At 39.9% G+C, this 53,002-nt stretch overlaps 10 non-coding genes across 10 annotated transcripts; all 10 read left to right on the top strand.

Moving 5' to 3' along the window:
- Nucleotides 1–5,286: 5,286 nt before the first annotated feature.
- On the top strand, nt 5,287–5,359 carry TRNAV-AAC (transfer RNA valine (anticodon AAC)). Its single transcript has one exon. It is a non-coding gene; the product is annotated as a tRNA-Val (tRNA).
- Nucleotides 5,360–6,762: 1,403 nt separating this feature from the next.
- Nucleotides 6,763–6,835, top strand: TRNAV-AAC (transfer RNA valine (anticodon AAC)). Its single transcript has one exon. It is a non-coding gene; the product is annotated as a tRNA-Val (tRNA).
- A 1,403-nt stretch (nt 6,836–8,238) lies between these two features.
- Nucleotides 8,239–8,311, top strand: TRNAV-AAC (transfer RNA valine (anticodon AAC)). Its single transcript has one exon. It is a non-coding gene; the product is annotated as a tRNA-Val (tRNA).
- Nucleotides 8,312–9,713: 1,402 nt separating this feature from the next.
- On the top strand, nt 9,714–9,786 carry TRNAV-AAC (transfer RNA valine (anticodon AAC)). The gene has a single exon. It is a non-coding gene; the product is annotated as a tRNA-Val (tRNA).
- A 4,352-nt stretch (nt 9,787–14,138) lies between these two features.
- TRNAV-AAC (transfer RNA valine (anticodon AAC)) lies at nt 14,139–14,211 on the top strand. Its single transcript has one exon. It is a non-coding gene; the product is annotated as a tRNA-Val (tRNA).
- A 10,238-nt stretch (nt 14,212–24,449) lies between these two features.
- On the top strand, nt 24,450–24,522 carry TRNAV-AAC (transfer RNA valine (anticodon AAC)). The gene has a single exon. It is a non-coding gene; the product is annotated as a tRNA-Val (tRNA).
- Nucleotides 24,523–30,333: 5,811 nt separating this feature from the next.
- TRNAV-AAC (transfer RNA valine (anticodon AAC)) lies at nt 30,334–30,406 on the top strand. Its single transcript has one exon. It is a non-coding gene; the product is annotated as a tRNA-Val (tRNA).
- A 1,402-nt stretch (nt 30,407–31,808) lies between these two features.
- On the top strand, nt 31,809–31,881 carry TRNAV-AAC (transfer RNA valine (anticodon AAC)). Its single transcript has one exon. It is a non-coding gene; the product is annotated as a tRNA-Val (tRNA).
- Nucleotides 31,882–37,707: 5,826 nt separating this feature from the next.
- TRNAV-AAC (transfer RNA valine (anticodon AAC)) lies at nt 37,708–37,780 on the top strand. The gene has a single exon. It is a non-coding gene; the product is annotated as a tRNA-Val (tRNA).
- Nucleotides 37,781–52,425: 14,645 nt separating this feature from the next.
- Nucleotides 52,426–52,498, top strand: TRNAV-AAC (transfer RNA valine (anticodon AAC)). Its single transcript has one exon. It is a non-coding gene; the product is annotated as a tRNA-Val (tRNA).
- The last annotated feature ends 504 nt before the right edge of the window (nt 52,499–53,002 follow it).

Raw genomic sequence — 53,002 nt, 5'->3', positions numbered from 1 at the left:
CAAGGTGTCATCCATCTTGAATTGGCCTCAACCGCAGGGTCTTAAAAGTATCCAAAGATTCATTGGATTCGCCAATTATTATCGACAGTTCATCCAAGATTTCTCTTCCATTATTGCTCCAATTACAGCTTTAACTAGGAGATCTGCCAATCCAAAGATATGGTCTCCAGAAGCTGTTTCTGCCTTTACTACTCTGAAGAAAGCCTTTTCCTCGGCCTCTGTTCTCTCTCAGCCGGATCAACAGCGACCTTTCTTTGTGGAGGTAAATGCCTCTTCAATAGGCATTGGAGCCGTGTTATTCCAAAAGACACCTTCAGGTACCCATTCTCCATGCGGGTTCTTCTCCAGACGATTTCTTCCCAACGAGATTAATTATGGAATCGGAGACAAGGAGCTTCTCGCTATTAAAGCAGCTTTGGAGGAATGGCGACACTTATTAGAGGGAGCCCTATTTCCGGTTACCATCTTTACAGATCACCGAAATTTGATATTCATTCGGGAAGCTCGCTGTCTGAATCCTCGGCAGGCCCGCTGGGCATCATTCTTTGCTAGCTTCAACATGATTCTTACCTTCTGTCCAGGTGCTAAGAATGGGCGGGCAGACGCTCTATCTCGTTCTTTTGATGATACAGACCGCCTGAATCCATCGATTCCTCATTGCATTATTGACCCTTCGAACATCATTGCTATTACCAATACTGTGAAGGATGCTCCGCCCACAGGACGATCATTTGTGGAACCACAATTACGACTCAAGGTATTGCGTTGGGCCCATTCGTCCTGTATCGCGGGTCACGCTGGCATAAAGAAGACCACATTCCTTCTCTGTCGTCGTTTCTGGTGGCCTACCATACGTGCTGATATACGGGACTTTATTGCAGCATGTACCATTTGTGCCCAACACAAAACTTCCAGGAAGGTTCCTGCTGGGTTGCTCCAACCCCTGCCTACGCCTGATGCTCCCTGGGAGAGTATAGCCATGGATTTTATTACTGACCTTCCCTGCAGTTCTGGATTTAATACCATCCGGGTTGTCATTGACCAATTTTCTAAAATGGTGCATTTCATTCCTCTTTCAGATCTACCTTCGGCCAGTCACTTAGCCGACACATTTATCAAGGAGATTTTCAGACTTCATGGTTGCCCTAAGGAAATTATCTCTGGCTTTCTGTAAAAAACTGGGTACGGAGTTAAAATTCTCATCGGGATATCACCCCCAGACCAATGGTCAGACCGAGCGGATCAACCAGGATTTAGAGACTTTTCTCCATTGCTTTACCGCTGATAATCAAAGCAGATGGTCACAATTCCTTCCCTGGGCAGAATTCTCACACAATCACCATGTCCATGAATCTACCGGGTTTTCTCCATTCTTTATTGTGACCGGGATGCATCCTATTATCCCAGATCCATTTCCAAATTCTTCCTCCTCTATTCCAGCGGTGGAGTCACTCTATCGAGAATTCTCTCTCATTTGGGCCACAACCAAAGCAGCTCTGCAAAAAGCATCACAGCACCATAAGACCTTTGCAGATCGCCACCGAAGAGCTACTCCCCTATTGAAGGTAGGGGATCAAGTATGGCTTTCCACTAAAGATTTAAAACTCAAAGTACCATCTATGAAAATGGCTCCACATTTTATTGGTTCTTACATCATCTCACAAGTTATTAATCCTGTGTGTGTTAAACTAAAGCTACCGGCTTCTTTACGATGTCATAATACTTTTCATGTGTCCCTACTCCGGCCATTGGTGCTTAACAGGTTCTTTGTACCTCCATCTCGACCTCCTCCTGTTCAAACCTCCTCTGGAACAGAGTTTGAGATCAGCCGGATTTTGGATGTCCGCATTCGCTACGGGCAACAACAGTTCCTTGTGCACTGGAAGGGATTTGGTACGAAATAAAGATCTTGGGTGGATAAACCGGACCTTCACGCTCCTCAGTTACTCAAGAGATTCCTCCAAACAAGGGGAGAAGGAGGAGGGCATACTGTCAGGCACCGCTCGGCGGCCGCACGCCCGTCCGCACAGAGCGTCTGGTTGCCTAGCAACCAGACACGTCACTTCCCCTTCCGCCCGGCCGGCCAGCTACAGACCTGGAAGCGTTCCCGTTGCTAGGCAACGGGACGCTGCATGAAGATAGCGCTACGGCGCTAAAGGATGACTAGCGCTACGGCGCTGGAGCTATGACAGCACTACTAGTCCTGAGGGCATTGGCTAGCAGCACTATTTAAGTCCCTCTGACCCCACCTCCTGTGCCAGAGTTTCAGGTCCTTTCCTGTCCTCCAGCGTTCCAGGGTTCCTGTGATTATCTGTTTCCTGACCCTTGCCTTCCTCCAGTTTAATGCCGTTTGCCTGTGACCATTGTGACCCGGATTGCCTTGACTACCCCTTTTGGATCTCCCTTTTGTACCTCGCTGTCAGAACGTTAACGACCCGGCTTGATTCACTACCCGTTCGGATTCTCCTTGTGTACCTGCATTGCCCGCACCGTTGCCGAACCTGCCTGTCTGACATTCCTCTCGTGCTTCGCTATCTGACTCGTGGAAGGACCGCGACCTGCGTGTTTCCTGCAGCTAAGTCCATACCTCCTCGCGGGGGTCCCTGGTGAACACGTTAGACTCCGCACCTTCCTCCGAGTAGTGCCAACGATAGCAGGTACGCTATACTAGTCGTGACAACCTCTCTATGTCTTTCAGGAACAAGTCACAGGGATGATGTCAATGAGGTTTCAGGGAGACATAGAAAGGGGATGCGACCATTGCATCCCAGCTTTTTTATTGAATGGTGTGCGGAAGCCATTTATCTGCCAGGAACCACTCATCATTGTTCTTGGTCATGACACAGGGATCTGTGACTTGCCGTAACTCCCTGCCTAAAATTGAACAAGACATTACCGTTACATCCTGTAGCGGGAAGGGGTTAATTTTATTAGTTAACCATAGAGCAGCAGCAAAACATAACTATGAATAACAAAACATCTTCTTATAAATTAGTTAATAGTGAAGATAGAATTGAAGAACATTGTTCAACGTTTTGTGCATACAGTGAAGCGGCCTCGTTAGCACAGTAGGTAGCGCGTCAGTCTCATAAGCAACACTTCCTCACCACTGTCTTTCTATGTTGTCAATCCAGCCATATTGCTATGAGACGACTTAAAGGTTGCACTGACAGCCAAAGGCTCCAATGAGTGGGCAAGAACTGATTCATATGGCTATTTCCCTCCTAGTCACTCAATGGGAGTGCTGTGTTCAAAATGTGTAAGTGTCTGTGCACTTCCGCATATAGTGATGGGAGATAGCTAGTTGACTGTAGTGTCAACTATGGGTGTTCAGGTTGAGATCAGATCTTCCTTAACACCAATACATCAATAGTAAATTTGATCTTGTAACTATACTATGTCTACAACGGAATAATAAAAGAGTAAAACTTAAATGAAACAAAAAACAAATGAAAAGATGAAAAAATTATAAAAAAGAAATACGACACCCCATAATTTAGGAAATTATACCAGAATTCAATCATACTACACCTATGTGGTATAATGAGAGACAAGGTGGGAAAGGACTATCTCTGGATTCTGATTTTACTAAGTGACCAACCATCCAAGATGGACCCCTAATGAAGTACTAGGAAATGGGGACCCTGGATACCTCGATGTGTGTAGGATAACACCCTCAGACAGTCAGTGTAAACAATCAAATCCTTTTATCAATTTGAGTCCAGATACAGATCATTAAATGTCAGTAAGGATCCCTCTCTATTACAGTGGCAGAGGTCACCAAAGCTCACAGTTGGTGTTTCTGTAGTGTAGTGGTTATCACAATCGCCTAACATGCAAAAGGTCCCCGTTTCGAAATCGGGCATAAACAAGCGTTAGATCTCCTTTTATATAGGACATGTGAGATGTAAAATTGATATAACATCTTGTAAATAGCTGTATCAACAGGAACTTTTAATGTCATTACAACACCATCTACCTATCCACCTTCATATATGATTTAACAATCATTTCCATACGCCTCCTGTATATCTTAGCAATAGCTCCTGTCGGGCACCTAACCTCTCTATGTCTTTCAGGAACAAGTCACAGGGATGATGTCAATGAGGTTTCAGGGAGACATAGAAAGGGGATGCGACCATTGCATCCAAGCTTCCAAACTTCTTTATTGAATGGTGTGCGGAAGCCATTTTTTCTGCCAGGAACCACTCATCATTGTTCTTGGTCATGACACAGGGATCTGTGACTTGCCGTAACTCCCTGCCTAAAATTGAACAAGACATTACCGTTACATCCAGTAGTGGGAAGGGGTTAATTTTATTAGTTAACCATAGAGCAGCAGCAAAACATAACTATGAATTACAAAACATCTTCTTATAAATAAGTTAATAGTGAAGATAGAATTGAAGAACATTGTTCAACGGTATGTGCATACAGTGAAGCGGCCTCGTTAGCACAGTAGGTAGCGCGTCAGTCTCATAATCAACACTTCCTCACCACTGTCTTTCTATGTTGTCAAACCAGCCATATTGCTATGAGACGACTTAGAGGTTGCAGTGACAGCCAAAGGCTCCAATGAGTGGGCAAGAACTGATTCATATGGCTATTTCCCTCCTAGTCACTCAATGGGAGTGCTGTGTTCAAAATGTGTAAGTGTCTGTGCACTTCCGCATATAGTGATGGGAGATAACTAGTTGACTGTAGTGTCAACTATGGGTGTTCAGGTTGAGATCAGATCTTCCTTAACACCTATACATCAATAGTAAATTTGATCTTGTAACTATACTAGGTCTACAGCGGAATAATAAAAGAGTAAAACTTAAAGGAAACAAAAAACAAATGAAAAGATCAAAAAATTATGAAACTGAAATACGACAATATTCCCTGTCCTTCTCCCCAGCGTGAGGAAACCACTTTAATCACTGTGAGACACATACAAAAATGTCTGAATGTCACACAGAATGAACGGCACCCCATAATTTAGGAAATTATACCAGAATTCAATCATACTACACCTATGTGGTATAATGAGACACAAGGTGGGAAAGGACTATCTCTGGATTCTGATTTTACTAAGTGACCAACCATCCAAGATGGACCCCTAATGAAGTACTAGGAAATGGGGACCCTGGATACCTCGATGTGTGTAGGATAACACCCTCAGACAGTCAGTCAGTGTAAATAATCAAATCCTTTTATCAATTTGAGTCCAGATACAGATCATTAAATGTCAGTAAGGATCCCTCTCTATTACAGTGGCAGAGGTCAACAAAGCGCACAGCTGTTGTTTCTGTAGTGTAGTGGTTATCACATTCGCCTAACACGCGAAAGGTCCCTGGTTCAAAACCGGGCAGAAACAAGCATTAGATTTCATTTTATATAGGACATGTGAGATATAAAATTGATATAACATCTTGTAAATAGTTGTATCAATGGGAACTTTTAATGTCATTGCAACACCATCTACCTATCCACCTTCATATATGATTTAACAATCATTTCCATACGCCTCCTGTATATCTTAGCAATAGCTCCTGTCGGGTCCTAACCTCTCTATGTCTTTCAGGAACAAGTCACAGGGATGATGTCAATGAGGTTTCAGGGAGACATAGAAAGGGGATGCGACCATTGCATCCCAGCTTCTTTATTGAATGGTGTGCGGAAGCCATTTTTCTGCCAGGAACCATTCATCATTGTTCTTGGTCATGACACAGGCATCTGTGACTTGCCGTAACTCCCTGCCTAAAATTGAACAAGACATTACCGTTACATCCTGTAGCGGGAAGGGGTTAATTTTATTAGTTAACCATAGAGCAGCAGCAAAACATAACTATGAATTACAAAACATCTTCTTATAAATTAGTTAATAGTAAAGATAGAATTGAAGAACATTGTTCAACGTTATGTGCATACAGTGAAGCGGCCTCGTTAGCACAGTAGGTAGCGCGTCAGTCTCATAATCAACACTTCCTCACCACTCTCTTTCTATGTTGTCAAACTAGCCATATTGCTATGAGACGACGTAGAGGTTGCACTGACAGCCAAAGGCTCCTTATGAGTGGGCAAGAACTGATTCATATGGCTATTTCCCTCCTAGTCACTCAATGGGAGTGCTGTGTTCAAAATGTGTAAGTGTCTGTGCACTTCCGCATATAGTGATGGGAGAAAGCTAGTTGACTGTAGTGTCAACTATGGGTGTTCAGGTTGAGATCAGATCTTCCTTAACACCAATACATCAATAGTAAATTTGATCTTGTAACTATACTAGGTCTACAACGGAATAATAAAAGAGTAAAACTTAAATGAAACAAAAAACAAATGAAAAGATCAAAAAATTATGAAAACGAAATACGACAATATTCCCTGTCCTTCTCCCCAGCGTGAGGAAACCACTTTAATCACTGTGAGACACATACAAAAATGTCTGAATGTCACACAGAATGAACGGCACACCATAATTTAGGAAATTATACCAGAATTCAATCATACTACACCTATGTGGTATAATGAGACACAAGGTGGGAAAGGACTATCTCTGGATTCTGATTTTACTAAGTGACCAACCATCCAAGATGGACCCCTAATGAAGTACCAGGAAATGGGGACCCTGGATACCTCGATGTGTGTAGGATAACACCCTCAGACAGTCAGTGTAAATAATCAAATCCTTTTATCAATTTGAGTCCAGATACAGATCATTAAATGTCAGTAAGGATCCCTCTCTATTACAGTGGCAAAGGTCACCAAAAGCTCACAGCTGGTGTTTCTGTAGTGTAGTGGTTATCACATTCGCGTAACACGCGAAAGGTCCCTGGTTCAAAACCAGGCAGAAACAAGTGTTAGATCTCCTTTTATATAGGACATGTGAGATGTAAAATTGATATAACATCTTGTAAATAGTTGTATCAACAGGAACTTTTAATGTCATTACAACACCATCTACCTATCCACCTTCATATATGATTTAACAATCATTTCCATACGCCTCCTGTATATCTTAGCAATAGCTCCTGTCGGGCACCTAACCTCTCTATGTCTTTCAGGAACAAGTCACAGGGATGATGTCAATGAGGTTTCAGGGAGACATAGAAAGGGGATGCGACCATTGCATCCCAGCTTCTTTATTGAATGGTGTGCGGAAGCCATTTATCTGCCAGGAACCACTTATCATTGTTCTTGGACATGACACAGGGATCTGTGACTTGCCGTAACTCCCTGCCTAAAATTGAACAAGACATTACCGTTACATCCTGTAGCGGGAAGGGGTTAATTTTATTAGTTAACTATAGAGCAGCAGCAAAACATAAATATGAATTAGAAAACATCTTCTTAAAAATTAGTTAATTGTGAAGATAGAATTGAAGAACATTGTTCAACGTTATGTGCATACAGTGAAGCGGCCTCGTTAGCACAGTAGGTAGCGCGTCAGTCTCATAATAAACACTTCCTCACCACTGTCTTTCTATGTTGTCAAACCAGCCATATTGCTATGAGACGACTTAGAGGTTGCACTGACAGCCAAAGGCTCCAATGAGTGGGCAATAACTGATTCATATGGCTATTTCCCTCCTAGTCACTCAATGGGAGTGCTGTGTTCAAAATGTGTAAGTGTCTGTGCACTTCCGCATATAGTGATGGGAGATAGCTAGTTGACTGTAGTGTCAACTATGGGTGTTCAGGTTGAGATCAGATCTTCCTTAACACCAATACATCAATAGTAAATTTGATCTTGTAACTATACTAGGTCTACAACGGAATAATAAAAGAGTAAAACTTAAATGAAACAAAAAACAAATGAAAAGATCAAAAAATTATGAAAACGAAATACGACAATATTCCCTGTCCTTCTCCCCAGCGTGAGGAAACCACTTTAATCACTGTGAGACACATAGAAAAATGTCTGAATGTCACACAGAATGAACGGCACCCCATAATTTAGGAAATTATACCAGAATTCAATCATACTACACCTATGTGGTATAATGAGACACAAGGTGGGAAAGGACTATCTCTGGATTCTGATTTTACTAAGTGACCAACCATCCAAGATGGACCCCTAATGAAGTACCAGGAAATGGGGACCCTGGATACCTCGATGTGTGTAGGATAACACCCTCAGACAGTCAGTGTAAATAATCAAATCCTTTTATCAATTTGAGTCCAGATACAGATCATTAAATGTCAGTAAGGATCCCTCTCTATTACAGTGGCAAAGGTCACCAAAAGCTCACAGCTGGTGTTTCTGTAGTGTAGTGGTTATCACATTCGCGTAACACGCGAAAGGTCCCTGGTTCAAAACCAGGCAGAAACAAGTGTTAGATCTCCTTTTATATAGGACATGTGAGATGTAAAATTGATATAACATCTTGTAAATAGTTGTATCAACAGGAACTTTTAATGTCATTACAACACCATCTACCTATCCACCTTCATATATGATTTAACAATCATTTCCATACGCCTCCTGTATATCTTAGCAATAGCTCCTGTCGGGCACCTAACCTCTCTATGTCTTTCAGGAACAAGTCACAGGGATGATGTCAATGAGGTTTCAGGGAGACATAGAAAGGGGATGCGACCATTGCATCCCAGCTTCTTTATTGAATGGTGTGCGGAAGCCATTTATCTGCCAGGAACCACTTATCATTGTTCTTGGACATGACACAGGGATCTGTGACTTGCCGTAACTCCCTGCCTAAAATTGAACAAGACATTACCGTTACATCCTGTAGCGGGAAGGGGTTAATTTTATTAGTTAACTATAGAGCAGCAGCAAAACATAAATATGAATTAGAAAACATCTTCTTAAAAATTAGTTAATAGTGAAGATAGAATTGAAGAACATTGTTCAACGTTATGTGCATACAGTGAAGCGGCCTCGTTAGCACAGTAGGTAGCGCGTCAGTCTCATAATAAACACTTCCTCACCACTGTCTTTCTATGTTGTCAAACCAGCCATATTGCTATGAGACGACTTAGAGGTTGCACTGACAGCCAAAGGCTCCAATGAGTGGGCAATAACTGATTCATATGGCTATTTCCCTCCTAGTCACTCAATGGGAGTGCTGTGTTCAAAATGTGTAAGTGTCTGTGCACTTCCGCATATAGTGATGGGAGATAGCTAGTTGACTGTAGTGTCAACTATGGGTGTTCAGGTTGAGATCAGATCTTCCTTAACACCAATACATCAATAGTAAATTTGATCTTGTAACTATACTAGGTCTACAACGGAATAATAAAAGAGTAAAACTTAAATGAAACAAAAAACAAATGAAAAGATCAAAAAATTATGAAAACGAAATACGACAATATTCCCTGTCCTTCTCCCCAGCGTGAGGAAACCACTTTAATCACTGTGAGACACATAGAAAAATGTCTGAATGTCACACAGAATGAACGGCACCCCATAATTTAGGAAATTATACCAGAATTCAATCATACTACACCTATGTGGTATAATGAGACACAAGTTGGGAAAGGACTATCTCTGGATTCTGATTTTACTAAGTGACCAACCATCCAAGATGGACCCCTAATGAAGTACTAGGAAATGGGGACCCTGGATACTTCGATGTGTGTAGGATAACACCCTCAGACAGTCAGTGTAAATAATCAAATCCTTTTATCAATTTGAGTCCAGATACAGATAATTAAATGTCAGTAAGGATCCCTCTCTATTACAGTGGCAGAGGTCAACAAAGCTCACAGCTGTTGTTTCTGTAGTGTAGTGGTTATCACATTCGCCTAACACGCGAAAGGTCCCTGGTTCAAAACCGGGCAGAAACAAGCATTAGATTTCATTTTATATAGGACATGTGAGATATAAAATTGATATAACATCTTGTAAATAGTTGTATCAATGGGAACTTTTAATGTCATTGCAACACCATCTACCTATCCACCTTCATATATGATTTAACAATCATTTCCATACGCCTCCTGTATATCTTAGCAATAGCTCCTGTCGGGCACCTAACCTCTCTATGTCTTTCAGGAACAAGTCACAGGGATGATGTCAATGAGGTTTCAGGGAGACATAGAAAGGGGATGCGACCATTGCATCCCAGCTTCTTTATTGAATGGTGTGCGGAAGCCATTTTTCTGCCAGGAACCATTCATCATTGTTCTTGGTCATGACACAGGCATCTGTGACTTGCCGTAACTCCCTGCCTAAAATTGAACAAGACATTACCGTTACATCCTGTAGCGGGAAGGGGTTAATTTTATTAGTTAACCATAGAGCAGCAGCAAAACATAACTATGAATTACAAAACATCTTCTTATAAATTAGTTAATAGTGAAGATAGAATTGAAGAACATTGTTCAATATTATGTGCATACAGTGAAGCGGCCTCGTTAGCACAGTAGGTAGCGCGTCAGTCTCATAATCAACACTTCCTCAACACTGTCTTTCTATGTTGTCAAACCAGCCATATTGCTATGAGACGACTTAGAGGTTGCACTGAAAGCCAAAGGCTCCAATGAGTGGGCAAGAACTGATTCATATGGCTATTTCCCTCCTAGTCACTCAATGGGAGTGCTGTGTTCAAAATGTGTAAGTGTCTGTGCACTTCCGCATATAGTGATGGGAGATAGCTAGTTGACTGTAGTGTCAACTATGGGTGTTCAGGTTGAGATCAGATCTTCCTTAACACCAATACATCAATAATAAATTTGATCTTGTAACTATACTAGGTCTACAACGGAATAATAAAAGAGTAAAACTTAAATGAAACAAAAAACAAATGAAAAGATCAAAAAATTATGAAAACGAAATACGACAATATTCCCTGTCCTTCTCCCCAGCGTGAGGAAACCACTTTAATCACTGTGAGACACATACAAAAATGTCTGAATGTCACACAGAATGAACGGCACCCCATAATTTAGGAAATTATACCAGAATTCAATTGTACTACACCTATGTGGTATAATGAGACACAAGGTGGGAAAGGACTATCTCTGGATTCTGATTTTACTAAGTGACCAACCATCCAAGATGGACCCCTAATGAAGTACTAGGAAATGGGGACCCTGGATACCTCGATGTGTGTAGGATAACACCCTCAGACATTCAGTGTAAATAATCAAATCCTTTTATCAATTTGAGTCCAGATACAGATCATTAAATGTCAGTAAGGATCCCTCTCTATTACAGTGGCAGAGGTCAACAAAGCTCACAGCTGGTGTTTCTGTAATGTAGTGGTTATCACATTCGCCTAACACGCGAAAGGTGCCCGGTTCAAAACCGGGCAGAAACAAGCATTAGATCTCCTTTTATATAGGACATGTGAGATGTAAAATTGATATAACATCTTGTAAATAGTTGTATTAACAGGAACTTTTAATGTCATTACAACACCATCTACCTATCCACCTTCATATATGATTTAACAATTATTTCCATACGCCTCCTGTATATCTTAGCAATAGCTCCTGTCGGGCACCTAACCTCTCTATGTTTTTCAGGAACAAGTCACAGGGATGATGTCAATGAGGTTTCAGGGAGACATAGAAAGGGGATGCGACCATTGCATCCCAGCTTCTTTATTGAATGGTGTGCGGAAGCCATTTATCTGCCAGGAACCACTCATCATTGTTCTTGGTCATGACACAGGGATCTGTGACTTGCCGTAACTCCCTGCCTAAAATTGAACAAGACATTACCGTTACATCCTGTAGCGGGAAGGGGTTAATTTTATTAGTTAACCATAGAGCAGCAGCAAAACATAACTATGAATTACAAAACATCTTCTTATAAATTAGTTAATAGTGAAGATAGAATTGAAGAACATTGTTCAACGTTATGTGCATACAGTGAAGCGGCCTCGTTAGCACAGTAGGTAGCGCGTCAGTCTCATAATCAACACTTCCTCACCACTGTCTTTCTATGTTGTCAAACCAGCAATATTGCTATGAGATGACTTAGAGGTTGCACTGACAGCCAAAGGCTCCAATGAGTGGGCAAGAACTGATTCATATGGCTATTTCCATCCTAGTCACTCAATGGGAGTGCTGTGTTCAAAATGTGTAAGTGTCTGTGCACTTCCGCATATAGTGATGGGAGATAGCTAGTTGACTGTAGTGTCAACTATGGGTGTTCAGGTTGAGATCAGATCTTCCTTAACACCAATACATCAATAGTAAATTTGATCTTGTAACTATACTAGGTCTACAACGGAATAATAAAAGAGTAAAACTTAAATGAAACAAAAAACAAATGAAAAGATCAAAAAATTATGAAAACGAAATACGACAATATTCCCTGTCCTTCTCCCCAGCGTGAGGAAACCACTTTAATCACTGTGAGACACATACAAAAATTTCTGAATGCCACACAGAATGAACGGCACCCCATAATTTAGGAAATTATACCAGAATTCAATCATACTACACCTATGTAGTATAATGAGACACAAGGTGGGAAAGGACTATCTCTGGATTCTGATTTTACTAAGTGACCAACCATCCAAGATGGACCCCTAATGAAGTACTAGGAAATGGGGACCCTGGATACCTCGATGTGTGTAGGATAACACCCTCAGACAGTCAGTGTAAATAATCAAATCCTTTTATCAATTTGAGTCCAGATACAGATCATTAAATGTCAGTAAGGATCCTTCTCTATTACAGTTGCAAAGGTCACCAAAGCTCACAGCTGGTGTTTCTGTAGTTTAGTGGTTATCACATTCGCCTAACACGCAAAAGGTCCCTGGTTCAAAACCAGGCAGAAACAACCGTTAGATCTCCTTTTATATAGGACATGTGAGATGTAAAATTGATATAACATCTTGTAAATAGTTGTATCAACAGGAACTTTTAATGTCATTACAACACCATCTACCTATCCACCTTCATATATGATTTAACAATTATTTCCATACGCCTCCTGTATATCTTAGCAATAGCTCCTGTCGGGCACCTAACCTCTCTATGTTTTTCAGGAACAAGTCACAGGGATGATGTCAATGAGGTTTCAGGGAGACATAGAAAGGGGATGCGACCATTGCATCCCAGCTTCTTTATTGAATGGTGTGCGGAAGCCATTTATCTGCCAGGAACCACTCATCATTGTTCTTGGTCATGACACAGGGATCTGTGACTTGCCGTAACTCCCTGCCTAAAATTGAACAAGACATTACCGTTACATCCTGTAGCGGGAAGGGGTTAATTTTATTAGTTAACCATAGAGCAGCAGCAAAACATAACTATGAATTACAAAACATCTTCTTATAAATTAGTTAATAGTGAAGATAGAATTGAAGAACATTGTTCAACGTTATGTGCATACAGTGAAGCGGCCTCGTTAGCACAGTAGGTAGCGCGTCAGTCTCATAATCAACACTTCCTCACCACTGTCTTTCTATGTTGTCAAACCAGCAATATTGCTATGAGACGACTTAGAGGTTGCACTGACAGCCAAAGGCTCCAATGAGTGGGCAAGAACTGATTCATATGGCTATTTCCCTCCTAGTCACTCAATGGGAGTGCTGTGTTCAAAATGTGTAAGTGTCTGTGCACTTCCGCATATAGTGATGGGAGATAGCTAGTTGACTGTAGTGTCAACTATGGGTGTTCAGGTTGAGATCAGATCTTCCTTAACACCAATACACCAATAGTAAATTTGATCTTGTAACTATACTAGGTCTACAACGGAATAATAAAAGAGTAAAACTTAAATGAAACAAAAAACAAATGAAAAGATCAAAAAATTATGAAAACGAAATACGACAATATTCCCTGTCCTTCTCCCCAGCGTGAGGAAACCACTTTAATCACTGTGAGACACATACAAAAATTTCTGAATGACACACAGAATGAACGGCACCCCATAATTTAGGAAATTATACCAGAATTCAATCATACTACACCTATGTGGTATAATGAGACACAAGGTGGGAAAGGACTATCTCTGGATTCTGATTTTACTAAGTGACCAACCATCCAAGATGGACCCCTAATGAAGTACTAGGAAATGGGGACCCTGGATACTTCGATGTGTGTAGGATAACACCCTCAGACAGTCAGTGTAAATAATCAAATCCTTTTATCAATTTGAGTCCAGATACAGATCATTAAATGTCAGTAAGGATCCCTCTCTATTACAGTGGCAGAGGTCACCAAAACTCACAGCTGGTGTTTCTGTAGTGTAGTGGTTATCACATTTGCCTAACACGCGAAAGGTCCCTGGTTCAAAACCAGGCAGAAACAAGCATTAGATCTCCTTTTATATAGGACATGTGAGATGTAAAATTGATATAACATCTTGTAAATAGTTGTATCAACAGGAACTTTTAATGTCATTACAACACCATCTACCTATCCACCTTCATATATGATTTAACAATCATTTCCATACGCCTCCTGTATATCTTAGCAATAGCTCCTGTCGGGCACCTAACCTCTCTATGTCTTTCAGGAACAAGTCACAGGGATGATGTCAATGAGGATTCAGGGAGACATAAAAAGGGGATGCGACCATTGCATCCCAGCTTCTTTATTGAATGGTGCGCAGAAGCCACTTATCTGCCAGGAACCACTCATCATTGTTCTTGATCATGACACAGGGATCTGTGACTTGCCGTAACTCCCTGCCTAAAATTGAACAAGACATTACCGTTACATCCTGTAGCGGGAAGGGGTTAATTTTATTAGTTAACCATAGAGCAGCAGCAAAACATAACTATAAATTATAAAACATCTTCTTATAAATTAGTTAATAGTGAAGATAGAATTGAAAAACATTGTTCAACGTTATGTGCATACAGTGAAGCGGCCTCGTTAGCACAGTAGGTAGCGCGTCAGTCTCATAATCAACACTTCCTCACCACTGTCTTTCTATGTTGTCAAACCAGCCATATTGCTATGAGACGACGTAGAGGTTGCACTGACAACCAAAGGCTCCAATGAGTGGGCAAGAACTGATTCATATGGCTATTTCCCTCCTAGTCACTCAATGGGAGTGCTGTGTTCAAAATGTGTAAGTGTCTGTGCACTTCCGCATATAGTGATGGGAGATAGCTAGTTGACTGTAGTGTCAACTATGGGTGTTCAGGTTGAGATCAGATCTTCCTTAACACCAATACATCAATAGTAAATTTGATCTTGTAACTATACTAGGTCTACAACGGAATAATAAAAGAGTAAAACTTAAATGAAACAAAAAACAAATGAAAAGATCAAAAAATTATGAAAACGAAATACAACAATATTCCCTGTCCTTCTCCCCAGCGTGAGGAAACCACTTTAATCACTGTGAGACACATACAAAAATGTCTGAATGTCACACAGAATGAACGGCACCCCATAATTTAGGAAATTTTACCAGAATTCAATCATACTACACCTATGTGGTATAACGAGACACAAGGTGGGAAAGGACTATCTCTGGATTCTGATTTTACTAAGTGACCAACCTTCCAAGATGGATCCCTAATGAAGTACTAGGAAATGGGGACCCTGGATACCTCGATGTGTGTAGGATAACAAACTCAGACAGTCAGTGTAAATAATCAAATCCTTTTATCAATTTGAGTCCAGATTCAGATCATTAAATTTCAGTAAGGATCCCTCTTTATTACAGTGGCAGAGGTCAACAAAGCTCACAGCTGTTGTTTCTGTAGTATAGCGTTTATCACATTCGCCTAACATGCGAAAGGTCCCCAGTTCGAAACCAGGCAGAAGCAAGCGTTAGATCTCCTTTTATATAGGACATGTGAGATGTAAAATTGATATAACATCTTGTAAATAGTTGTATCAACAGGAACTTTTAATGTCATTGCAACACCATCTACCTTTCCACCTTCATATATGATTTAACAATCATTTCCATAGGCCTCCTGTATATCTTAGCAATAGTTCCTGTCAGGCACCTAACCTCTCTATGTCTTTCAGGAACAAGTCACAGGGATGATGTCAATGAGGATTCAGGGAGACATAGAAAGGGGATGCGACCATTGCATCCCAGCTTCTTTATTGAATGGTGTGCGGAAGCCATTTATCTGCCAGGAACCACTCATCATTGTTCTTGGTCATGACACAGGGATCTGTGACTTGCCGTAACTCCCTGCCTAAAATTGAACAAGACATTACCGTTACATCCTGTAGCGGGAAGGGGTTAATTTTATTAGTTAACCATAGAGCAGCAGCAAAACATAACTATGAATTACAAAACATCTTCTTATAAATTAGTTAATAGTGAAGATAGAATTGAAGAACATTGTTCAACGTTATGTGCATACAGTGAAGCGGCCTCGTTAGCACAGTAGGTAGCACATCAGTCTCATAATCAACACTTCCTCACCACTGTCTTTCTATGTTGTCAAACCAGCCATATTGCTATGAGACTACTTAGAGGTTGCACTGACAGCCAAAGGCTCCAATGAGTGGGCAAGAACTGATTCATATGGCTATTTCCCTCCTAGTCACTCAATGGGAGTGCTGTGTTCAAAATGTGTAAGTGTCTGTGCACTTCCGCGTATAGTGATGGGAGATAGCTAGTTGACTGTAGTTTCAACTATGGGTGATCAGGTTGAGATCAGATCTTCCTTAACACAAATACATCAATAGTAAATTTGATCTTGTATCTATACTAGGTCTACAACAGAATAATAAAAGAGTAAAACTTAAATGAAATAAAAAACAAATGAAAAGATCAAAAAATTATGAAAACGAAATACGACAATATTCCCTGTCCTTCTCCCCAGCGTGAGGAAACCACTTTAATCACTGTGAGACACATACAAAAATGTCTGAATGTCACACAGAATGAACGGCACCTCATAATTTAGGAAATTATACCAGAATTCAATCATACTACACCTATGTGGTATAATGAGACATAAGGTGGGAAAGGACTATCTCTGGATTCTGATTTTACTAAGTGACCAACCATCCAAGATGGACCCCTAATGAAGTACTAGGAAATGGGGACCCTGGATACCTCGATGTGTGTAGGATAACACCCTCAGACAGTCAGTGTAAATAATCAAATCCTTTTATCAATTTTAGTCCAGATACAGATCATTAAATGTCAGTAAGGATCCCTCTCTATTACAGTGGCAGAGGTCAACAAAGCTCACAGCTGGTGTTTCTGTAGTGTAGTGGTTATCACATTCGCCTAACATGCGAAAGATCCCCGGTTCAAAACCAGACAGAAACAAGAATTAGATCTCCTTTTATATAGGACATGTGAGATGTAGAATTGATATAACATCTTGTAAATAGTTGTATCAACGGGAACTTTTAATGTCATTGCAACACCATCTACCTATCCACCTTCATATATGATTTAACAATCATTTCCATACGCCTCCTGTATATCTTAGCAATAGCTCCTGTCGGGCACCTAACCTCTCTATGTCTTTCAGGAACAAGTCACAGGGATGATGTCAATGAGGTTTCAGGGAGACATAGAAAGGGGATGCGACCATTGCATCCCAGCTTCTTTATTGAATGGTGTGCGGAAGCCATTTATCTGCCAGGAACCACTCATCATTGTTCTTGGTCATGACACAGGGATCTGTGACTTGCCGTAACTCCCTGCCTAAAATTGAACAAGACATTACCGTTACATCCTGTAGCGGGAAGGGGTTAATTTTATTAGTTAACCATAGAGCAGCAGCAAAACATAACTATGAATAACAAAACATCTTCTTATAAATAAGTTAATAGTGAAGATAGAATTGAAAAACATTGTTCAACGTTATGTGCATACAGTGAAGCGGCCTCGTTAGCACAGTAGGTAGCGCGTCAGTCTCATAATCAACACTTCCTCACCACTGTCTTTCTATGTTGTCAAACCAGCCATATTGCTATGAGACGACTTAGAGGTTGCACTGACAGCCAAAGGCTCCAATGAGTGGGCAAGAACTGATTCATATGGCTATTTCCCTCCTAGTCACTCAATGGGAGTGCTGTGTTCTAAATGTGTAAGTGTCTGTGCACTTCCGCATATAGTGATGGGAGATAGCTAGTTGACTGTAGTGTCAACTATGGGTGTTCAGGTTGAGATCAGATCTTCCTTAACACCAATACATCAATAGTAAATTTGATCTTGTAACTATACTAGGTCTACAACAGAATAATAAAAGAGTAAAACTTAAATGAAACAAAAAACAAATGAAAAGATCAAAAAATTATGAAAACGAAATACGACAATATTTCCTGTCCTTCTCCCCAGCGTGAGGAAACCACTTTAATCACTGTGAGACACATACAAAAATGTCTAAATGTCCCATAGAATGAACGGCACCCCATAATTTAGAAATTTATACCAGAATTAAATCATACTACACCTATGTGGTATAATGAGACATAAGGTGGGAAAGGACTATCTCTGGATTCTGATTTTACTAAGTGACCAACCATCCAAGATGGACCCCTAATGAAGTACTAGGAAATGGGGACCCTGGATACCTCGATGTGTGTAGGATAACAGCCTCAGACAGTCAGTGTAAATAATCAAATCCTTTTATCAATTTGAGTCCAGATACAGATCATTAAATGTCAGTAAGGATCCCTCTCTATTACAGTGGCAAAGGTCAATAAAGCTCATAGCTGGTGTTTCTGTAGTGTAGTGGTTCTCACATTCACCTAACACATGAAAGGTCCCCAGTTCAAAACCAGGCAGAAACAAGCATTAGATCTCATTTTATATAGGACATGTGAGATGTAAAATTGATATAAAATCTTGTAAATAGTTGTATCAACAGGAACTTTTAATGTCATTGCAACACCATCTACCTATCCACCTTCATATATGATTTAACAATCATTTCCATACGCCTCCTGTATATCTTAGCAATAGCTCCTGTCGGGCACCTAACCTCTCTATGTCTTTCAGGAACAAGTCACAGGGATGATGTCAATGAGGATTCAGGGAGACATAAAAAGGGGATGCGACCATTGCATCCCAGCTTCTTTATTGAATGGTGCGCAGAAGCCACTTATCTGCCAGGAACCACTCATCATTGTTCTTGATCATGACACAGGGATCTGTGACTTGCCGTAACTCCCTGCCTAAAATTGAACAAGACATTACCGTTACATCCTGTAGCGGGAAGGGGTTAATTTTATTAGTTAACCATAGAGCAGCAGCAAAACATAACTATGAATTATAAAACATCTTCTTATAAATTAGTTAATAGTGAAGATAGAATTGAAAAACATTGTTCAACTTTATGTGCATACAGTGAAGCGGCCTCGTTAGCACAGTAGGTAGCACGTCAGTCTCATAATCAACACTTCCTCACCACTGTCTTTCTATGTTGTCAAACCAGCCATATTGCTATGAGACGACGTAGAGGTTGCACTGACAACCAAAGGCTCCAATGAGTGGGCAAGAACTGATTCATATGGCTATTTCCCTCCTAGTCACTCAATGGGAGTGCTGTGTTCAAAATGTGTAAGTGTCTGTGCACTTCCGCATATAGTGATGGGAGATAGCTAGTTGACTGTAGTGTCAACTATGGGTGTTCAGGTTGAGATCAGATCTTCCTTAACACCAATACATCAATAGTAAATTTGATCTTGTAACTATACTAGGTCTACAACGGAATAATAAAAGAGTAAAACTTAAATGAAACAAAAAACAAATGAAAAGATCAAAAAATTATGAAAACGAAATACGACAATATTCCCTGTCCTTCTCCCCAGCGTGAGGAAACCACTTTAATCACTGTGAGACACATACAAAAATGTCTGAATGTCACACAGAATGAACGGCACCCCATAATTTAGGAAATTTTACCAGAATTCAATCATACTACACCTATGTGGTATAACGAGACACAAGGTGGGAAAGGACTATCTCTGGATTCTGATTTTACTAAGTGACCAACCTTCCAAGATGGATCCCTAATGAAGTACTAGGAAATGGGGACCCTGGATACCTCGATGTGTGTAGGATAACAAACTCAGACAGTCAGTGTAAATAATCAAATCCTTTTATCAATTTGAGTCCAGATTCAGATCATTAAATGTCAGTAAGGATCCCTCTTTATTACAGTGGCAGAGGTCAACAAAGCTCACAGCTGTTGTTTCTGTAGTATAGCGGTTATCACATTCGCCTAACATGCGAAAGGTCCCCAGTTCGAAACCAGGCAGAAGCAAGCGTTAGATCTCCTTTTATATAGGACATGTGAGATGTAAAATTGATATAACATCTTGTAAATAGTTGTATCAACAGGAACTTTTAATGTCATTGCAACACCATCTACCTATACACCTTCATATATGATTTAACAATCATTTCCATACGCCTCCTGTATATCTTAGCAATAGCTCCTGTCGGGCACCTAACCTCTCTATGTCTTTCAGGAACAAGTCACAGGGATGATGTCAATGAGGTTTCAGGGAGACATAGAAAGGGGATGCGACCATTGCATCCCAGCTTCTTTATTGAATGGTGTGCGGAAGCCATTTATCTGCCAGGAACCACTGGTCATGACACAGGGATCTGTGACTTGCCGTTACTCCCTGCCTAAAATTGAACAAGACATTACCGTTACATCCTGTAGCGGGAAGGGGTTAATTTTATTAGTTAACCATAGAGCAGCAGCAAAACATAACTATGAATTACAAAACAACTTCTTATAAATTAGTTAATAGTGAAGATAGAATTGAAAAACATTGTTCAACATTATGTGCACACAGTGAAGCGGCCTCGTTAGCACAGTAGGTAGCGCGTCAGTCTCATAATCAACACTTCCTCACCACTGTCTTTCTATGTTGTCAAACCAGCCATATTGCTATGAGACGACTTAGAGGTTGCACTGACAGCCAAAGGCTCCAATGAGTGGGCAAGAACTCATTCATATGGCTATTTCCCTCCTAGTCACTCAATGGGAGTGCTGTGTTCAAAATGTGTAAGTGTCTGTGCACTTCCGCATATAGTGATGGGAAATAGCTAGTTGACTGTAGTGTCAACTATGGGTGTTCAGGTTGAGATCAGATCTTCCTTAACACCAATACATCAATAGTAAATTTGATCTTGTAACTATACTAGGTCTACAACGTAATAATAAAAGAGTAAAACTTAAATGAAACAAAAAACAAATGAAAAGATCAAAAAATTATGAAAACGAAATACAACAATATTCCCTGTCCTTCTCCTAAGCGTGAGGAAACCACTTTAATCACTGTGAGACACATACAAAAATGGCTGAATGTCACACAGAATGAACAGCACCCCATAATTTAGGAAATTATACCAGAATTCAATCATACTACACCTATGTGGTATAATGAGACACAAGGTGGGAAAGGACTATCTCTGGATTCTGATTTTACTAAGTGACCAACCATCCAAGATGGACCCCTAATGAAGTACTAGGAAATGGGGACCCTGGATACCTCGATGTGTGTAGGATAACAGCCTCAGACAGTCAGTGTAAATAATCAAATCCTTTTATCAATTTGAGTCCAGATACAGATCATTAAATGTCAGTAAGGATCCCTCTCTATTACAGTGGCAGAGGTCAACAAAGCTCACAGCTGGTGTTTCTGTAGTGTAGTGGTTATCACATTCACCTAACACGCAAAAGGTCCCCAGTTCGAAACCAGGCAGTAACAAGCGTTAGATCTCATTTTATATAGGACATGTGAGATGTAAAATTGATATAACATCTTGTATATAGTTGTATCAACAGGAACTTTTAATGTCATTGCAACACCATCTACCTATCCACCTTCATATATGATTTAACAATCATTTCCATACGCCTCCTGTATATCTTAGCAATAGCTCCTGTCGGGCACCTAACCTCTCTATGTCTTTCAGGAACAAGTCAAAGGGATGATGTCAATGAGGTTTCAGGGAGACATAGAAAGGGGATGCGACCATTGCATCCCAGCTTCTTTATTGAATGGTGTGCGGAAGCCATTTATCTGCCAGGAACCACTCATCATTGTTCTTGGTCATGACACAGGGATCTGTGACTTGCCGTAACTCCCTGCCTAAAATTCAACAAGACATTACCGTTACATCCTGTAGTGGGAAGGGGTTAAATTTATTAGTTAACCATAGAGCAGCAGCAAAACATAACCATGAATTAGAAAACATCTTCTTATAAATTAGTTAATAGTGAAGATAGAATTGAAGAACATTGTTCAACGTTATGTGCATACAGTGAAGCGGCCTCGTTAGCACAGTAGGTAGCACGTCAGTCTCATAATCAACACTTCCTCACCACTGTCTTTCTATGTTGTCAAGCCAGCCATATTGCTATGAGACCACTTAGAGGTTGCACTGACAGCCAAAGGCTCCAATGAGTGGGCAAGAACTGATTCATATGGCTATTTCCCTCCTAGTCACTCAATGGGAGTGCTATGTTAAAAATGTGTAAGTGTCTGTGCACTTCCACATATAGTGATGGGAGATAGCTAGTTGACTGTAGTGTCAACTATGGGTGTTCAGGTTGAGATCAGATCTTCCTTAACACCAATACATCAATAGTAAATTTGATCTTGTAACTATACTAGGTCTACAACAGAATAATAAAAGAGTAAAACTTAAATGAAACAAAAAACAAATGAAAAGATCAAAAAATTATGAAAAAGAAATACGACAATATTCCCTGTCCTTCTTCCCAGCGTGAGGAAACCACTTTAATCACTGTGAGACACATACAAAAATGTCTGAATGTCACACAGAATGAACGGCACCCCATAATTTAGGAAATTTTACCAGAATTCAATCATACTACACCTATGTGGTATAATGAGACACAAGGTGGGAAAGGACTATCTCTGGATTCTGATTTTACTAAGTGACCAACCATCCAAGATGGACCCCTAATGAAGTACTAGGAAATGGGGACCCTGGATACCTCGATGTGTGTAGGATAACACCCTCAGACAGTCAGTGTAAATAATCAAATCCTTTTATCAATTTGAGTCCAGACACAGATCATTAAATGTCAGAAAGGATTCCTCTCTATTACAGTGGCAGAGGTCAACATAGCTCACAGCTGGTGTTTCTGTAGTGTAGTGGTTATCACATTCCCCTAACACACGAAAGGTCCCCAGTACGAAACCGGGCAGAAACAAGCATTAGATCTCCGTTTATATAGGACATGTGAGATGTAAAATTGATATAACATCTTGTAAATAGTTGTATCAACAGGAACTTTTAATGTCATTGCAACACCATCTACCTATCCACCTTCATATATGATTTAACAATCATTTTCATACGCCTCCTGTATATCTTAGCAATAGCTCCTGTCGGGCACCTAACCTCTCTATGTCTTTCAGGAACAAGTCAAAGGGATGATGTCAATGAGGTTTCAGGGAGACATAGAAAGGGGATGCGACCATTGCATCCCAGCTTCTTTATTGAATGGTGTGCGGAAGCCATTTATCTGCTAGGAACCACTCATCATTGTTCTTGGTCATGACACAGGGATCTGTGACTTGCCGTAACTCCCTGCCTAAAATTGAACAAGATATTACCGTTACATCCTGTAGCGGGAAGGGGTTAATTTTATTAGTTAACCATAGAGCAGCAGCAAAACATAACTATGAATAACAAAACATCTTCTTATAAATTAGTTAATAGTGAAGATAGAATTGAAGAACATTGTTCAACGTTATGTGCATACAGTGAAGCGGCCTCGTTAGCACAGTAGGTAGCACGTCAGTCTCATAATCAACACTTCCTCACCACTGTCTTTCTATGTTGTCTAACCAGCCATATTGCTATGAGACCACTTAGAGGTTGCACTGACAGCCAAAGGCTCCAATGAGTGGGCAAGAACTGATTCATATGGCTATTTCCCTCCTAGTCACTCAATGGGAGTGCTGTGTTCAAAATGTGTAAGTGTCTGTGCACTTCCGCATATAGTGATGGGAGATAGCTAGTTGACTGTAGTGTCAACTATGGGTGTTCAATTGAGATCAGATCTTCCTTAACACCAATACATCAACAGTAAATTTGATCTTGTAACTATACTAGGTCTACAATGGAATAATAAAAGAGTAAAACTTAAATGAAACAAAAAACAAATGAAAAGATCAAAAAATTATGAAAACGAAATACGACAATATTCCCTGTCCTTCTCCCCAGCGTGAGGAAACCACTTTAATCACTGTGAGACACATACAAAAATGTCTGAATGTCACACAGAATGAACAGCACCCCATAATTTAGGAAATTATACCAGAATTCAATCATACTACACCTATGTGGTATAATGAGACACAAGGTGGGAATGGACCATCTCTGGATTCTGATTTTACTAAGTGACCAACCATCCAAGATGGACCCCTAATGAAGTACTAAGAAATAGGGACCCTGGATACCTCGATGTGTGTAGGATAACACCCTCAGACAGTCAGTGTAAATAATCAAATCCTTTTATCAATTTGAGTCCAGATACAGATCATTAAATGTCAGTAAGGATCCCTCTCTATTACAGTGGCAGAGATCAACAAAGCTCACAGCTGGTGTTTCTGTAGTGTAGTGGTTATCACATTCGCCTAACACGCGAAAGGTCCCCGGTTCGAAACCGGGCAGAAACAAGCGTTTGATCTCCTTTTATATAGGACATGTGAGATGTAAAATTGATATAACATCTTGTAAATAGTTGTATCAACAGGAACTTTTAAAGTCATTGCTACACCATCGACCTATCCACCTTCATATATGATTTAACAATCATTTCCATACGCCTCCTGTATATCTTAGCAATAGCTCCTGTCGGGCACCTAACCTCTCTATGTATTTCAGGAACAAGTCACAGGGATGATGTCAATGAGGTTTCAGGGAGACATAGAAAGGGGATGCGACCATTGCATCCCAGCTTCTTTATTGAATGGTGTGCGGAAGCCATTTATCTGCCAGGAACCACTCATCATTGTTCTTGGTCATGACACAGGGATCTGTGACTTGCTGTAACTCCCTGCCTAAAATTGAACAAGACATTACCGTTACATCCTGTAGCGGGAAGGGGTTAATTTTATTAGTTAACCATAGAGCAGCAGCAAAACATAACTATGAATTATAAAACATCTTCTTATAAATTAGTTAATAGTGAAGATAGAATTGAAGAACATTGTTCAACGTTATGTGCATACAGTGAAGCGGCCTCGTTAGCACAGTAGGTAGCGCGTCAGTCTCATAATCAACACTTCCTCACCACTGTCTTTCTATGTTGTCAAACCAGCCATATTGCTATGAGACGACTTAGAGGTTGCACTGACAGCCAAAGGCTCCAATGAGTGGGTAAGAACTGATTCATATGGCTATTTCCCTCCTAGTCACTCAATGGGAGTGCTGTGTTCAAAATGTGTAAGTGTCTGTGCACTTCCGCATATAGTGATGGGAGATAGCTAGTTGACTGTAGTGTCAACTATGGGTGTTCAGGTTGAGATCAGATCTTCCTTAACACCAATACATCAATAGTAAATTTGATCTTGTAACTATACTAGGTCTACAACAGAATAATAAAAGAGTAAAACTTAAATGAAACAAAAAACAAATGAAAAGATCAAAAAATTATGAAAACGAAATACGACAATATTCCCTGTCCTTCTTCCCAGCGTGAGGAAACCACTTTAATCACTGTGAGACACATAGAAAAATGTCTGAATGTCACACAGAATGAACGGCACCCCATAATTTAGGAAATTTTACCAGAATTCAATCATACTACACCTATGTGGTATAATGAGCCACAAGGTGGGAAAGGACTATCTCTGGATTCTGATTTTACTAAGTGACCAACCATCCAAGATGGACCCCTAATGAAGTACTAGGAAATGGGGACCCTGGATACCTCGATGTGTGTAGGATAACACCCTCAGACAGTCAGTGTAAATAATCAAATCCTTTTATCAATTTGAGTTCCAGATACAGATCATTAAATGTCAGTAAGGATTCCTCTCTATTACAGTGGCAGAGGTCAACAAAGCTCACAGCTGGTGTTTCTGTAGTGTAGTGGTTATCACATTCGCCTAACACACGAAAGGTCCCCAGTACGAAACCGGGCAGAAACAAGCATTAGATCTAATTTTATATAGGACATGTGAGATGTAAAATTGATATAACATCTTGTAAATAGTTGTATCAACAGGAACTTTTAATGTCATTGCAACACCATCTACCTATCCACCTTCATATATGATTTAACAATCATTTCCATACGCCTCCTGTATATCTTAGCAATAGCTCCTGTCGGGCACCTAACCTCTCTATGTCTTTCAGGAACAAGTCACAGGGATGATGTCAATGAGGTTTCAGGGAGACATAGAAAGGGGATGCGACCATTGCATCCCAGCTTCTTTATTGAATGGTGTGCGGAAGCCATTTATCTGCCAGGAACCACTCATCATTGTTCTTGGTCATGACACAGGGATCTGTGACTTGCTGTAACTCCCTGCCTAAAATTGAACAAGACATTACCGTTACATCCTGTAGCGGGAAGGGGTTAATTTTATTAGTTAACCATAGAGCAGCAGCAAAACATTACTATGAATTACAAAACATCTTCTTATAAATTAGTTAATAGTGAAGATAGAATTGAAGAACATTGTTCAACGTTATGTGCATACAGTGAAGCGGCCTCGTTAGCACAGTAGGTAGCGCGTCAGTCTCATAATCAACACTTCCTCACCACTGTCTTTCTATGTTGTCAAACCAGCCATATTGCTATGAGACGACTTAGAGGTTGCGCTGACAGCCAAAGGCTCCAATGAGTGGGCAAGAACTGATTCATATGGCTATTTCCCTCCTAATCACTCAATGGGAGTGCTGTGTTCAAAATGTGTAAGTGTCTGTGCACTTCCGCATAAAGTGATGGGAGATAGCTAGTTGACTGTAGTGTCAACTATGGGTGTTCAGGTTGAGATCAGATCTTCCTTAACACCAATACATCAATAGTAAATTTGATCTTGTAACTATACTAGGTCTACAATGGAATAATAAAAGAGTAAAACTTAAATGAAAAGATCAAAAAATTATGAAAACGAAATACAACAATATTCCCTGTCCTTCTCCTAAGCGTGAGGAAACCACTTTAATCACTGTGAGACACATACAAAAATGGCTGAATGTCACACAGAATGAACAGCACCCCATAATTTAGGAAATTATACCAGAATTCAATCATACTACACCTATGTGGTATAATGAGACACAAGGTGGGAAAGGACTATCTCTGGATTCTGATTTTACTAAGTGACCAACCATCCAAGATGGACCCCTAATGAAGTACTAGGAAATGGGGACCCTGGATACCTCGATGTGTGTAGGATAACAGCCTCAGACAGTCAGTGTAAATAATCAAATCCTTTTATCAATTTGAGTCCAGATACAGATCATTAAATGTCAGTAAGGATCCCTCTCTATTACAGTGGCAGAGGTCAACAAAGCTCACAGCTGGTGTTTCTGTAGTGTAGTGGTTATCACATTCGCCTAACACGCAAAAGGTCCCCAGTTCGAAACCAGGCAGTAACAAGTGTTAGATCTCATTTTATATAGGACATGTGAGATGTAAAATTGATATAACATCTTGTAAATAGTTGTATCAACAGGAACTTTTAATGTCATTGCAACACCATCTACCTATCCACCTTCATATATGATTTAACAATCATTTCCATACGCCTCCTGTATATCTTAGCAATAGCTCCTGTCGGGCACCTAACCTCTCTATGTCTTTCAGGAACAAGTCAAAGGGATGATGTCAATGAGGTTTCAGGGAGACATAGAAAGGGGATGCGACCATTGCATCCCAGCTTCTTTATTGAATGGTGTGCGGCAGCCATTTATCTGCCAGGAACCACTCATCATTGTTCTTGGTCATGACACAGGGATCTGTGACTTGCCGTAACTCCCTGCCTAAAATTCAACAAGACATTACCGTTACATCCTGTAGTGGGAAGGGGTTAAATTTATTAGTTAACCATAGAGCAGCAGCAAAACATAACTATGAATTACAAAACATCTTCTTATAAATTAGTTAATAGTGAAGATAGAATTGAAGAACATTGTTCAACGTTATGTGCATACAGTGAAGCGGCCTCGTTAGCACAGTAGGTAGCACGTCAGTCTCATAATCAACACTTCCTCACCACTGTCTTTCTATGTTGTCAAGCCAGCCATATTGCTATGAGACCACTTAGATGTTGCACTGACAGCCAAAGGCTCCAATGAGTGGGCAAGAACTGATTCATATGGCTATTTCCCTCCTAGTCACTCAATGGGAGTGCTATGTTAAAAATGTGTAAGTGTCTGTGCACTTCCGCATATAGTGATGGGAGATAGCTAGTTGACTGTAGTGTCAACTATGGGTGTTCAGGTTGAGATCAGATCTTCCTTAACACCAAAACATCAATAGTAAATTTGATCTTGTAACTATACTAGGTCTACAACAGAATAATAAAAGAGTAAAACTTAAATGAAACAAAAAACAAATGAAAAGATCAAAAAATTATGAAAAAGAAATACGACAATATTCCCTGTCCTTCTTCCCAGCGTGAGGAAACCACTTTAATCACTGTGAGACACATACAAAAATGTCTGAATGTCACACAGAATGAACGGCACCCCATAATTTAGGAAATTTTACCAGAATTCAATCATACTACACCTATGTGGTATAATGAGACACAAGGTGGGAAAGGACTATCTCTGGATTCTGATTTTACTAAGTGACCAACCATCCAAGATGGACCCCTAATGAAGTACTAGGAAATGGGGACCCTGGATACCTCGATGTGTGTAGGATAACACCCTCAGACAGTCAGTGTAAATAATCAAATCCTTTTATCAATTTGAGTCCAGACACAGATCATTAAATGTCAGAAAGGATTCCTCTCTATTACAGTGGCAGAGGTCAACAAAGCTCACAGCTGGTGTTTCTGTAGTGTAGTGGTTATCACATTCCCCTAACACACGAAAGGTCCCCAGTACGAAACCGGGCAGAAACAAGCATTAGATCTCCGTTTATATAGGACATGTGAGATGTAAAATTGATATAACATCTTGTAAATAGTTGTATCAACAGGAACTTTTAATGTCATTGCAACACCATCTACCTATCCACCTTCATATATGATTTAACAATCATTTTCATACGCCTCCTGTATATCTTAGCAATAGCTCCTGTCGGGCACCTAACCTCTCTATGTCTTTCAGGAACAAGTCAAAGGGATGATGTCAATGAGGTTTCAGGGAGACATAGAAAGGGGATGCGACCATTGCATCCCAGCTTCTTTATTGAATGGTGTGCGGAAGCCATTTATCTGCTAGGAACCACTCATCATTGTTCTTGGTCATGACACAGGGATCTGTGACTTGCCGTAACTCCCTGCCTAAAATTGAACAAGATATTACCGTTACATCCTGTAGCGGGAAGGGGTTAATTTTATTAGTTAACCATAGAGCAGCAGCAAAACATAACTATGAATAACAAAACATCTTCTTATAAATTAGTTAATAGTGAAGATAGAATTGAAGAACATTGTTCAACGTTATGTGCATACAGTGAAGCGGCCTCGTTAGCACAGTAGGTAGCACGTCAGTCTCATAATCAACACTTCCTCACCACTGTCTTTCTATGTTGTCTAACCAGCCATATTGCTATGAGACCACTTAGAGGTTGCACTGACAGCCAAAGGCTCCAATGAGTGGGCAAGAACTGATTCATATGGCTATTTCCCTCCTAGTCACTCAATGGGAGTGCTGTGTTCAAAATGTGTAAGTGTCTGTGCACTTCCGCATATAGTGATGGGAGATAGCTAGTTGACTGTAGTGTCAACTATGGGTGTTCAATTGAGATCAGATCTTCCTTAACACCAATACATCAACAGTAAATTTGATCTTGTAACTATACTAGGTCTACAATGGAATAATAAAAGAGTAAAACTTAAATGAAACAAAAAACAAATGAAAAGATCAAAAAATTATGAAAACGAAATACGACAATATTCCCTGTCCTTCTCCCCAGCGTGAGGAAACCACTTTAATCACTGTGAGACACATACAAAAATGTCTGAATGTCACACAGAATGAACAGCACCCCATAATTTAGGAAATTATACCAGAATTCAATCATACTACACCTATGTGGTATAATGAGACACAAGGTGGGAATGGACCATCTCTGGATTCTGATTTTACTAAGTGACCAACCATCCAAGATGGACCCCTAATGAAGTACTAAGAAATAGGGACCCTGGATACCTCGATGTGTGTAGGATAACACCCTCAGACAGTCAGTGTAAATAATCAAATCCTTTTATCAATTTGAGTCCAGATACAGATCATTAAATGTCAGTAAGGATCCCTCTCTATTACAGTGGCAGAGATCAACAAAGCTCACAGCTGGTGTTTCTGTAGTGTAGTGGTTATCACATTCGCCTAACATGCGAAAGGTCCCCGGTTCGAAACCGGGCAAAAACAAGCGTTTGATCTCCTTTTATATAGGACATGTGAGATGTAAAATTGATATAACATTTTGTAAATAGTTGTATCAACAGGAACTTTTAATGTCATTGCTACACCATCGACCTATCCACCTTCATATATGATTTAACAATCATTTCCATACGCCTCCTGTATATCTTAGCAATAGCTCCTGTCGGGCACCTAACCTCTCTATGTATTTCAGGAACAAGTCACAGGGATGATGTCAATGAGGTTTCAGGGAGACATAGAAAGGGGATGCGACCATTGCATCCCAGCTTCTTTATTGAATGGTGTGCGGAAGTCATAAATCTGCCAGGAACCACTCATCATTGTTCTTGGTCATGACACAGGGATCTGTGATTTGCCGTAATTCCCTTCCTAAAATTGAACAAGACATTACCGTTACATCCTGTAGCGGGAAGGGGTTAATTTTATTAGTTAACCATAGAGCAGCAGCAAAACATAACTATGAATTACAAAACATCTTCTTATAAATTAGTTAATAGTGAAGATAGAATTGAAGAACATTGTTCAACGTTATGTGCATACAGTGAAGCGGCCTCGTTAGCACAGTAGGTAGCGCGTCAGTCTCATAATCAATACTTCCTCACCACTGTCTTTCTATGTTGTCAAACCAGCCATATTGCTATGAGACGACTTAGAGGTTGCACCGACAGCCAAAGGCTCCAATGAGTGGGCAAGAACTGATTCGTATGGCTATTTCCCTCCTAGTCACTCAATGGGAGTGCTGTGTTCAAAATGTGTAAGTGTCTGTGCACTTCTGCATATAGTGATGGGAGATAGCTAGTTGACTGTATTGTCAACTATGGGTGTTCAGGTTGAGATCAGATCTTCCTTAACACCAATACATCAATAGTAAATTTGATCTTGTAACTATACTAGGTCTACAAAGGAATAATAAAAGAGTAAAACTTAAATGAAACAAAAAACAAATGAAAAGATCAAAAAATTATGAAAACGAAATACGACAATATTCCCTGTCCTTCTCCCCAGCGTGAGGAAACCACTTTAATCACTGTGAGACACATATAAAAATGTCTGAATGTCACACAGAATGAACGGCACCCCATAATTTAGGAAATTATACCAGAATTCAATCATACTACACCTATGTGGTATAATGAGACACAAAGTGGGAAAGGACTATCTCTGGATTCTGATTTTACTAAGTGACCAACCATCCAAGATGGACCCCTAATGAAGTACTAGGAAATGGGGACCCTGGATACCTCGATGTGTGTAGGATAACACCCTCAGACAGTCAGTGTAAATAATCAAATCCTTTTATCAATTTAAGTCCAGATACAGATCATTAAATGTCAGTAAGGATCCCTCTCTATTACAGTGGCAGAGGTCAACAAAGCTCATAGCTGGTGTTTCTGTAGTGTAGTGGTTATCACATTCGCCTAACACGCGAAAGGTCCCCAGTTCGAAACCGGGCAGAAACAAGCGTTTCATCTCCTTTTATATAGGACATGTGAGATGTAAAATTGATATAACATCTTGTAAATAGTTGTATCAACAGGAACTTTTAATGTCATTGCAACACCATCTACCTATCCACCTTCATATATGATTTAACAATCATTTCCATACGCCTCCTGTATATCTTAGCAATAGCTCCTGTCGGGCACCTAACCTCTCTATGTCTTTCAGGAACAAGTCACAGGGATGATGTCAATGAAGTTTCAGGGAGACATAGAAAGGGGATGTGACAATTGCATCCCAGCTTCTTTATTGAATGGTGTGCGGAAGCCATTTATCTGCCAGGAACCACTCATCATTGTTCTTGGTCATGACACAGGGATCTGTGACTTGCCGTAACTCCCTGCCTAAAATTGAACAAGACATTACCGTTACATCCTGTAGCGGGAAGGGGTTAATTTTATTAGTTAACCATAGAGCAGCAGCAAAACATAACTATGAATTACAAAACATCTTCTTATAAATTAGTTAATAGTGAAGATAGAATTAAAGAACATTGTTCAACGTTATGTGCATACAGTGAAGCGGCCTCGTTAGCACAGTAGGTAGCACATCAGTCTCATAATCAACACTTCCTCACCGCTGTCTTTCTATGTTGTCAAACCAGCCATATTGCTATGAGACCACTTAGAGGTTACACTGACAGCCAAAGGCTCCAATGAATGGGAAAGAACTGATTCATATGGCTATTTCCCTCCTAGTCACTCAATGGGAGTGCTGTGTTCAAAATGTGTAAGTGTCTGTGCACTTCAGCATATAGTGATGGGAGATAGCTAGTTGACTGTAGTGTCAACTATGGGTGTTCAGGTTTAGATCAGATCTTCCTTAACACCAATACATCAATAGTAAATTTGATCTTGTAACTATACTAGGTCTACAACGGAATAATAAAAGAGTAAAACTTAAATGAAACAAAAAACAAATGAAAAGATCAAAAAATTATGAAAACGAAATACGACAATATTCCCTGTCCTTCTCCCCAGCATGAGGAAACCACTTTAATCACTGTGAGACACATAAAAAAATGTCTGAATGTCACACAGAATGAACAGCACCCCATAATTTAGGAAATTATACCAGAATTCAATCATACTACACCTATGTGGTATAATTAGACACAAGGTGGGAAAGGACTATCTCTGGATTCTGATTTTACTAAGTGACCAACCATCCAAGATGGACCCCTAATGAAGTACTAGGAAATGGGGACCCTGGATACCTCAATGTGTGTAGGATAACACCCTCAGACAGTCAGTGTAAATAATCAAATCCTTTTATCAATTTGAGTTCCAGATACAGATCATTAAATGTCAGTAAGGATTCCTCTCTATTACAGTGGCAGAGGTCAACAAAGCTCACAGCTGGTGTTTCTGTAGTGTAGTGGTTATCACATTCACCTAACACACGAAAGGTCCCCAGTACGAAACCGGGCAGAAACAAGCATTACATCTAATTTTATATAGGACATGTGAGATGTAAAATTGATATAACATCTTGTAAATAGTTGTATCAACAGGAACTTTTAATGTCATTGCAACACCATCTACCTATCCACCTTCATATATGATTTAACAATCATTTCCATACGCCTCCTGTATATCTTAGCAATAGCTCCTGTCGGGCACCTAACCTCTCTATGTCTTTCAGGAACAAGTCACAGGGATGATGTCAATGAGGTTTCAGGGAGACATAGAAAGGGGATGCGACCATTGCATCCCAGCTTCTTTATTGAATGGTGTGCGGAAGCCATTTATCTGCCAGGAACCACTCATCATTGTTCTTGGTCATGATACAGGGATCTGTGACTTGCTGTAACTCCCTGCCTAAAATTGAACAAGACATTACCGTTACATCCTGTAGCGGGAAGGGGTTAATTTTATTAGTTAACCATAGAGCAGCAGCAAAACATTACTATGAATTACAAAACATCTTCTTATAAATTAGTTAATAGTGAAGATAGAATTGAAGAACATTGTTCAACGTTATGTGCATACAGTGAAGCGGCCTCGTTAGCACAGTAGGTAGCGCGTCAGTCTCATAATCAACACTTCCTCACCACTGTCTTTCTATGTTGTCAAACCAGCCATATTGCTATGAGGCGACTTAGAGGTTGCACTGACAGCCAAAGGCTCCAATGAGTGGGTAAGAACTGATTCATATGGCTATTTCCCTCCTAGTCACTCAATGGGAGTGCTGTGTTCAAAATGTGTAAGTGTCTGTGCACTTCCGCATATAGTGATGGGAGATAGCTAGTTGACTGTAGTGTCAACTATGGGTGTTCAGGTTGAGATCAGATCTTCCTTAACACCAATACATCAATAGTAAATTTGATCTTGTAACTATACTAGGTCTACAACAGAATAATAAAAGAGTAAAACTTAAATGAAACAAAAAACAAATGAAAAGATCAAAAAATTATGAAAACGAAATACGACAATATTCCCTGTCCTTCTCCTAAGCGTGAGGAAACCACTTTAATCACTGTGGGACACATACAAAAATGTCTGAATGTCACACAGAATGAACAGCACCCCATAATTTAGGAAATTATACCAGAATTCAATCATACTACACCTATGTGGTATAATGAGACACAAGGTGGGAAAGGACTATCTCTGGATTCTGATTTTACTAAGTGACCAACCATCCAAGATGGACCCCTAATGAAGTACTAGGAAATGGGGACCCTGGATACCTCGATGTGTGTAGGATAACACCCTCAGACAGTCAGTGTAAATAATCAAATCCTTTTATCAATTTGAGTCCAGATACAGATCATTAAATGTCAGTAGGGATCCCTCTCTATTACAGTGGCAGAGGTCAACAAAGCTCACAGCTGGTGTTTCTGTAGTGTAGTGGTTATCACATTCATCTAACACAGGAAAGGTCCCCGGTTCGAAACGGGCAGAAACAAGCATTAGATCTCCTTTTATACAGGACATGTGAGATGTAAAATTGATATAACATCTTGTAAATAGTTGTATCAACAGGAACTTTTAATGTCATTGCAACACCATCTACCTATCCACCTTCATATATGATTTAACAATCATTTCCATACGCCTCCTGTATATCTTAGCAATAGCTCCTGTCGGGCACCTAACCTCTCTATGTCTTTCAGGAACAAGTCACAGGGATGATGTCAATGAGGTTTCAGGGAGACATAGAAAGGGGATGCGACCATTGCATCCCAGCTTCTTTATTGAATGGTGTGCGGAAGCCATTTATCTGCCAGGAACCACTCATCATTGTTCTTGGTCATGACACAGGGATCTGTGACTTGCTGTAACTCCCTGCCTAAAATTGAACAAGACATTACCGTTACATCCTGTAGCGGGAAGGGGTTAATTTTATTAGTTAACCATAGAGCAGCAGCAAAACATTACTATGAATTACAAAACATCTTCTTATAAATTAGTTAATAGTGAAGATAGAATTGAAGAACATTGTTCAACGTTATGTGCATACAGTGAAGCGGCCTCGTTAGCACAGTAGGTAGCGCGTCAGTCTCATAATCAACACTTCCTCACCACTGTCTTTCTATGTTGTCAAACCAGCCATATTGCTATGAGACGACTTAGAGGTTGCGCTGACAGCCAAAGGCTCCAATGAGTGGGCAAGAACTGATTCATATGGCTATTTCCCTCCTAATCACTCAATGGGAGTGCTGTGTTCAAAATGTGTAAGTGTCTGTGCACTTCCGCATAAAGTGATGGGAGATAGCTAGTTGACTGTAGTGTCAACTATGGGTGTTCAGGTTGAGATCAGATCTTCCTTAACACCAATACATCAATAGTAAATTTGATCTTGTAACTATACTAGGTCTACAATGGAATAATAAAAGAGTAAAACTTAAATGAAACAAAAAACAAATGAAAAGATCAAAAAATTATGAAAAAGAAATACGACAATATTCCCTGTCCTTCTTCCCAGCGTGAGGAAACCACTTTAATCACTGTGAGACACATACAAAAATGTCTGAATGTCACACAGAATGAACGGCACCCCATAATTTAGGAAATTTTACCAGAATTCAATCATACTACACCTATGTGGTATAATGAGACACAAGGTGGGAAAGGACTATCTCTGGATTCTGATTTTACTAAGTGACCAACCATCCAAGATGGACCCCTAATGAAGTACTAGGAAATGGGGACCCTGGATACCTCGATGTGTGTAGGATAACACCCTCAGACAGTCAGTGTAAATAATCAAATCCTTTTATCAATTTGAGTCCAGACACAGATCATTAAATGTCAGAAAGGATTCCTCTCTATTACAGTGGCAGAGGTCAACAAAGCTCACAGCTGGTGTTTCTGTAGTGTAGTGGTTATCACATTCCCCTAACACACGAAAGGTCCCCAGTACGAAACCGGGCAGAAACAAGCATTAGATCTCCGTTTATATAGGACATGTGAGATGTAAAATTGATATAACATCTTGTAAATAGTTGTATCAACAGGAACTTTTAATGTCATTGCAACACCATCTACCTATCCACCTTCATATATGATTTAACAATCATTTTCATACGCCTCCTGTATATCTTAGCAATAGCTCCTGTCGGGCACCTAACCTCTCTATGTCTTTCAGGAACAAGTCAAAGGGATGATGTCAATGAGGTTTCAGGGAGACATAGAAAGGGGATGCGACCATTGCATCCCAGCTTCTTTATTGAATGGTGTGCGGAAGCCATTTATCTGCTAGGAACCACTCATCATTGTTCTTGGTCATGACACAGGGATCTGTGACTTGCCGTAACTCCCTGCCTAAAATTGAACAAGATATTACCGTTACATCCTGTAGCGGGAAGGGGTTAATTTTATTAGTTAACCATAGAGCAGCAGCAAAACATAACTATGAATAACAAAACATCTTCTTATAAATTAGTTAATAGTGAAGATAGAATTGAAGAACATTGTTCAACGTTATGTGCATACAGTGAAGCGGCCTCGTTAGCACAGTAGGTAGCACGTCAGTCTCATAATCAACACTTCCTCACCACTGTCTTTCTATGTTGTCTAACCAGCCATATTGCTATGAGACCACTTAGAGGTTGCACTGACAGCCAAAGGCTCCAATGAGTGGGCAAGAACTGATTCATATGGCTATTTCCCTCCTAGTCACTCAATGGGAGTGCTGTGTTCAAAATGTGTAAGTGTCTGTGCACTTCCGCATATAGTGATGGGAGATAGCTAGTTGACTGTAGTGTCAACTATGGGTGTTCAATTGAGATCAGATCTTCCTTAACACCAATACATCAACAGTAAATTTGATCTTGTAACTATACTAGGTCTACAATGGAATAATAAAAGAGTAAAACTTAAATGAAACAAAAAACAAATGAAAAGATCAAAAAATTATGAAAACGAAATACGACAATATTCCCTGTCCTTCTCCCCAGCGTGAGGAAACCACTTTAATCACTGTGAGACACATACAAAAATGTCTGAATGTCACACAGAATGAACAGCACCCCATAATTTAGGAAATTATACCAGAATTCAATCATACTACACCTATGTGGTATAATGAGACACAAGGTGGGAATGGACCATCTCTGGATTCTGATTTTACTAAGTGACCAACCATCCAAGATGGACCCCTAATGAAGTACTAAGAAATAGGGACCCTGGATACCTCGATGTGTGTAGGATAACACCCTCAGACAGTCAGTGTAAATAATCAAATCCTTTTATCAATTTGAGTCCAGATACAGATCATTAAATGTCAGTAAGGATCCCTCTCTATTACAGTGGCAGAGATCAACAAAGCTCACAGCTGGTGTTTCTGTAGTGTAGTGGTTATCACATTCGCCTAACACGTGAAAGGTCCCCGGTTCGAAACCGGGCAGAAACAAGCGTTTGATCTCCTTTTATATAGGACATGTGAGATGTAAAATTGATATAACATCTTGTAAATAGTTGTATCAACAGGAACTTTTAATGTCATTGCTACACCATCGACCTATCCACCTTCATATATGATTTAACAATCATTTCCATACGCCTCCTGTATATCTTAGCAATAGCTCCTGTCGGGCACCTAACCTCTCTATGTATTTCAGGAACAAGTCACAGGGATGATGTCAATGAGGTTTCAGGGAGACATAGAAAGGGGATGCGACCATTGCATCCCAGCTTCTTTATTGAATGGTGTGCGGAAGTCATAAATCTGCCAGGAACCACTCATCATTGTTCTTGGTCATGACACAGGGATCTGTGATTTGCCGTAATACCCTTCCTAAAATTGAACAAGACATTACCGTTACATCCTGTAGCGGGAAGGGGTTAATTTTATTAGTTAACCATAGAGCAGCAGCAAAACATAACTATGAATTACAAAACATCTTCTTATAAATTAGTTAATAGTGAAGATAGAATTAAAGAACATTGTTCAACGTTATGTGCATACAGTGAAGCGGCCTCGTTAGCACAGTAGGTAGCACATCAGTCTCATAATCAACACTTCCTCACCGCTGTCTTTCTATGTTGTCAAACCAGCCATATTGCTATGAGACCACTTAGAGGTTAAACTGACAGCCAAAGGCTCCAATGAGTGGGAAAGAACTGATTCATATGGCTATTTCCCTCCTAGTCACTCAATGGGAGTGCTGTGTTCAAAATGTGTAAGTGTCTGTGCACTTCCGCATATAGTGATGGGAGATAGCTAGTTGACTGTAGTGTCAACTATGGGTGTTCAGGTTTAGATCAGATCTTCCTTAACACCAATACATCAATAGTAAATTTGATCTTGTAACTACACTAGGTCTACAACGGAATAATAAAAGAGTAAAACTTAAATGAAACAAAAAACAAATGAAAAGATCAAAAAATTATGAAAACGAAATACGACAATATTCCCTGTCCTTCTCCCCAGCATGAGGAAACCACTTTAATCACTGTGAGACACATAAAAAAATGTCTGAATGTCACACAGAATGAATAGCACCCCATAATTTAGGAAATTATACCAGAATTCAATCATACTACACCTATGTGGTATAATTAGACACAAGGTGGGAAAGGACTATCTCTGGATTCTGATTTTACTAAGTGACCAACCATCCAAGATGGACCCCTAATGAAGTACTAGGAAATGGGGACCCTGGATACCTCAATGTGTGTAGGATAACACCCTCAGACAGTCCGTGTAAATAATCTACTCCTTTTATCAATTTGAGTCCAGATACAGATCAATAATGTCAGTAAGGATCCCTCTCTATTACAGTGGCAGAGGTCAACAAAACTTGCAGCTGGTGTTTCTGTAGTGTAGTGGTTATCACATTCGCCTAACACGCGAAAGGTCCCCAGTTCGGAACCGGGCAGAAACAAGCATTAGATCTCCTTTTATATAGGACATGTGAGATGTAATATTGATATAACATCTTGTAAATAGTTGTATCAACAGGAACTTTTAATGTCATTGCAACACCATCTACCTATCCACCTTCATATATGATTTAACAATCATTTCCATACGCCTCCTGTATATCTTAGCAATAGCTCCTGTCGGGCACCTAACCTCTCTATGTCTTTCAGGAACAAGTCACAGGGATGATGTCAATGAGGTTTCAGGGAGACATAGAAAGGGGATGCGACCATTGCATCCCAGCTTCTTTATTGAATGGTGTGCGGAAGCCATTTATCTGCCAGGAACCACTCATCATTGTTCTTGGTCATGACACAGGGATCTGTGACTTGCTGTAACTCCCTGCATAAAATTGAACAAGACATTACCGTTACATCCTGTAGCGGGAAGGGGTTAATTTTATTAGTTAACCATAGAGCAGCAGCAAAACATAACTATGAATTACAAAACATCTTCTTATAAATTAGTTAATAGTGAAGATAGAATTGAAGAACATTGTTCAACGTTATGTGCATACAGTGAAGCGGCCTCGTTAGCACAGTAGGTAGCGCGTCAGTCTCATAATCAACACTTCCTCACCACTGTCTTTCTATGTTGTCAAACCAGCCATATTGCTATGAGACGACTTAGAGGTTGCACTGACAGCCAAAGGCTCCAATGAGTGGGTAAGAACTGATTCATATGGCTATTTCCCTCCTAGTCACTCAATGGGAGTGCTGTGTTCAAAATGTGTAAGTGTCTGTGCACTTCCGCATATAGTGATGGGAGATAGCTAGTTGACTGTAGTGTCAACTATGGGTGTTCAGGTTGAGATCAGATCTTCCTTAACACCAATACATCAATAGTAAATTTGATCTTGTAACTATACTAGGTCTACAACAGAATAATAAAAGAGTAAAACTTAAATGAAACAAAAAACAAATGAAAAGATCAAAAAATTATGAAAACGAAATACGACAATATTCCCTGTCCTTCTTCCCAGCGTGAGGAAACCACTTTAATCACTGTGAGACACATAGAAAAATGTCTGAATGTCACACAGAATGAACGGCACCCCATAATTTAGGAAATTTTACCAGAATTCAATCATACTTCACCTATGTGGTATAATGAGCCACAAGGTGGGAAAGGACTATCTCTGGATTCTGATTTTACTAAGTGACCAACCATCCAAGATGGACCCCTAATGAAGTACTAGGAAATGGGGACCCTGGATACCTCGATGTGTGTAGGATAACACCCTCAGACAGTCAGTGTAAATAATCAAATCCTTTTATCAATTTGAGTTCCAGATACAGATCATTAAATGTCAGTAAGGATTCCTCTCTATTACAGTGGCAGAGGTCAACAAAGCTCACAGCTGGTGTTTCTGTAGTGTAGTGGTTATCACATTCGCCTAACACACGAAAGGTCCCCAGTGCGAAACCGGGCAGAAACAAGCATTAGATCTAATTTTATATAGGACATGTGAGATGTAAAATTGATATAACATCTTGTAAATAGTTGTATCAACAGGAACTTTTAATGTCATTGCAACACCATCTACCTATCCACCTTCATATATGATTTAACAATCATTTCCATACGCCTCCTGTATATCTTAGCAATAGCTCCTGTCGGGCACCTAACCTCTCTATGTCTTTCAGGAACAAGTCACAGGGATGATGTCAATGAGGTTTCAGGGAGACATAGAAAGGGGATGCGACCATTGCATCCCAGCTTCTTTATTGAATGGTGTGCGGAAGCCATTTATCTGCCAGGAACCACTCATCATTGTTCTTGGTCATGACACAGGGATCTGTGACTTGCTGTAACTCCCTGCCTAAAATTGAACAAGACATTACCGTTACATCCTGTAGCGGGAAGGGGTTAATTTTATTAGTTAACCATAGAGCAGCAGCAAAACATTACTATGAATTACAAAACATCTTCTTATAAATTAGTTAATAGTGAAGATAGAATTGAAGAACATTGTTCAACGTTATGTGCATACAGTGAAGCGGCCTCGTTAGCACAGTAGGGAGCGCGTCAGTCTCATAATCAACACTTCCTCACCACTGTCTTTCTATGTTGTCAAACCAGCCATATTGCTATGAGACGACTTAGAGGTTGCGCTGACAGCCAAAGGCTCCAATGAGTGGGCAAGAACTGATTCATATGGCTATTTCCCTCCTAATCACTCAATGGGAGTGCTGTGTTCAAAATGTGTAAGTGTCTGTGCACTTCCGCATAAAGTGATGGGAGATAGCTAGTTGACTGTAGTGTCAACTATGGGTGTTCAGGTTGAGATCAGATCTTCCTTAACACCAATACATCAATAGTAAATTTGATCTTGTAACTATACTAGGTCTACAATGGAATAATAAAAGAGTAAAACTTAAATGAAAAGATCAAAAAATTATGAAAACGAAATACAACAATATTCCCTGTCCTTCTCCTAAGCGTGAGGAAACCACTTTAATCACTGTGAGACACATACAAAAATGGCTGAATGTCACACAGAATGAACAGCACCCCATAATTTAGGAAATTATACCAGAATTCAATCATACTACACCTATGTGGTATAATGAGACACAAGGTGGGAAAGGACTATCTCTGGATTCTGATTTTACTAAGTGACCAACCATCCAAGATGGACCCCTAATGAAGTACTAGGAAATGGGGACCCTGGATACCTCGATGTGTGTAGGATAACAGCCTCAGACAGTCAGTGTAAATAATCAAATCCTTTTATCAATTTGAGTCCAGATACAGATCATTAAATGTCAGTAAGGATCCCTCTCTATTACAGTGGCAGAGGTCAACAAAGCTCACAGCTGGTGTTTCTGTAGTGTAGTGGTTATCACATTCGCCTAACACGCAAAAGGTCCCCAGTTCGAAACCAGGCAGTAACAAGTGTTAGATCTCATTTTATATAGGACATGTGAGATGTAAAATTGATATAACATCTTGTAAATAGTTGTATCAACAGGAAATTTTAATGTCATTGCAACACCATCTACCTATCCACCTTCATATATGATTTAACAATCATTTCCATACGCCTCCTGTATATCTTAGCAATAGCTCCTGTCGGGCACCTAACCTCTCTATGTCTTTCAGGAACAAGTCACAGGGATGATGTCAATGAGGTTTCAGGGAGACATAGAAAGGGGATGCGACCATTGCATCCCAGCTTCTTTATTGAATGGTGTGCGGAAGCCATTTATCTGCCAGGAACCACTCATCATTGTTCTTGGTCATGACACAGGGATCTGTGACTTGCCGTAACTCCCTGCCTAAAATTGAACAAGACATTACCGTTACATCCTGTAGCGGGAAGGGGTTAATTTTATTAGTTAACCATAGAGCAGCAGCAAAACATAACTATGAATTACAAAACATCTTCTTATAAATTAGTTAATAGTGAAGATAGAATTAAAGAACATTGTTCAACGTTATGTGCATACAGTGAAGCGGCCTCGTTAGCACAGTAGGTAGCACATCAGTCTCATAATCAACACTTCCTCACCGCTGTCTTTCTATGTTGTCAAACCAGCCATATTGCTATGAGACCACTTAGAGGTTACACTGACAGCCAAAGGCTCCAATGAGTGGGAAAGAACTGATTCATATGGCTATTTCCTTCCTAGTCACTCAATGGGAGTGCTGTGTTCAAAATGTGTAAGTGTCTGTGCACTTCAGCATATAGTGATGGGAGATAGCTAGTTGACTGTAGTGTCAACTATGGGTGTTCAGGTTTAGATCAGATCTTCCTTAACACCAATACATCAATAGTAAATTTGATCTTGTAACTATACTAGGTCTACAACGGAATAATAAAAGAGTAAAACTTAAATGAAACAAAAAACAAATGAAAAGATCAAAAAATTATGAAAACGAAATACGACAATATTCCCTGTCCTTCTCCCCAGCATGAGGAAACCACTTTAATCACTGTGAGACACATAAAAAAATGTCTGAATGTCACACAGAATGAACAGCACCCCATAATTTAGGAAATTATACCAGAATTCAATCATACTACACCTATGTGGTATAATTAGACACAAGGTGGGAAAGGACTATCTCTGGATTCTGATTTTACTAAGTGACCAACCATCCAAGATGGACCCCTAATGAAGTACTAGGAAATGGGGACCCTGGATACCTCAATGTGTGTAGGATAACACCCTCAGACAGTCCGTGTAAATAATCTACTCCTTTTATCAATTTGAGTCCAGATACAGATCAATAATGTCAGTAAGGATCCCTCTCTATTACAGTGGCAGAGGTCAACAAAACTTGCAGCTGGTGTTTCTGTAGTGTAGTGGTTATCACATTCGCCTAACACGCGAAAGGTCCCCAGTTTGGAACCGGGCAGAAACAAGCATTAGATCTCCTTTTATATAGGACATGTGAGATGTAATATTGATATAACATCTTGTAAATAGTTGTATCAACAGGAACTTTTAATGTCATTGCAACACCATCTACCTATCCACCTTCATATATGATTTAACAATCATTTCCATACGCCTCCTGTATATCTTAGCAATAGCTCCTGTCGGGCACCTAACCTCTCTATGTCTTTCAGGAACAAGTCACAGGGATGATGTCAATGAGGTTTCAGGGAGACATAGAAAGGGGATGCGACCATTGCATCCCAGCTTCTTTATTGAATGGTGTGCGGAAGCCATTTATCTGCCAGGAACCACTCATCATTGTTCTTGGTCATGACACAGGGATCTGTGACTTGCTGTAACTCCCTGCCTAAAATTGAACAAGACATTACCGTTACATCCTGTAGCGGGAAGGGGTTAATTTTATTAGTTAACCATAGAGCAGCAGCAAAACATAACTATGAATTACAAAACATCTTCTTATAAATTAGTTAATAGTGAAGATAGAATTGAAGAACATTGTTCAACGTTATGTGCATACAGTGAAGCGGCCTCGTTAGCACAGTAGGTAGCGCGTCAGTCTCATAATCAACACTTCCTCACCACTGTCTTTCTATGTTGTCAAACCAGCCATATTGCTATGAGACGACTTAGAGGTTGCACTGACAGCCAAAGGCTCCAATGAGTGGGTAAGAACTGATTCATATGGCTATTTCCCTCCTAGTCACTCAATGGGAGTGCTGTGTTCAAAATGTGTAAGTGTCTGTGCACTTCCGCATATAGTGATGGGAGATAGCTAGTTGACTGTAGTGTCAACTATGGGTGTTCAGGTTGAGATCAGATCTTCCTTAACACCAATACATCAATAGTAAATTTGATCTTGTAACTATACTAGGTCTACAACAGAATAATAAAAGAGTAAAACTTAAATGAAACAAAAAACAAATGAAAAGATCAAAAAATTATGAAAACGAAATACGACAATATTCCCTGTCCTTCTTCCCAGCGTGAGGAAACCACTTTAATCACTGTGAGACACATAGAAAAATGTCTGAATGTCACACAGAATGAACGGCACCCCATAATTTAGGAAATTTTACCAGAATTCAATCATACTACACCTATGTGGTATAATGAGCCACAAGGTGGGAAAGGACTATCTCTGGATTCTGATTTTACTAAGTGACCAACCATCCAAGATGGACCCCTAATGAAGTACTAGGAAATGGGGACCCTGGATACCTCGATGTGTGTAGGATAACACCCTCAGACAGTCAGTGTAAATAATCAAATCCTTTTATCAATTTGAGTTCCAGATACAGATCATTAAATGTCAATAAGGATTCCTCTCTATTACAGTGGCAGAGGTCAACAAAGCTCACAGCTGGTGTTTCTGTAGTGTAGTGGTTATCACATTCGCCTAACACACGAAAGGTCCCCAGTACGAAACCGGGCAGAAACAAGCATTAGATCTAATTTTATATAGGACATGTGAGATGTAAAATTGATATAACATCTTGTAAATAGTTGTATCAACAGGAACTTTTAATGTCATTGCAACACCATCTACCTATCCACCTTCATATATGATTTAACAATCATTTCCATACGCCTCCTGTATATCTTAGCAATAGCTCCTGTCGGGCACCTAACCTCTCTATGTCTTTCAGGAACAAGTCACAGGGATGATGTCAATGAGGTTTCAGGGAGACATAGAAAGGGGATGCGACCATTGCATCCCAGCTTCTTTATTGAATGGTGTGCGGAAGCCATTTATCTGCCAGGAACCACTCATCATTGTTCTTGGTCATGACACAGGGATCTGTGACTTGCTGTAACTCCCTGCCTAAAATTGAACAAGACATTACCGTTACATCCTGTAGCGGGAAGGGGTTAATTTTATTAGTTAACCATAGAGCAGCAGCAAAACATTACTATGAATTACAAAACATCTTCTTATAAATTAGTTAATAGTGAAGATAGAATTGAAGAACATTGTTCAACGTTATGTGCATACAGTGAAGCGGCCTCGTTAGCACAGTAGGTAGCGCGTCAGTCTCATAATCAACACTTCCTCACCACTGTCTTTCTATGTTGTCAAACCAGCCATATTGCTATGAGACGACTTAGAGGTTGCGCTGACAGCCAAAGGCTCCAATGAGTGGGCAAGAACTGATTCATATGGCTATTTCCCTCCTAATCACTCAATGGGAGTGCTGTGTTCAAAATGTGTAAGTGTCTGTGCACTTCCGCATAAAGTGATGGGAGATAGCTAGTTGACTGTAGTGTCAACTATGGGTGTTCAGGTTGAGATCAGATCTTCCTTAACACCAATACATCAATAGTAAATTTGATCTTGTAACTATACTAGGTCTACAATGGAATAATAAAAGAGTAAAACTTAAATGAAAAGATCAAAAAATTATGAAAACGAAATACAACAATATTCCCTGTCCTTCTCCTAAGCGTGAGGAAACCACTTTAATCACTGTGAGACACATACAAAAATGGCTGAATGTCACACAGAATGAACAGCACCCCATAATTTAGGAAATTATACCAGAATTCAATCATACTACACCTATGTGGTATAATGAGACACAAGGTGGGAAAGGACTATCTCTGGATTCTGATTTTACTAAGTGACCAACCATCCAAGATGGACCCCTAATGAAGTACTAGGAAATGGGGACCCTGGATACCTCGATGTGTGTAGGATAACAGCCTCAGACAGTCAGTGTAAATAATCAAATCCTTTTATCAATTTGAGTCCAGATACAGATCATTAAATGTCAGTAAGGATCCCTCTCTATTACAGTGGCAGAGGTCAACAAAGCTCACAGCTGGTGTTTCTGTAGTGTAGTGGTTATCACATTCGCCTAACACGCAAAAGGTCCCCAGTTCGAAACCAGGCAGTAACAAGTGTTAGATCTCATTTTATATAGGACATGTGAGATGTAAAATTGATATAACATCTTGTAAATAGTTGTATCAACAGGAACTTTTAATGTCATTGCAACACCATCTACCTATCCACCTTCATATATGATTTAACAATCATTTCCATACGCCTCCTGTATATCTTAGCAATAGCTCCTGTCGGGCACCTAACCTCTCTATGTCTTTCAGGAACAAGTCAAAGGGATGATGTCAATGAGGTTTCAGGGAGACATAGAAAGGGGATGCGACCATTGCATCCCAGCTTCTTTATTGAATGGTGTGCGGCAGCCATTTATTTGCCAGGAACCACTCATCATTGTTCTTGGTCATGACACAGGGATCTGTGACTTGCCGTAACTCCCTGCCTAAAATTCAACAAGACATTACCGTTACATCCTGTAGTGGGAAGGGGTTAAATTTATTAGTTAACCATAGAGCAGCAGCAAAACATAACTATGAATTACAAAACATCTTCTTATAAATTAGTTAATAGTGAAGATAGAATTGAAGAACATTGTTCAATGTTATGTGCATACAGTGAAGCGGCCTCGTTAGCACAGTAGGTAGCACGTCAGTCTCATAATCAACACTTCCTCACCACTGTCTTTCTATGTTGTCAAGCCAGCCATATTGCTATGAGACCACTTAGAGGTTGCACTGACAGCCAAAGGCTCCAATGAGTGGGCAAGAACTGATTCATATGGCTATTTCCCTCCTAGTCACTCAATGGGAGTGCTATGTTAAAAATGTGTAAGTGTCTGTGCACTTCCGCATATAGTGATGGGAGATAGCTAGTTGACTGTAGTGTCAACTATGGGTGTTCAGGTTGAGATCAGATCTTCCTTAACACCAAAACATCAATAGTAAATTTGATCTTGTAACTATACTAGGTCTACAACAGAATAATAAAAGAGTAAAACTTAAATGAAACAAAAAACAAATGAAAAGATCAAAAAATTATGAAAAAGAAATACGACAATATTCCCTGTCCTTCTTCCCAGCGTGAGGAAACCACTTTAATCACTGTGAGACACATACAAAAATGTCTGAATGTCACACAGAATGAACGGCACCCCATAATTTAGGAAATTTTACCAGAATTCAATCATACTACACCTATGTGGTATAATGAGACACAAGGTGGGAAAGGACTATCTCTGGATTCTGATTTTACTAAGTGACCAACCATCCAAGATGGACCCCTAATGAAGTACTAGGAAATGGGGACCCTGGATACCTCGATGTGTGTAGGATAACACCCTCAGACAGTCAGTGTAAATAATCAAATCCTTTTATCAATTTGAGTCCAGACACAGATCATTAAATGTCAGAAAGGATTCCTCTCTATTACAGTGGCAGAGGTCAACAAAGCTCACAGCTGGTGTTTCTGTAGTGTAGTGGTTATCACATTCCCCTAACACACGAAAGGTCCCCAGTACGAAACCGGGCAGAAACAAGCATTAGATCTCCGTTTATATAGGACATGTGAGATGTAAAATTGATATAACATCTTGTAAATAGTTGTATCAACAGGAACTTTTAATGTCATTGCAACACCATCTACCTATCCACCTTCATATATGATTTAACAATCATTTTCATACGCCTCCTGTATATCTTAGCAATAGCTCCTGTCGGGCACCTAACCTCTCTATGTCTTTCAGGAACAAGTCAAAGGGATGATGTCAATGAGGTTTCAGGGAGACATAGAAAGGGGATGCGACCATTGCATCCCAGCTTCTTTATTGAATGGTGTGCGGAAGCCATTTATCTGCTAGGAACCACTCATCATTGTTCTTGGTCATGACACAGGGATCTGTGACTTGCCGTAACTCCCTGCCTAAAATTGAACAAGATATTACCGTTACATCCTGTAGCGGGAAGGGGTTAATTTTATTAGTTAACCATAGAGCAGCAGCAAAACATAACTATGAATAACAAAACATCTTCTTATAAATTAGTTAATAGTGAAGATAGAATTGAAGAACATTGTTCAACGTTATGTGCATACAGTGAAGCGGCCTCGTTAGCACAGTAGGTAGCACGTCAGTCTCATAATCAACACTTCCTCACCACTGTCTTTCTATGTTGTCTAACCAGCCATATTGCTATGAGACCACTTAGAGGTTGCACTGACAGCCAAAGGCTCCAATGAGTGGGCAAGAACTGATTCATATGGCTATTTCCCTCCTAGTCACTCAATGGGAGTGCTGTGTTCAAAATGTGTAAGTGTCTGTGCACTTCCGCATATAGTGATGGGAGATAGCTAGTTGACTGTAGTGTCAACTATGGGTGTTCAGGTTTAGATCAGATCTTCCTTAACACCAATACATCAATAGTAAATTTGATCTTGTAACTATACTAGGTCTACAACGGAATAATAAAAGAGTAAAACTTAAATGAAACAAAAAACAAATGAAAAGATCAAAAAATTATGAAAACGAAATACGACAATATTCCCTGTCCTTCTCCCCAGCATGAGGAAACCACTTTAATCACTGTGAGACACATAAAAAAATGTCTGAATGTCACACAGAATGAACAGCACCCCATAATTTAGGAAATTATACCAGAATTCAATCATACTACACCTATGTGGTATAATTAGACACAAGGTGGGAAAGGACTATCTCTGGATTCTGATTTTACTAAGTGACCAACCATCCAAGATGGACCCCTAATGAAGTACTAGGAAATGGGGACCCTGGATACCTCAATGTGTGTAGGATAACACCCTCAGACAGTCCGTGTAAATAATCTACTCCTTTTATCAATTTGAGTCCAGATACAGATCAATAATGTCAGTAAGGATCCCTCTCTATTACAGTGGCAGAGGTCAACAAAACTTGCAGCTGGTGTTTCTGTAGTGTAGTGGTTATCACATTCGCCTAACACGCGAAAGGTCCCCAGTTCGGAACCGGGCAGAAACAAGCATTAGATCTCCTTTTATATAGGACATGTGAGATGTAATATTGATATAACATCTTGTAAATAGTTGTATCAACAGGAACTTTTAATGTCATTGCAACACCATCTACCTATCCACCTTCATATATGATTTAACAATCATTTCCATACGCCTCCTGTATATCTTAGCAATAGCTCCTGTCGGGCACCTAACCTCTCTATGTCTTTCAGGAACAAGTCACAGGGATGATGTCAATGAGGTTTCAGGGAGACATAGAAAGGGGATGCGACCATTGCATCCCAGCTTCTTTATTGAATGGTGTGCGGAAGCCATTTATCTGCCAGGAACCACTCATCATTGTTCTTGGTCATGACACAGGGATCTGTGACTTGCTGTAACTCCCTGCCTAAAATTGAACAAGACATTACCGTTACATCCTGTAGCGGGAAGGGGTTAATTTTATTAGTTAACCATAGAGCAGCAGCAAAACATAACTATGAATTACAAAACATCTTCTTATAAATTAGTTAATAGTGAAGATAGAATTGAAGAACATTGTTCAACGTTATGTGCATACAGTGAAGCGGCCTCGTTAGCACAGTAGGTAGCGCGTCAGTCTCATAATCAACACTTCCTCACCACTGTCTTTCTATGTTGTCAAACCAGCCATATTGCTATGAGACGACTTAGAGGTTGCACTGACAGCCAAAGGCTCCAATGAGTGGGTAAGAACTGATTCATATGGCTATTTCCCTCCTAGTCACTCAATGGGAGTGCTGTGTTCAAAATGTGTAAGTGTCTGTGCACTTCCGCATATAGTGATGGGAGATAGCTAGTTGACTGTAGTGTCAACTATGGGTGTTCAGGTTGAGATCAGATTTTCCTTAACACCAATACATCAATAGTAAATTTGATCTTGTAACTATACTAGGTCTACAACAGAATAATAAAAGAGTAAAACTTAAATGAAACAAAAAACAAATGAAAAGATCAAAAAATTATGAAAACGAAATACGACAATATTCCCTGTCCTTCTTCCCAGCGTGAGGAAACCACTTTAATCACTGTGAGACACATAGAAAAATGTCTGAATGTCACACAGAATGAACGGCACCCCATAATTTAGGAAATTTTACCAGAATTCAATCATACTACACCTATGTGGTATAATGAGCCACAAGGTGGGAAAGGACTATCTCTGGATTCTGATTTTACTAAGTGACCAACCATCCAAGATGGACCCCTAATGAAGTACTAGGAAATGGGGACCCTGGATACCTCGATGTGTGTAGGATAACACCCTCAGACAGTCAGTGTAAATAATCAAATCCTTTTATCAATTTGAGTTCCAGATACAGATCATTAAATGTCAGTAAGGATTCCTCTCTATTACAGTGGCAGAGGTCAACAAAGCTCACAGCTGGTGTTTCTGTAGTGTAGTGGTTATCACATTCGCCTAACACACGAAAGGTCCCCAGTACGAAACCGGGCAGAAAGAAGCATTAGATCTAATTTTATATAGGACATGTGAGATGTAAAATTGATATAACATCTTGTAAATAGTTGTATCAACAGGAACTTTTAATGTCATTGCAACACCATCTACCTATCCACCTTCATATATGATTTAACAATCATTTCCATACGCCTCCTGTATATCTTAGCAATAGCTCCTGTCGGGCACCTAACCTCTCTATGTCTTTCAGGAACAAGTCACAGGGATGATGTCAATGAGGTTTCAGGGAGACATAGAAAGGGGATGCGACCATTGCATCCCAGCTTCTTTATTGAATGGTGTGCGGAAGCCATTTATCTGCCAGGAACCACTCATCATTGTTCTTGGTCATGACACAGGGATCTGTGACTTGCTGTAACTCCCTGCCTAAAATTGAACAAGACATTACCGTTACATCCTGTAGCGGGAAGGGGTTAATTTTATTAGTTAACCATAGAGCAGCAGCAAAACATTACTATGAATTACAAAACATCTTCTTATAAATTAGTTAATAGTGAAGATAGAATTGAAGAACATTGTTCAACGTTATGTGCATACAGTGAAGCGGCCTCGTTAGCACAGTAGGTAGCGCGTCAGTCTCATAATCAACACTTCCTCACCACTGTCTTTCTATGTTGTCAAACCAGCCATATTGCTATGAGGCGACTTAGAGGTTGCACTGACAGCCAAAGGCTCCAATGAGTGGGTAAGAACTGATTCATATGGCTATTTCCCTCCTAGTCACTCAATGGGAGTGCTGTGTTCAAAATGTGTAAGTGTCTGTGCACTTCCGCATATAGTGATGGGAGATAGCTAGTTGACTGTAGTGTCAACTATGGGTGTTCAGGTTGAGATCAGATCTTCCTTAACACCAATACATCAATAGTAAATTTGATCTTGTAACTATACTAGGTCTACAACAGAATAATAAAAGAGTAAAACTTAAATGAAACAAAAAACAAATGAAAAGATCAAAAAATTATGAAAACGAAATACGACAATATTCCCTGTCCTTCTTCCCAGCGTGAGGAAACCACTTTAATCACTGTGAGACACATAGAAAAATGTCTGAATGTCACACAGAATGAACAGCACCCCATAATTTAGGAAATTTTACCAGAATTCAATCATACTACACCTATGTGGTATAATGAGCCACAAGGTGGGAAAGGACTATCTCTGGATTCTGATTTTACTAAATGACCAACCATCCAAGATGGACCCCTAATGAAGTACTAGGAAATGGGGACCCTGGATACCTCGATGTGTGTAGGATAACACCCTCAGACAGTCCGTGTAAATAATCAACTCCTTTTATCAATTTGAGTCCAGATACAGATCATTAAATGTCAGTAAGGATCCCTCTCTATTACAGTGGCAGAGGTCAACAAAGCTCACAGCTGGTGTTTCTGTAGTGTAGTGGTTATCACATTCACCTAACACGCGAAAGGTCCCTGGTTCGAAACTGGGCAGAAACAAGCATTAGATCTCCTTTTATATAGGACATGTGAGATCTAAAATTGATATAACATCTTGTAAATAGTTGTATCAACAGGAACTTTTAATGTCATTGCAACACCATCTACCTATCCACCTTCATATATGATTTAACAATCATTTCCATACGCCTCCTGTATATCTTAGCAATAGCTCCTGTCGGGCACCTAACCTCTCTATGTCTTTCAGTAACAAGTCACAGGGATGATGTCAATGAGGTTTCAGGGAGACATAGAAAGGGGATGGGACCATTGCATCCCAGCTTCTTTATTGAATGGTGTGTGGAAGCCATTTATCTGCCAGGAACCACTCATCATTGTTCTTGGTCATGACACAGGGATCTGTGACTTGCCGTAACTCCCTGCCTAAAATCGAACAAGACATTACCGTTACATCCTGTAGCGGGAAGGGGTTAATTTTATTAGTTAACCATAGAGCAGCAGCAAAACATAACTATGAATTACAAAACATCTTCTTATAAATTA

This window comes from Mixophyes fleayi, assembly GCF_038048845.1.
Source record: "Mixophyes fleayi isolate aMixFle1 chromosome 4 unlocalized genomic scaffold, aMixFle1.hap1 SUPER_4_unloc_3, whole genome shotgun sequence".
Taxonomy (NCBI): Eukaryota; Metazoa; Chordata; class Amphibia; order Anura; family Limnodynastidae; genus Mixophyes; species Mixophyes fleayi.
This window is presented reverse-complemented; position numbering and strand designations above follow the sequence as displayed.